Below are 72,089 nucleotides of genomic sequence, written 5' to 3'. Positions count from 1 at the left end.
AAGTACACCATAGACATACAAATTCATGAATTCATTATTAATAAACGCATATTAGATATTTAATTAATATTAATTAATATAGTATATTATTTATTTAAAATTTATCCAATAAATAATTGAAAAAAGTAAAACTTCTCACAATTTCAGTTTTTTAAGTAATTTGGAACTAATTTTTTGATGACAGTAGTAAAATAAACTGAACTATAATAGCTGGTAATAGTAAATAATTTTATTTGAATAAAAATAATAAATAATAGGTTATTTTAATAAAATAAAAATTATAACAATATAAAATTAAAAATTATTCTTACTCAATCTAATAAACATATTAAGAAGCACAACACTAAAAAATTCATTATCCTTCTTTATTTTATAACAATTCAAATTTAAATTTATTAAGACAATATTCATATATTATAATCAATATGGATAATTTGATAACATAGATACACAACCTTCGATTCTATAAATATAACTAATAATTATAAAGAATACTGATTTAAAGTTATTAATACTTACTACTAATTTTATAAAAATAAAAACTCTTTTACTATTCTGAATGTCGAAAAGGCTTTTGTAAATGAATTTCTTTCAAGTGATTGAATTCTAATCATTAAAAATATTCAACCACCACTCTAGATCTACAGTCAAATTTTGAGTAAGATCCGAAATATTTTACTGAAAGTAAATGAATATGTGAAAAAATAAAAAAGGAACGACTATTGGAATATATAAATGTATGAGAAAAGGTGAAAAAATAGAGAATGACAGAGGAAGAGCAGGTACCTGATTTATAATCAGTTATAATAATTTATGATTGTTTTACTCTTTACTATTATAATAATAATAATAATAATAAGTAATTGAAAAGATAATAATAATTAAAATGTGTATATATATATATATATATATATATATATATATATATATATATATTTAAAATTATAGATAGAAAGACATATACATCTTTTCAAGTAGAGAATTAAAACATGGTTTTTATTGCCTTATAATAACTTGTTTATAATACATTGGTTTTTTGTTATAATATTAATGAATAAATACTAAAAATAAAAAATTATTAATGATAAATAATATTGATATTAATAATAAAATAAACAATAATAAATAATTTTCTCCAATAAATTTTTTTATTATATATTTATTTCATTTCAATCAAAATCAAATGATGTATATTCGCTCATTTTTATCATCCCTTTTGCTTATGTTTTTTATTTTTTATTTTTCCTTTCTATCAAAGAAAAGGTGAAAAAAAATATAATATTTTCAAGTTTAAGCTAGAGTTATCTTTGAAACACGCGTTTTATTTTTATTTTTTTGAAAAATAATTAAAATTTAATATCATATTTTAATGTGCTTTTTATTGGTAGTCATATTTTAAAATGAGACTTATTATAAATCATATTTAAAACAGTTTATTTATATTTATAATTTTCTTAAATAATATTTATTTAAAAATTATCCAAAATCTCTAAAAGTCTTTATTGTTATATTATAGCCTAGGTTTAGTCAAGCACTCACACCTATCACTTTTCTCAGTTCCTCAGAATTGTTTTTTCAAGTTTAAAAGATCAATGTCAGTCTACAGCTGACAATCAAATCAAGCAAGTCACCTACTTCAGCTAATTTCTATTTTTCTTCTTCCTTTTATTGTCTAGTTTTTATTGCTAGAAAACATTTTGAAGAAGTAAAGAAAAATATATTTTTTTAAGAAATAGATAAGGAATAATTGAAAATTAAGATTATTAGAATAAAATGAAAAGTTTAATGTATAAGGATTTAGTTTGAAGACAAGAATCATAAGTATTAAAAAAATATATTATAATCCATTTTTTATTTTTTATTTTCCTTTCTTAACAATGGAGAAGAAAAGAAAAAGAGGAACTAGTTTTGAAAGTCATAATATAAATTTCTGATTCACAGAAAAAAAAATGTTAATATTACGGATAATAAATTCAAAACCTATTTATTTTTAAAAAGCGAAAAATTAGGCAGTGGCTATTTTGTTATCCAGAATATCGGGTTTAATCGCTCTATCTACAGTTTCTTTTCACACTAAATGAATTATTTACTCATGAAGACCACCCATGCAAATATAACTTCATATAATGTTTTATTACTTCTTTTTTTCCCTCCAATTACATGATGATGGAATGGGACAGACAAACTTTTTTCACATTTTACTCCTATGGATTAATTAATACTCAATCTATTGATAATTGTTTATATTTATTTTACATCAATTAATTGTCAATTATTATAACCCTTTTTCCCTTATATTTTCCAACCAAAATTGAAACCTATAAAACCTTATGAAGCCCACCAAAAATTTGAAATAACATTAAATCTCCTTAGGAAGATAAAAAATCCTCACCTTTGATCAACATGTAAGGAAAGTTATCCCTTCCTTTAACCATTATTAATATTTTTGTGAATGAATGAATCTTATTTACATTTATATGTTATGTTAGACACGTGTATGCCAAGAGACCGAGATTTTTATATAATAAAATAATAGTTAATTTTAGAAAATAATAATGATTTAAAAATAGAAAAATTCTTGTTTTCTTTATTACTACACTTGTCATTGCTGGCAGCGGTGTTATCGTCTATGGTTGTCACTAATGGAGTTCTAGTTTCGACCGACGATCACATGGTTTTGATTGTCTCGGCCAGACGACCATCATGCTATCAACAATACCTTCATCGGAGCTCCTACGCGCTTTTAGCACCTTTTAAAGTTATAGATCTACTCCTTTTTTTCGTCATACATGTTGGCACGTCTCACAACGATTTAGAGCGTCGAGGTCGCTTTTATTCTTCTTTTAGGTCAATGTGTGTTGTCACACGTCTCATCTCCTCCAGGCAGCTATTTAGAGCATCGATGTTGCTCTTTTTTCTTTTTCATGTGTCTTGATTGGTGAATTTTTTTTTTAAGATTTCTCTCTCTTATTCATCCATGACTTCTTCCGATGTTGTCTCTTTTGACCTCTCTTTTGTCACCATTGTGTTTGACCCATTTATATATGTTTTTTTTTTCATGGAAAATATGTTTTTTGTTAGTTTATTTATAGTTGTGGTGACTCTCAAACAATTACCTCTTTATCCACCGGTGACATCTTAACAGTGATTTGCAATAAGAGATTTATATGGAGCAATCTCTCAAATTTGTTGCTCAGAGAAGTCTTTCGGGTTGGTATTTCGTCTTCTATGTCGTCTTGCAAATCATTAGCAATTTGGTGTCATTCGAGTGCAAAAGTTGATATTTTCACTAAGACTTCGTGAATTATATTAGTAACAAGCTTGGTACATATGTATGTACTAGCTTGAGGGAGAGTGTTAAATATATTTTCTTTATTTTATATTTATCTTTGTTATTATTTCTTATTTGTATTTTGGGCTTAGTCCATATTTTTTCTATTATAAGAGTGTTTCATCTTACACCTCCAACATATCATCCTACACCTCAAAAAATTCCATTTTTAACCTTTTGACATCTCAATCTGCACCTCCAACCTTTTCAAAAGATTTATTTTTTAACTTTAATAAAAATACTTTTATTTTCTTCTCTTTCTTATTTAAGGCACCTTAATAAATATCTTTTTATTTTCTTCTCTTTCTTACGAAAGCCACTCTACACCACCTTAATAATAATTTAATTTAATTTAAAATTTAAATATTATTTAATATAATTTTATATTTTAATAATTATCAAAATATGATTTATATTATAATAATAGTTATATTAAAAAATATAAATAAAATAATTAAAATAAAAATAATAATAAAAATAAAAAATAAAAAATGAAATAATAATAATAATAATAAATTTGATTGGATATGTAAATATATATTAAAATATTAAAATAAATTAAACAATTACTAAATTTTAAATAGAAAAAAAATTAAATATGCTAACGGTTTTGTTTATTTATTTAAAATTTAATAAATATTTCATTTAAATGAAAATTATAATATTATTTATTATACTTTTATATTTGAATAATTATTAAAATATGATTTATATTTTTATAATATTTTTATAATATTTTTATTAAAAAATAAAAATAAAAATAATTCAAATAATAATAATAAAAATAAAAATAATATTTAAGATCACATTTAATATATTTGAATATATTAAATGATATGAAAATATTAAATTAAATTAAACAATTATTAAAATTAAATAAGAAACAAAATTTTAAGAAGATTTTTAATTGGATGTTCATATCCGTATAATATATTATCGGATTTCCTTATCCGATTAACAATTTTATTTATTTTTTATTTAAATTTTAATAATTATTTAATTTAATTTAATATTTTAATATAATATAATATATTTAATATTTTTAATGTCATTTTAAACACTATTTTCATTTTTATTATTATTATTTTTATTTTAGTTATTTTTATTTTTATTTTTGAATAAAATTATTATAAAAATTTAAATCATATTTTAATAATTATTAAATTATAAAATTTAATAAATAAAATTATTATTTTTAATTAAATTTTAAATAAAAACCAAACGTTAGCATATTTAAAATTTTTGTTTCTATTTAAAATTTAATAATTGTTTAATTTATTTTAATATTTTAATATATTTTAACATATCAAATCAAATTTTATATTATTGTTATTATTTCACTTTTTTATTTTTTATTTTTATTGTTATTTTTTATCTTTTTAATATAACTATTATTATAATATAAATCATATTTTAATAATTATTAAAATATAAAATTATACTAAATAATATTTAAATTTTAAATTCAATTAAATTATTAATAAGGTGGTACAAAGTGATTTTTGCAAGGAAGAGAAGAAAATAAAAATATATTTATTGAGGTGTCTTTAGTAAGATAGAAAGGAAATAAAAATATTTTTATTAAAGTAAAAAAATAAATCTTTTGAAAAGGTTGGAGGTGCATATTGAGATGTCAGAAGGTTAAAAGTGAAATTTTTCGAGGTACAGGATGAGATGTTGGAGGTGTAGGATGAAACACTCCTATTATAAATAGAGGACCCTATTTGTATATTGAAAACAAGAGACATTAATCTCATACATAATTTTTACTATTTTTAACAGTAAATTTTAATTACTTTAATATTTAAATATATTAATATAAATAACTTTTTTTGTATAGCATTTTATTATTTTTAAATAAATTCTTTTGAATCATCGTATCAAGATTTAGAATGATTTCTAATTAATTGATATGTTTGTCCTCGTCCCATTTGATAGTTATCAATCTAAGTTTTAAGGGTAATCGTAATCAAAGTTTGAATACGAATATCGTGACGTGAGGTTGAAGACGAAAAACACGAAGTTGTGTCTGAATATAGAGAAACATATTAAATCCTCCTTTAGTGTTATTTAAATAAAAAATTATTTTATTTTCATAATTGTAAATTTCCAAAAATACAGCAATAAACTATATGATAGAATAATTACAATTAATCATAATTCAGATCAGTCTTAAAATTTACAAGAACGTACGATCTCGGCCGAACGGCCTTACAGAAAGAGTTACTATATTTACATGATACATAAGTACGAATCTGACCGAATGGTTTACAAAAGTCAAATACCGAACGGTCATTCATACAAAGATGAGAAAGTGGCGACAGACCGCCTCATTTCAAAAACTGCTCTACTAACCGAACGTCCTAAGGTTCGGTCTTCACTTCAACTTCTACCAAATTTTCTTCTTCCAACGTATCTTCCAACAGCGCGTCCCCTTCTGCTCACATCCACACGGATGATCATTGCAACGACAAGACGAACGTACAAAACAAGACACGACAGGAAACACAGGGTAAGCTTATGTAATTTAATTCATGCATATCGTACATTTCACAACATCATTCAAACAAAATAAATCAGAGTTTGTTCACACAAGCCTAATATACTAGACTGACCGTCCGGACTATATGAAATCTGTGTAGCTACGACGTTCGTGCACTCGGGTGGTGTAGTAACTGGAATACTCTCATCAGCTGCCACCCGAGGTTAGTCCTATCTGTCCAAAGTACCCCTAAGGACTAGGACCTCCTGCTGTTCCCACACATGACCTACCCCCTCTACATGAGGACGAGTACTTACGGAACATCAGGATGAATCGACAGCTTAACATTACCACAGTCATACTTTACAAATTCCAATATTCATACATGAGTCGTTCCTCCCCGGAACGCTCGTCCATAATCAACAACATTTCCATATTACATTTTCTTCATCTTTTATTAATAAACATCTCATTTAATCACCTCGTACAAAGATTCATGAGGATTCCAAATAACGAACGTTCAACCCGAACTCAAAACTAGGCCAAACACATAGAGCGAGACAGAGAGATCTTCAAATTTGAGAATGGATTAAGACCAAAGGTTGACATCGGTTTTAAGGAAGATAGCGCACAATAATATATTCCAAGAAACGAATGAACGAACGTCGATTTCAACGCTGAGCCCATTAGATGAACCGACTCTTGAGAACTCCATCTGAACATTAAAAGACCAGACCAAGAACGAGGACTCCAGAGTGAAACATATGAATAAGAATATTTCAAGGCACGAAGATAATACCTAATATATCTCATATGACGAGACCGAATGTTTGTGAATACTTAGTTTAATTGAGTTTAGTATCAAGAATCCAAGTGACAGTCAAAGACGGAACACTATAGTGAGCGAACCCTAGAGGGCTTGAGCGAACGCTCATATAAGAAAATTTAGCTTAAGGAGATAGAACGAATGTATGGTGTAAGACCAACACTTGCTTATGAGGAACACTTGGTATAAGACCAAGTGCCACTAACTTATATAAAAGAAACTTGATAATTATGCCAAGGTACTATTGAAGTAGTATTTAGGAATAACTAAAATATTTTATAGCAGAATATCAAGACAGAACTATGCTTGGCCGAACGCTCAAGCACAGTAATTCGAAGTGTAGACGCTCGTCCTCAACTAGGATTCTTCCCAAATGAAAGAATCCATTACTAACCAAATTCACTATAAAATCGAACGGTCAAGGACCGTTCAGTAACGAACATACACTTTCGTATGGGAAATCATATCAGGATCATTTATATTTCAACTCATTTATTACATATAGTTTCACCCTTTATACATTCATATTTCATACCCTTCAAACATAGAGATATCATATATTTTATACATCATAACATAACTCAGTCATATCTCATTTTCACTTATTAAATAAACGATCGTTCGTGTACTACAAACATATCAATCATCATGCATCCAATTCATTCAGTCAACTAACGTACGTTCATACATTCAACAGCATACAAATTAAATTAAATAAGCTTCCCTTACCTCTGAGCGTGAACGAACGTTCCAAGAGGCAGAAATGGAATTCGCCTCACTAAACTTCCTCTACCCTCACGCTCAACAATCTTTTAAACTAAACCAAACAACAGACCAACTGCTTCAGAATAAAACTATGGACTCATGTAACCAGAAGTTGGATTGCATGTGTCAGGGAACGAACGACTAAAGAAGGAGAAAAACTTACCAGTTCAGACTCGAAACCGATCGGTTCAAACTGAAGCTCAGGACGCCGGAAACGCTTCTACGGTGCCTGAATAATGATCGGAGAAGAGAAAAGGCAAGGTTTCTTAGAGAGAAGGGAGAGTTTTCTAGTGAGAAGGAGGAGAAGATGAAAAGTTCAGAGTTTTTGGGAAGGAGGGTGCATGCAGAGAGTGGAACGGTGTTTCAGAAAAATTCAGTTTTGCTTCCTACGTCAAAGACGAACGTCCGCTCGTCTGCTGACACCTGCATTTCACTATCTGATTTCCAAATCCTCGCTGTTTGACACCTGACGTCCGTTCAGAGGGTTTTGAGTGCGTTTTTAATGACTCTGACAGGAGGGTTTTGGGTGCGTTTTAATGAGGCCTGACAATAATTAATTTTTTTTATTTCCTCTTATATTAACTTTTACAAATATTATACTTTTAAGAAATTAAAATTTTATCCATAATCATTTCACTTTATTTAAATACAAATGTATTTTATTTTCATAATTAATTTTTATTTTTTTACTCTTGTAAAATTTTAACAAATATTTAGATTATTAATAAATATTATCTTTATTTTCTATCAATTAAAACAACTTTTGTATTTGTCACCTCCATCAAATTATACTCAAACTTTTACAAATTTCATCTCCAAAATTATTTTAAATTGCCTCCTAATCCCTTAAATGAAAAATACTCAAATTATTCTCAAATCCTCTCAAATTCATCTATTTCTTATCTCCCAAATCTATCACCAAAGTGAATACATTTTAGGGTTCGTTTGTTGTTTTTTCTTCTTTTGCCACTATTAGATGTGAGCATGGAAGCAAGTATTGAAGCATGATGCCATTGATGCTACAAGATATTTTTCTTTATCAATTTAGTAATTTTATTTAGTTGTTTTAGATATATATTATTATTATTATGTTTATTTTTTATATATAATTTTATTAATATCATATAATATGTTTGAGATAATATGTTTTGCTTTATCAATCTTATAACATCTTATTTCATCATTTATAAGGTGCTAAAATTGAAACATTATTGTTAAAATTTTAAACTATTTTTTACAATTATTTTGTAAATTTAGTCTCTGATATAATTAGTGTGGCTAAATTTATGTTGATATTAATTATTTTTAATAAATAAATATTTGTATTAATGTTAGACTAATTAAAATAAATAAGATCATTGATATAGTTAACATTAATATTGTTTATTTTTAATTTTTAATATTTATTTAAATTACTGCTAATTAAGTTGACGTTAACTTATATATTAATAATTTATGTATTTTTTAACAATAATATAAAATGTATTTAAATTTAAGGCTTATAAATATCTCTACTGACAATTTTTCTCTCATTTTATATATAAATTCTTATATTTATTTTCTTCGTCCACCATATTTTATTGATTCATATTAATCTCTTTCACTTATAATGATTTCTTATATTATACACATCTCTTTCATTCACATTTATTTTCTTTATGCCTATAAAATTTTTTTGTATTTTATATTTGTTAAAAGTTGGAGGCATTATGTGAAAAAAAAATTAAAAATATATTGTCATTAATCTCAACTAAATTAATGAAAATTAAATTAAAAATAAATTTTATTTAACATTGGTTTAACTGAGGCTACATTAAATAATTTTTAAAACAAAATATATTAATGTCGACTTGATTCTATGTAAGACCCATAAAAAATATATATATATATATATATATATTTATAGTAGTAAATTTTAGTATTTTATTAGTAATAATAATTTTAATGGATAGAAAATTGTAAATTTTGGATATAAAATTATAGTAATTTTAGAAGGAGAGGTTCAAATTTTTGGTAACTTATTTAGTAAAATTTTTTAAATGGAATAGTAAAAAGTAAATAGTAAATAGTAAAAAGTAAATAGTAAAAATAAATTTTCAGCATTAAGATTCCTTAGCATGGAAGAAAGTAGTAGGTAGAAATTAGGATCAGATTTGGTGAGAAAATGATTGAAATATTATTTTTAAATAATATTAAAATAATAAATAATATTAAAATATTAATGAATAGTAAATTTTTTTTTACTATAAATAGCCATGGGAGGGAAGGGTATTTTGCACCAAGAAAAGAGGAATCAAGTGAGAGCTTGAGAAATAGAGAAGAAAGAGTTAGGGAGAAATTTTTAGTTGCAAGAAGAGTAGAGGTTCTGAAGGGTTTCGGGGAAACAAATTCGGAGCAGGAGATTAAGTCTGGAATAGAGGTAGGGGAGCTAATCCTTCTTGTTTATGATTTTTTTTATCCATGTTATGATAATGAATATGAGTTATGAGTATGTTAAAATTTTGGTAATGGTAGTTATCTATTCACTTATATAAATTTAGTTTTCATTATTATAATTTCTTATTTTCGAGTTACTGTTGTGAAAATTTTCTATTAATTGTTTTCACCGTTGGATTTAGCTAAAATTTTAGTATGTGAATCCTAAGACCTATTACTAAACTTTGACCGTTCGGATTTGAAAATAGAAGTCTGTACTTGGAAAAATAAATACTGCAAGTTTGAGTAAATTAGTCACCCTGTAGTTCTGTTACTAAGTTGTCTCGGTAAAAATATAGATTTTGACCTATTTAACCGTTAGATCAACCTCAAAATTTGATATATGATTCTTAGGACATATTAATACAATTTGACCGATCGGATTTGTAATTGAAGGTCTATGTTTAGAGAAAGAAATTTCGAAAGTGTGAAACAATCGGATGAACACTGTATTGTTGTTCTTAAGCTATCATGGTACAAATTTCATATATATTTCATCTACCGTTAGATTGAGCCCAAACTTTAGTATGTAATTCATAAGACATATTAAGTCATTTTGACCGTTCAGATTTGTAATTAAATGTCTGTGATTAGGGAAATTAGTTTCGCATTTTGAGTATAACCGAAAACCACTTAAAATTCTGCACTTGAGTTACCTCGGTAAAACCTCAATATCTATCTAGTTAACCGTTGGATCAACCTGAAATTTTAATATGTAGTTTATAACAAATAGTGAATTATTGTGACCAATCAGATTTGAAATCGGAGTTACAGATTTAGAGATATTAATTTCGTATCTTCTCAGGGATCTTAATATTGCTTAATTTCGATTTTTTTGATATCTATATTAAATTTCGGTGTTAATATTATATGCTGTTGTTTTAAATCTGTAAATAAGAAATTTGTTAAAAACTAGTTGAGGAACGCTTTGGCTAAGGAAAGATTTGGTACTTAAGTTGTCCATTGTGACGCACCTCTCTTTCCTGGAAGTCTACTCGACAAGTTTTTAACTTAAATCCTATTGAACAGATTTTGTACTGTTAAATTATTATGCAAAATATGTTGTTGGAATGAAAATGTTTGATTAATTCATGTTATTGTGGTAGATATGAAATTATGAATTATAATTGTGATTTATGCGATAATTGTATTTTATTATACTGCATTTGAATTTATGCATCTGAACATGTTATGAGTAGTATGGGGAGATTTTGTAGGGGTATAATGTGAGTTGAGGAATATTAGTATGGTATGAGTCTTGTGGAGAGATTAAGTAAATGTTATGGTATTTGTGTATATGTTGATGTTGAGGGTCCCGTAGTTGGAGGTTATCCTGATACTCTAATAATCATCTATTCTCAAGTAGAGAGGGATGAATTATGTGGTGAGAGGAGCAGGAGGTCCTGGTCTATGTGCCGGTTTTGGACATAGTGAGGGGATTAACCTTGTGAATGGTATGAAGTATTTTGAAAGTGTATTTGTATATAAAAAAAAAAAGAGAGAAAGAAAAAAAAAAGAAGAAGTAGAAGTCATTACAAGTGCATAACCTCCCGTGACCGCTCATCAACTTATCATCCGGATGAGTGTCTATTGGGTATTGTGGTGTCTATTGGGTATTGTGAGACGAGTGTCTAATAGGAATTGTGGTATGAGAGTGTCGAACATAATTATTATATGATGTTTATATCAAGGTAATTATATATGTTTTATAAATGATTTGTTGCATGTTAGCTCACCCTACTTGTTTGTGTTTGTTTTGTTTGGGTATGTGCGATGATCGTATAATTCGTTATACGGGAGCAGATGAAGGAATGTCGTCTGAAACAATACCAAGGAAGAAAGAGATCAAAGAATAAGTTAGAAGAATTCAAGTTATATTTAGGAGTTTATAGTTGAAATCTGAGTTTAAAATATATCAACGGTGAATTTATAAGTGTGAGATTACGGGATATTACCGTAAATGTAATGTTACAATATATAAATTATGAATTATCCAGTGTGAGATATTGGGATGTTACATTAATGGTATCAGAGCAGTTCGTCCTTAGGATGACCTCTGTGTTGTGGGTCTTCCGTGTCTTCTCTGTGAAGAATTGAGTCTAAATGGTATAATTTACCATTTCCTCTAAATCTAGATAGTAGAGTATTGTGTCTAATTACCATGACTTTTACCATAGATGATTTTCCTTTCTTAATTCTGAGGGTTTGAGGAAATATATTAGAATTAGTTAAAGCCTTGATAGGGAGATATAATACTAGAGTTTAAGTTTCAATGGATGAGTGAAGATGTTGGTGTTTAGAAGTAAATTTTTTAGAAGTTTCTAGAACAAAATTAATAGATGAGATATCTTACGTTTCACAAAAAGGAGTTGAGTTCAAAGGCTAGATTAAGATAAGCTTTGGATAAGCAGGAATGTGGCAAGGTTTGAGAAATCAGTTTGGTTTAGTATATCAGTAACGTTAGAAGTCAGAAGAGAAGGAAGTATTGATGAGAAACAGAGTGGCATTGTGTGAGATTGGTAACATGGATTGATGTATCAGCGATGATTGGAATCTGAAGAAAGAAAATGGTGGAAGATTTGAAGATAAAGTTTAAAATAAAAAGGGATAGGAATACTGAAGTAGATTAAGAATAAATCAAATATTAGACGAAGAAGAGTAAATAAGAAGTTGTATAAGGCATAAAGAGGATTGAGAGAAAGTTTAATAGGAGGAGAAATTTATAAGTTAAGAGAACATGATGTCTTTAGAGAAGAATGAAGTATTGGAAGGATTCTAAGCTAAATGGATGATTAAAAGGAGATGGTTAGATTTTTTCAGTAAATGCATTAGAGATAAGATTTGAGAATATGTGAATTTGGTATGAGGAGTAGTGGAGAAAATCCAGGTACGAAAATTTTGGCTTTCGGCTTATGCAAATATTTGGTATTTTTATGATAGGATTAAAATGTCATGATTTATGGTTATAAATTTTATTGATTTTGGAATATTAAAGTTAGTTGAGGTAGTGTAGGTTGAATTGATATTATTATGAACATGACAAGATAAGGAAGAAGAAGAGTTTGGAAATAGATAAAAAGGAGGGTTGCAATGTGATTAGGGAATTTGGAATAAATAAGAAGTTGTAGGTTGTGATTGGAGAAATTTCATCAGGTATAGTTATGTGGTAGTATTCAAACCTCAATGGTGATGTAAAGGATGAGGATGAGTATTTTAGGGATGTCTGACCAATGCAAGTGAAGGATAGATATTGCAGTCTAGGGTATGATCGAAAGGATAGTTTGGTCATGTTACAATATGTTTTTAGAAGTTTATGGTCTTCAAGAATTGTGAGTTGATTGTTGAACATTAAGTGTAGTTAAGGGTGAATGCAATATTATCGAGAATCAGATAAGTTCATCAAGGACGAGTGAAGGAAATGATGCATAATCTTAAGTGTGGAAGAGTTTCTATGGATGTTATAAAGCATACTCAATATAAGTATTATTTTTGGACAAGTCCTTGTTAAATGGGTATAGAAAAGAAAACATAAGGATGAATTGTTTAGTAATAGTGTTTTGGACTCCGTGTAATCATCAGAGTAATTAGAAATTTTACGGAAAATAGAAGTATAGGGTAAGGTGGAGCAATCTAGTATAAAATTTTGGTAAACATAAGTGGCTTTTGGAGGCGTACGATTTCTAGGAGTAGAAACTGTATTAAATAATGGAAAGTTGTTACGGAAAAAAAAAAAAAATGATTCTTAGAGTTTAATGGGGTCATGGAAGTCTTAAATAGGGATCTATAAGGAGAATTACTTTCTTGTTATAGTAGGAATGAAAAGTTTTATGAAATCTTGTGATTAATAGTTTATGAGTGATGAGTTCTTTTAAAACATTAATGAATTATTTTGAGACTAGTGAGGTATGTTTAATGGTGGTTTTCATGGGGCTAAAAGTGTCAAGTAAAAGTGTTTTGAAGGTTTATGATTTTAATTTTTTCGTGAATACATTTCAAATTTGACATGCTAGAAATTTGATGCACAAAATAAGTAGAGTAAATGAATTTACAAGGAAACTAGGAGATAAGGTGAAATAATCATAACTTTATTTCGAATTTTTGAATTTTCGAGGACGAAAATTTTTTTTGTGTTGGGGAGAATGTAAGACCCATAAAAAATATATATATATATATATATATATATATTTATAGTAGTAAATTTTAGTATTTTATTAGTAATAATAATTTTAATGGATAGAAAATTGTAAATTTTGGATATAAAATTATAGTAATTTTAGAAGGAGAGGTTCAAATTTTTGGTAACTTATTTAGTAAAATTTTTTAAATGGAATAGTAAAAAGTAAATAGTAAATAGTAAAAAGTAAATAGTAAAAATAAATTTTCAGCATTAAGATTCCTTAGCATGGAAGAAAGTAGTAGGTAGAAATTAGGATCAGATTTGGTGAGAAAATGATTGAAATATTATTTTTAAATAATATTAAAATAATAAATAATATTAAAATATTAATGAATAGTAAATTTTTTTTTACTATAAATAGCCATGGGAGGGAAGGGTATTTTGCACCAAGAAAAGAGGAATCAAGTGAGAGCTTGAGAAATAGAGAAGAAAGAGTTAGGGAGAAATTTTTAGTTGCAAGAAGAGTAGAGGTTCTGAAGGGTTTCGGGGAAACAAATTCGGAGCAGGAGATTAAGTCTGGAATAGAGGTAGGGGAGCTAATCCTTCTTGTTTATGATTTTTTTTATCCATGTTATGATAATGAATATGAGTTATGAGTATGTTAAAATTTTGGTAATGGTAGTTATCTATTCACTTATATAAATTTAGTTTTCATTATTATAATTTCTTATTTTCGAGTTACTGTTGTGAAAATTTTCTATTAATTGTTTTCACCGTTGGATTTAGCTAAAATTTTAGTATGTGAATCCTAAGACCTATTACTAAACTTTGACCGTTCGGATTTGAAAATAGAAGTCTGTACTTGGAAAAATAAATACTGCAAGTTTGAGTAAATTAGTCACCCTGTAGTTCTGTTACTAAGTTGTCTCGGTAAAAATATAGATTTTGACCTATTTAACCGTTAGATCAACCTCAAAATTTGATATATGATTCTTAGGACATATTAATACAATTTGACCGATCGGATTTGTAATTGAAGGTCTATGTTTAGAGAAAGAAATTTCGAAAGTGTGAAACAATCGGATGAACACTGTATTGTTGTTCTTAAGCTATCATGGTACAAATTTCATATATATTTCATCTACCGTTAGATTGAGCCCAAACTTTAGTATGTAATTCATAAGACATATTAAGTCATTTTGACCGTTCAGATTTGTAATTAAATGTCTGTGATTAGGGAAATTAGTTTCGCATTTTGAGTATAACCGAAAACCACTTAAAATTCTGCACTTGAGTTACCTCGGTAAAACCTCAATATCTATCTAGTTAACCGTTGGATCAACCTGAAATTTTAATATGTAGTTTATAACAAATAGTGAATTATTGTGACCAATCAGATTTGAAATCGGAGTTACAGATTTAGAGATATTAATTTCGTATCTTCTCAGGGATCTTAATATTGCTTAATTTCGATTTTTTTGATATCTATATTAAATTTCGGTGTTAATATTATATGCTGTTGTTTTAAATCTGTAAATAAGAAATTTGTTAAAAACTAGTTGAGGAACGCTTTGGCTAAGGAAAGATTTGGTACTTAAGTTGTCCATTGTGACGCACCTCTCTTTCCTGGAAGTCTACTCGACAAGTTTTTAACTTAAATCCTATTGAACAGATTTTGTACTGTTAAATTATTATGCAAAATATGTTGTTGGAATGAAAATGTTTGATTAATTCATGTTATTGTGGTAGATATGAAATTATGAATTATAATTGTGATTTATGCGATAATTGTATTTTATTATACTGCATTTGAATTTATGCATCTGAACATGTTATGAGTAGTATGGGGAGATTTTGTAGGGGTATAATGTGAGTTGAGGAATATTAGTATGGTATGAGTCTTGTGGAGAGATTAAGTAAATGTTATGGTATTTGTGTATATGTTGATGTTGAGGGTCCCGTAGTTGGAGGTTATCCTGATACTCTAATAATCATCTATTCTCAAGTAGAGAGGGATGAATTATGTGGTGAGAGGAGCAGGAGGTCCTGGTCTATGTGCCGGTTTTGGACATAGTGAGGGGATTAACCTTGTGAATGGTATGAAGTATTTTGAAAGTGTATTTGTATATAAAAAAAAAAAGAGAGAAAGAAAAAAAAAAAGAAGAAGTAGAAGTCATTACAAGTGCATAACCTCCCGTGACCGCTCATCAACTTATCATCCGGATGAGTGTCTATTGGGTATTGTGGTGTCTATTGGGTATTGTGAGACGAGTGTCTAATAGGAATTGTGGTATGAGAGTGTCGAACATAATTATTATATGATGTTTATATCAAGGTAATTATATATGTTTTATAAATGATTTGTTGCATGTTAGCTCACCCTACTTGTTTGTGTTTGTTTTGTTTGGGTATGTGCGATGATCGTATAATTCGTTATACGGGAGCAGATGAAGGAATGTCGTCTGAAACAATACCAAGGAAGAAAGAGATCAAAGAATAAGTTAGAAGAATTCAAGTTATATTTAGGAGTTTATAGTTGAAATCTGAGTTTAAAATATATCAACGGTGAATTTATAAGTGTGAGATTACGGGATATTACCGTAAATGTAATGTTACAATATATAAATTATGAATTATCCAGTGTGAGATATTGGGATGTTACATTCTACGTTAAATTATTTTAATTAAAAATTAATTTAAAAGTTTATTATATAAATTAATGTTAAGTCGATAGTATTCAATTTTTAAAAGCTCGACACTAATAAATTAATGTTTATAGTTTTAGAAATGAAAATCCAAGGTAAGCTTAAACTTCTGTTAAAGTTAAACATTTATTTTCTTGTAGTGAATGATTAAAATGTAAATTTAAAATATATTTGTCAAAAATTTTACAAAAACTTTGTAAATTTTACTAATTTATACTTTTGAATTATTTTATATATTTATATTTAAAAAATAGGAAAAGATATTAAAAACTATGATATTTCTCAAAGAATTTCATTTACAAGATTAGATTTCTCAGTCAACGAATATTTAAAGACAGTTTCAAGAATTAAAACAAATCTATACTTTATTATTTAAAGATGAAAAAAAGGTAAAAAATTAGGAAAAAACAATATCTTTCTATATTGATATTATATTTTTATGGTCATTATGATAAAACGATATGTAAAAAAATAAGAAGATAAATTTGTGGAATAGAGACCTCTCTTTTAAAAAAAAGAAAAAAAAACAGATTAGGGAATAATATTTTACAATTTTAAATTTAATATCAAAATAATTAATCATATTAAGACTTAATTAATAATTTAATCTTTATATATAAATTCATTATTTGTTGTCTTATTTTTTTTATTCAATTGAATTTTCATATTTATTAAATAGAATCAATAATTCTTCTCTTAGATTAACGTGAATATCGTTTTGAAAGTGTAAATATATTAAAATCTTATTTATATTAGAACTTGTCTATTGTTTTTTCAACTCTTCCATCACCTTACTCCCACCTTATCAAGTTACTTTTTATGTTATGTAAGCAATTATGATTTAAATGTAATAAATTAGTTTGTATCCTTTTAATTTTTTAGATTTTCTTTATGATCTATTACTCCAAAGAGTATGCTTTCCAAGAAATCCAATATTAGATTATGCGATTGATTTATTCGTTATTTTTATTTTATTGCAATAGATACTTTTGACAAGTTTAGAATTTGTTCTGTAATTGATTGTCCTCACATGCAATCAATTATAACTGTTTCAGTTGAATTGGTTCGAGTGTCGATCGTCCTTTCTTGTTATGCTCTTTTTTTTAATGGGTTGTTGACTTGCAGAACACACTTCGCGCTCAAATCGGATATGTTTCATAAAGATGTTTATATTTTATTAGGATGAAAAAGATTATTGTACTTGACATTAGTTGTATTATTTATAGAGTTTGTGGCAATCAAGTCTATTCATTAGTTATCAGTATATTTTTGGGAATCAAACCCAATAATCAATAATTAATACAGTATATTTGTATAGCGTAAGGTAATCTGATTTATTAATACCTGATAATCATGAATGGCCATTAACTTCCGATCGGTATATTTCATATAGTACAATAACATAAAGTAACCCTTTTCTTTTAGCAAACTCGTATGTATTTTATTACGGAAAATATGTAATAATTGTAATTCTAAAATGCTTCTTTTAGCGAAAGAAACCCTCTTTAAAATATGGGTTAACTTAATTTTAATTTTGGAAAAGTCTTTCAATTTAATTGCCTTAAGTTTTTTTTTTCTTTGTAAAAAGATTTAACTAATGAATATGTTTGTCATAATATGTAAGAGTTAGTAACTTGTAAATCTTGAGCTGCCTTGTCTTGGTAAAGTTTGGATCTGCAGAAAAGGCCAGATGACCTTAAATACCTTGCTAAATTTTGTTTCTTATTTCAAAGACTTGACTTCTTTTCTATACAGCATACTGTTCATCTATTCATGAAATTTCTAACAAAGAGTAACAGAAAGGAATGACAAAGACTAACTTGTCTCGTGAGCCGTCCTTTTAAGGATTTGTTTTTCAATCTTCTATCTTTCAATGACCAAGACGCACTACCATACATTGAAATGATCATTTCCAACACATTTGTCTACAAGTTTATTTGTTATCTCCGCTCATAACCATGTTCTAAAAGAGAAATTAGTTGCCTTTATAATTGAGAACATCATTTTGATTCTTGTTCCATCAAGTTTTTGGTCATCTTGTTTGTAAAATCTCCTTCGTCATAATTATTATTATTTTCTTTTGCAATAGAAAAATGAGATGAATGCATTTATAATGAATAATCCAAATTGGTCTCGTGACTAAGAAAAATTTCAAAAATGGAATAATTTATTCCGTAAATTATAAAAATGAGATAATTAATTTAAAATTTGTAGTTCAAGAGTAAGTTTTTAAAAGTCTTAATAACCTTTTTAATTGAAGTTATCATAAGTATTGATAATTTTTTTATAAAATTATGAAAAGGTGAAACTGTTATTAGTTATGATGATTTTTTTTATAAATATGTTAAATGAAAGTTGTTAAGAGAGATGAGGAATTTCAATTTATATTATAAGTGGATAACTTTGATTTAGTTGAAAATAGTCACCAACATCTTATAAATTAAAGTGTTCATTTCTTTTAATGATTTTCTTTCCACGTATTCCAACCGACTTTAATTGGAAAATTGTTAAAACTCACGACAATTTTAATTGAAAAGTTATTATAAGATAATAATATTTTAACATTTTAACATTATTTACATGATTGATCCAAAATTGCTCCACAATAATAATAATAATCATAAATACCAATATGAACCAATTACAGAATGACACATAGATAATATTAAAATGTTGTTAAAAAAATATTTACAAAATATCATTATTCTTATTATAGCTCATGACGACTTAATTTTATATGTAAATTTTAAGTCAATCATTTCAATTTTGTAATTTACTCGTTTTTTAAAATTTTGCAGTGAAGACTGTGGTTGTACATGAAGAACTGTTTCCGTTATTTGTTTGTTACAAAAAGGTCCAAAAGTTGGTACAGAAGAATCTGTTTGCACGAGCTTGGTAGCATGTCGGTACTGAATTTCGAGGTGCCGGTTCTATAGCTGCCAGATAAAACAATGATCCAAAGCAAAGAATGTGAAAGAACTGATAAAGAACAGAATAGCAACTGTTTGATCTGTTACATTTTTGACAAAACCTTTAGCAATATAATTGATGTTAGTGGGGCATGTGGCAATTGGGAGAGAATGGTATACTATGCATTGGATTCTACGTAGCATAAGCAAAAGAGTAGGGAACGTTGATCCTCAGCAAGAGAATAATTACATAGCACAGACTTGGTATTGCAATGAAGAAAAGGCAGATGCATAGCCCCACATTCCACATTCCACGAATGACTGCTAACACTGTTTTTCACTTTTTCTCAGCCATTCCTTCCCATATTTTCCTAACAAAACACTTTACCTCCAACATCTTAACACGCTCATCTCTCATCTCTTTGCGCATGCATCTCAACCTTTTTTTCACCCTAAAGCAAACCAACCAAGTGCAAGTGCAATTGCAATATAATTATATCAAAAGAAGAGAACGCAAATTAACTCTTATTTTCTCCCAGTTTTCCAACATCTATATTCAACAATCTATGATACTATATGCTCCTCCCAAGGAATATCTTTGTTCTTAATTCATATGGCTTTTCAAGCAGGTTTTATGAAAACGTTTCTCAATCTTTTTCAACTGGGTTTCAAAGTTGAAGTGCATTTTAATAAATAGATTTTACAATTATGTAAAATTGAATCCAGGCAGTCACAGCAATACGTAAAAACACATTTAAAAACAAGGAAAATTATGTAAATTTTTATTGTCTTTCATTACAAATCTCTTCGTTGCAGCGAATATATTTTTTCATCTTTCCCTCCAAATCGCCCCTTACAAATATGCTTTGATTATCGGAATCAAACACAATAACACTCGTCTTTCTTTCCGTCATAAACAGTAAAACATTGGAAACACACGCTAAATCAATTTTAAGGAGGGCAGACTTCTCACATTAACCCATGTCATACAACTTGACGTAATCCACAATTCACATTGAGAAAAAAAAAGTTTATTAGACAAAAATATTTTTTATTAAAAAGTTTATAAGATCAAATATTCACAAAGTATTACGAATTAAGAATAGTCTATAAGTTTTCTTTTAATATAAATACTTTTAAGTTTTTTTTATTAAGTTAATATATTAATCTAACTAATGTTGTAACTTAATCACATTTATTAATCATACATTTTTTTAATTAAATTATGTAATTGTATTAAAATTTCTTATTGTTTTGAATTTTATAAAATTATATATATTTTTATTCAATTTTGATATATGAAAAATGCTTATGTTATATTAGCACTCTTTTATAAAAGATAATAACTTATTTTAACGTTTTTTTTTTTCAAAATCATCTTATTTTTAGGTTTAAACAAATTCAAAATATATTATACTTTTAGCTTTTGAAAATAATGAAATTATGTATCTAAAATATTATTAGAATTAAAAAATTATTTTAAATAGTTTTTTAATAAACCAATATTTATATAAAATATTAGTAAACTATCATATGAAATTTGAAAATCATTAGACAGAGATGGTAAAAAAATGAAAAAAAAATTAAAAATACATCAAAATTAAATTAATTTAGTTTTAGAAAGTCAATCTTATCCTGACCAAAACCCAACTCACTTTATATGAAGCTTGAGACTTTTAAAAAACCTTTAGATAGATTAGGAAACTAAGACTTGGTTTTAAAAGAGTCACAATCACTTCATGGATTAAAGGCTTAAATGATGTCTTTAAGAAAGAGGTTTTATTAGAATTGTGTTTTAATGATGTTGTAGGTCTTTTCAAGAATTTTCAAGAAAAACATCTAATGTGTTAAAAATTTTATGTGTTAAACAACAATTTTCACCAAATTAAAATTGGATTTAACACTACCTACGTATGTGAAAATTGACCTAAAATATTTGAGTTCTTCCTACAGAATTTTTAAATTTTTATGGAAATAAAAAAAAAATTGTCTCCTCTTATTTAATAGAATATTTATTGTATCAAACTTGGTATTTAAAAGTGATCCCCTCTGAAGAATTGTTTCTCAATTCTTCCCATAGATCCTTAACATTATCAATATCAATTGTACTTTTCATATGACATGTATATATAAGTTTGTACAACAAACTAAAAAAGCAGAAAAGTAAAATATTAGTGTTTTCATTATTTTACAATGGTGTTTTACAACAAAACAAGAATTTGAAAAAAAAAATTGTTGTTCTTTTATCAGCAAACATAAAGATATATTGATAAATGAGGGTAAAAGGTACCAATATACAACGAAAGGAATATGTATATAATGCACAAAATTAAATGAATGGGGAAAAGAAAGGAATCCCTTCTTATTTGTTATATGAAAACTAACAAAATCAACCACTAAACTCTAATTTTATATCTTTTATTTAATTTTTTTTTTCAATAATAGAGAACGATTGAATATAGGAAATTACAAACTTAAAAAAATAAAAACCTAAATTACAAACAGAAAGATCATTTCCATGCTTAACACATAAAATAGAAAAAATATTTTCATCGCTCTTATCCTACTTATGTTCCTTTTACAAATCAAAGAACATGTCTTGTCCCTCCGTGCCATGTCAGGCTTTGCACCTACATTTTCTGTACTAAGAATTGGTTTCTGTTTAAGATTTCTTTGTTTTCTTGCTTTGTATATGTGGCCTGCTTATATTAGTCACAAAATGCCATATCAGTGTTTTTTTTTCTCGGCTATTTATATACACCATGTTCCTTAATGTTTCTCTCCAAATTCTATATACTATTTACATTCGTTGTTCTTCCGTCTGAAGTGATGTTTAGGAAAACACATTCGGTATTTTACCACCTATTCTCGATGTTTTATCTATTAACAATCTAAGAAAATTCAAGCTTCATAATTATTTAAAAGGGATTTCATAATCATATCCTGGTATCCTTACCTGCCTTTAAACAGTGAGTTGTACTTAAAATATGAAATTTTTGTTTTTGGAATTTTGTTTATTAGTGTATGTATTGATATCTAGATTAAGTATTGGTAATTATCATGTCGTTTTAATAACTATTCGATCTCAAGTAAAAAAGATGTGATATATGCAAGAGGTTCTAGTTTAGAAACTTTATCTTGATCAAAGATGTTAAATGACTAACCTTATGTATTTGTGAAATTCATTAGCAATGACTTTGCAGAGCAGTAGAAGTTATCACAAGTGCATAACTAATCAAAGTCTGATATCAATACATCTATTAAAATAATCGAGTCTGGTAGGAGTTTTCATATATTATTGACTTTATGAATGAGTGAGATGTGATAATATTTTATGTTTGTTTTATGTAAATATTAGTTTATCCTTTTTTCTTTGTTGTTTTTCTTGGTATGTTTCTTTCTTTTGTTATGACTATCTTATTGGTGTGAGAATAAGAAAGACAGGAAGCATATATGATGAATGATGATTTCACATTGATAATTTTTTTTAGTCTAATAATTTTTCTTAACTACTTTAAATATTTATTATTATTATTTTTACTTTTTAAATTAATTATATTAATATCATGTATTTTGTATGATTAGACTATAGGGTTTATTTATCAATTTTATAATATTTTATTTTATTTATTAAACTCTTAAATTTACGATATTACAATTCATTAATATGTATTATTTACTTTTTAAAACAATTAATATTTGATGTATTAATTATAGTACTAATACAAAATGCACTATCTTTATAAATCCTCAAGATCTATGAAAATTTTATTTTTTTCTCGGTTAGAAAAATAAAGCATAAGATTGATTTTTCATTATGAAATATATGCGAAAATATAGCATTTTTATAGTGGTACTTTCTTATGATTAAAAGAATAGTTTTATGAAACTTCAAAAGTCATCTTATTTTATTTGTATTTTATAGTGAATACATGAATAATATAAAGTAAAGATTTGATATTTTGAAGATGAAAGAAAACCCATAAATCACATGTCCCGTCACAGTACCACTCACATATTGTCTTCAATTGTCAGACTGTACTCTGCAATTTTTCCCTCAGAACACTGTTTCCAACAATGAAACGTAGTAAACCTGTTAATTATGCAAGATTGACCCGACATTTCAATTATTTCTTTTCACGCGTTTTCCCTCTTTCATCAACTCCGAACCATGTAACATAAGTCGGTTAATTTAATTTAATTTGTTATTTGTGTGTAAAGGATTAATTTATTATACTAAAATAAGTTGAAAATCTTGATTTATTAGGTTTAACTATCAGTTCTTTACGTTTTAAATTTTCTTTTTCTATTTTTTATTTTTAAAGTTTGTTATATGTATTTATAAATATATATTAAAAATTTAATTATAAAAATATTTTTAATTAATTAATATTTTTCATAAATTAATTTAATTATTTATTCTATTATAATTTATAATTAATATAATATCCAAAAATATTGTATTTAACTATATAATAAGTATATATTCATTACACATATAATAAGATAATCAGTTGTTAACAGAAATATAAAGTAGAATTTAAAGTCATTCAGAAATAAGATAAAGTTTAAACTTTGTATATAACTAGGCTAACCAAAACTATTTACAAAACTAATTTTAAAAAACTAAAGAGCAGTATCTCCTCCATCAAGTACCTGTTTTAGGGAAGTCTTATCTCTCTTTGTTCACATCCACATAATGATCATAGCAAAGAAAAGAACACAACAACATACAAACACAAACACAAATAAAAAGGTAAGCTAGTTTACAATTAAAGAATGATACACATAAACTCATTTAAACACATTACATACAACAAACATATTAATATACCATCATTAAACACTTTATGCATAACATTAATATGAATGGACTGTCCAGACTTAAAATGAATGTCAAGATATGGCGGTTTGTGCACTTGTGGTGGCTTCTACTGCTTTGCAAAATCATTGTTAATGGGTTTCACCCTACCATACTCACAAGATTAGTCTGTTCCACATCTTGGATCATACTAGAAGCATCCAAGACTAAGACCTTCCGCTACTCTCACCACATGTGTCAATCTTCTCTACTTGACAATGAAAGACCATTAGAGTGTCAAGATAACCTCCAAGATTGAGCTCCTTGCATTCATACTAATGATACTTGAAACCAACACCAAGTAGTTCCTCCTTGGAACTCCTTTCCATACCTTTGAAATCATTTCAATTACTTCACATTCACTTAGTATACCAATACATGAGAGTACTGATCATACATTAAATAATTAGAAGCATTCTTACAAGTCATCAAAAATCACACAACAACACAATTTCTTTATGGCACCTTAATACTCATATTTAGGTAAGGAAAACAGCTTTGAAACCCTCACCAATAGCTCCATAAGGATAAAAAACCCTCAAAACGACCTAAAATACGTCCAAAACTGATACCCAAAACTCCGAATTTTGATATTTCTAAAACCTGAAAAAAAAACCAAAATTGGTGTGGTAGTGCTCAATGCTCAGAATTTAGCGCTCAGCGTCCCAGCCTCTATTTGCCTGGTAGGAATGACAACGGGTCGAATCGGACACAGATAATGTCTACTCGCAACCCGACCCACATGTAAAAAACTGTACTCGTTACCCATCCCGCTACCCCGCGGATACTCGCATAAAAAACATTTGCCGATTTTTTCCAACAATTTGTGCATTACCAAGCCCAAATTCTGGCCCAAGACTATATTCTTCTTTCTTATTCAGAACTCACAAACCTTAAGGTCTTCAATTCAAAGAGAGCAGTCGTCTCTTCACTAGCGGTAGCCGACTATCCTTCATCCCCCTAGCAGCGTCACGTCCTCCTCTGGCCGGCCGAGACCGTTGCTGACGACGTCGCCCTCGCTGGTTGCAGCAACTCAGTCCTTCGTTCTCATGTTCGCACGCACAAGAGAAGCTTCGTTGTTCCATGGGACGTCCTCCCACCAACATGATCCAAGCAGGTAGCCCTTCGCCAACTACTCATGCTAGACGTTTGACACACCATGCCGCCACCTCTTGCCATGAATGCTGACATTGACAGTGGAGTCGTTCACCTAGGGTTGAACTTCATTTTCTTTTCTTTTTTTATGACGATAATATTAATGAAAGGAATGTATAAAAGAAGTAAGATTTAGGGTTTGCTCTTTGACTATCGCGACTAACCAAAAGGGAAGGAATGAGGCAGCTCCTTTTTTTCTTATTCTGATTTGAAAAAGAAAACCATAAATAGGGATTTGGGCTTTGACCCATTTTTTCAAAAGATTGAATAGTTAGAAAAGAAAATCTAATGAGATAAAATTGTAATTTCATTTTTCAAACAAGTAGCGGGTGCCCGCGGGTACGGATAGTGTGATACCTGAACTCGACCCGTTAACAAGCGGGTTAATATTCACTACCTACGGGTACCTCTTACCCATGGATAATAAATACCCGTAATGGATTTTATCCCTGAATACTTGCGGGTACGAGTTTTTTGCCATCCCTATTGCCTGTCGCTCAGCGTCCCCGAGACAGTAAGGTAGTACATAGACGCTGGAGAGTTGGCGCTCAACACCATGACAGTAGCACAAACATGAAAAACCAGACCTTTGACACTTCACTCCCAACTTCTAAAGACCCCTTGGACCCTACAAACCTTGAGAAAACTTAGAGAAGCCTAGTGTAACTCAACTTGATCCTTTAAAACCTAAATTCACTCCTACAGGCTACCCAATTTCAATTCTACACTTTTAAACTTTCAAACCAGTTTACAACCTGCATAAACAAGTCTAAATATACTTACTAGCACTCTCCAAAACCTCAGATTCGTCCCAAATATCCTATTTTCCATTTCCAACCCTTAAAACCCCTAAATTAGACCAAAAACTCAACCTAATGAAGCTATTTACACTTATATAATAGATTTTACTTGTTTTAGTACTTAGAAGAGTCCTAATAATTATAATAAAATACTTCTAACCTTCCAAAATAGAATATACCACTTACCTAAACATTTTACTACTCAAAACCCTTCTTTTACACTAAAAACACTAGACAACAACTACTATAGACCACTCCTTTTGCTGCACACAGTTTTTAACCACCTAACCCTCCAAACAAGTTTCAAATCATTATCAAAACAGTTCCCAGAACATTCTTATACTTATTTCTAAATTTCACCCCCCAAAATCTCTCCTTTTTAAACTTGAAATCTAAGTAACTTGGTTAATACTTTCACAACTAATAGAACTTTGTTTCAAACAATAAAATATCTTTATCACCCACAGTTATAACAGTATACATCAACAATCATGTTATCATACCAATTACAATAACACCATATCATCAAAACATCAATTTAGCATACATCAAATTTACCCAAACACACCAATATTTACTAAAACGTCTATAAGTTATAGAAATACTTACTCTACAATCACAACTAAGACAAGCCCTAGTTTCCCTTAATACTAAATAACCGCTTAACTCAAAGAAACCTTCCGTTGATCGCTTGAAACGCAATAAATACCTAGACAAACCTATGAAACACCAAATTACAAACAAACAAAATCCTTAGAATTCTAGATGAACCAAGAATGTGTAGGAGAGACATGATTACACATGCAACAATACTATATTCTTCTAAAACATATTTAAAAACGAAAGAGGAAAAAAGAGTTGAAACTTATGTGTTTTATTCTTTAGACTGGTCGATTAGGTTTTTAGACCTTGACATTGTGATCATTTAAACACCTCCTGATCATTAAACAAATGACTTAGGAGCAAGAACACTTAGAGAGATGTAAGAAGAAGTAAAGAGAAAAAGTTCTAAAGAAATAGAGTGTGTTTTAAGTAATGAGACGAGTTTAGAAAATTTAATTTATATTATAAAATTATTTTATAATAAAATATTTGGTCTCATTATTTTAATACATCTATGAATTCTAATATTATATTTTCTAGGTTCTTACAATTAAAAAATAAATTATACTATGTTATTTAAATTATATTATACATCTTTTAAATAAAATAATATAAAATTTAATATTTAATTTAAAAAATAATGAACTATTATATCAATTTACTCGTTCCATTTTTTATTCACTAATTTGACGACTGGGTGATAGTCAAAATGAATTGAGAAATTGAAAAATTTAATCCAACATTTTGACTAATTAACGAGTTAAATCTTATTTTATCACCTCGTATTCAACATATAAATTTGTTAGAAAATATTATATATATATATATATATATATATATATATATATATATATATATATATATATATATATATATATATATATATATTTTGAACGTAGAATTTGGAATCACAATCAAAACTTTTTTTTTTCAAATCCTCGATTTTAAATTACAAGATTTTCCTAAATACTTAATGCTCTTTTTCCAAGATTGTAATATATATATTGAGACTCTCTTTAAAAAACTTAAGGGTTAAATATGTTTTTAGTCCCTAAACTATCAGACGATTTTGTTTTTGGTCCCTGCTCAGAACTTTGATGGTTTTTAGTCCTTATAGTTTTGAAACTCTGAGTATAGTTAAACATCCCACATGGCAGAGAGTGAAGGCAGAGATCAGTGATCACGTGGCATCGCCGTTTGCCACATCCACAAAAACTTAACACCGTCCATTTTTAAGGACTAATACTCAGAGTTTCAAAACTATAAGGACTAAAAACCATCAAAGTTCTGAGCAGGGACTAAAAACAAAATCGTCTGATAGTTCAGTGACTAAAAACATATTTAATCCAAAACTTAATCATGTTACGACCCCGTTTATTAAAATATTAACAATACAAAATTATTTATATTTATTATTATATCAAGAAATAAAAGAGTTGTTATTTTAAAATGGAGATGCTAATCTATAATCAGCCTTTCTTAAATAAACATCATGCCTCGTGCTGAGGTGTATTACTTTTCTAAAATTAAAAATTGGAAACAATGAACAATTGTACTAATAAACAATTAATCTCATGAATTTTCTTTTGAGTCTATCTGGATTAATTAATGATTTCTATCTTCAATCATCTTATAAAAAATAATTATAATTAAAATTAAAATTATTACAATTTTTATTATAACAATAAATTTTTAATTTTAATAAGAACTATATCAAATGAAATCAATAAATAAATAAATATGACAAAGAAATAAATAATAAAAGACACAAATTTATTATTATTAACTTGAAAGATTTGACAAAGACATACATCAATTTCAATATATATATATATATATATATATATATATATATATATATTATATATATATATATATATATATATATATATATATATATATATATATATATATATAGGTATTTAAGTATTTTCAATAATAAGCACAATTAAAATTACATCATCTGATTAATAAAAAGTAAATAAGAAATTTAATTAAAACCTAAAAACTTTTCTTTTAAAAATAAAAAATCTATCAAATTGGTTTATTTGAGAAGAATATTTAAGATAATGATAGTGTATGTATATGATGTGGTTTTGACGTTTTGGTTTGTTGTTTGATAAGTTGAAAAAATAGTTTAAAATGTTGGGAGCTAAGGATGTAACGTGTTGATAGTCGGAGCAGTATTTGTTCACATATGGGACGCTTTCTCCAAATCTTCGCGTATGAGATATTTCTTTTCCTTTTAAACTGTTTTCTTTTTTTAAACGAGGCTCTTAAGAATAAGATTTCTAAAAATTATTTTCTTCTTTAATTCAGATAAAACATTTAAAAATATATTCTACTTATTTCAAAATATATTTTCTAAAATGAACATTGAAGTGATAATAATAATAATAATAATAATAATAATAATAATAATAATAATAATAATAATAATAATAATAATAATAATGTTAATGAAAATAGTAATTTAGGGTGATAAAAAAAATTATTATAGTTTCAAGAAAACAAATATACTCTCTTTTTTTACCATAATTGACAAAACATTTATTTAATATAACTAAAGAAATGTTAATTATATTTTTATGTTTTCATCTATCATATTAATAGCTGTTAAAATAATTTTGATCTTATGAACGCATTTCAAAAGTCCATAAATACTTCTATTTAGAAATAAGGCATAGTGAATAATAGGATATTTTTTCTTTTAGTAAAATTGTTAACAAACAAATAGTAATGGTTAATTTATACAATTATTCTAGATTTACATTGACAGTCAAACTAACACCTAAGGATTAACATCAGCAGCTACTTTAATTTTTAAAAAAATTAGCTGAACTAAAAAAATAATTGTAATTCAGTCCTTACAATTATGCAATATGTGTACTTGTTTCCTGGAATCAGTTTATGGTAACTTGAAATAAATAAAAATTTGGACAACTTTACTTAATCTAGAAAGGCAATAATAAAAAAAAATATTGAAAAATCAAATATACAGTAATAATTCTTTTAGTTTAGGACTCTCATTAAAATTTTGTAAAATAATGTTAGAACTTCTTGATATATTAAACATGTTTATACTTCAGTAATTAATAGTGTTATATATTATTGAGAACAACGTTAGCAAAATATTGTTCACTGTTATTTGTCATTAGTGAAAGAGTAATCAATACGACATGAATTATATCGTATTATATTAAGAAGTAAATATTAAATCTAACTCAATCTTATAAAATTAAACTAGAAGATAAGATTTGCATCTATTTTATATATTATAAATTTATTTTATCTTTAGGTAATGTGAAATCTCTAGGACACATTCTTATGTCAAAACATATATATTGAGCATGAAACTAGATATTAAAGGATGATTTAATAACGAAAAGAGAATAATCTTAAATATTCATCAAATTCATGATTTTGATACCATGTTAAAAAGTAAACTTTAAATTTAACTCAATTCTACACAACTAACCTGTGAAATATAATCTTAAATTCAAAATCATAACATCGTTATAGAATCCAATGGTTCCAAAAATTAGTGACATATATGTTACTCAAGTAAGCAAAAATAATATTCAAGTGACAATAAACTTTAAAACAGTTACATCCAAGCTGAGAAAGAAAAACACATTGATAGTGTCAAGATATTCTTATTGATAATAATTAAGTATATATTGGGTTTAAATTCTGTATATTTTATTTTTATTTCTAAAATTGTCAAGTAAGATTTCAGGAATTATCTGGAAGGATTTATATATATATATATATATATATATATATATGATGGGTAGAATGAGTTGGGTTTAAAATTCGCAATATTTTAGAGAAATTACTCTCTTCAAAATTTAAGAATAGTAAAATTATAAATTATCACAAATTAATTAATTGTTTCATTATATGTGATTTTTAACTATAATTTGATTAAAAAATTATATTTTGAATATTATTTCTTAACAATAAAGGTCTACAAGCAACTAACTAAATAATAAATGTTAAAGTAATAGAAAATATGTTTTCAACATTATTTACATTCTAAAAAATGTTTCACTTACATATTATATTTCTACTTTTCGAAATCTTAAAAACTTTCATATTCAAGTAAGAAAGTAAATGTGCATATTGGACCTTGTGATTTATTGTATTACTGTACTGCTTACAAGATCCGCAAATATTGTGCACATTTTAGTTAATTTTCATGCATGTCAAGCACGGGCTTTTTCTTTCACTTTTTTTTCCCTTGAGAAAAGTCATGGACTTTTTAAGCTTTATCTGTGGAGAGATGAAATTGTGATTGAAAATTTATGGACTGTCACTTTCAACCTGGGGGCAAGATAACAAGTTGTAACGGCCACTCATGGACAAAAAATAGTCATAACAAAAATGAAGAATATAGAGAAGAGTGCAGGACAATAATTTCAAAGCTAAAATATAGCATCTACCAAGCTCAGTAAGGCAAAAATATAGCATCTACCAAGCTCAGTAAGGCTAAAATCCAGCTAAATGACCATGCAAACGTACAAGAGAAAAATGTTCGGTTTGGTCGTGTCATTATGTCAATTTGTTGTTTCCCTTTTCGCTTCTGTTTTTTAAAGAAATGCTAGCTAGATCATATCTGTAAAACAACTAGAGAAGAATCTTCCGTTGGGTCCATGCATCTTTGACCCTTGCATGGCTACAAAATTACACAAACATAAAGATGAAAGGAGGAGTGACCACGATGGAAATCTCGTCGGCAGGTAAGTTACATGTATGGAGAGAGTGTGATTAATTGTCATTACTACATCAACTATAGGCATTAAAAGAATCACAAGTCCCAATAAATTAAACTCGGAACCACAAGCATTAAAAGCTAATAGGAAGAATACAAGTCAAAACCACTGCAAGATCAATAATATAAACAAGACTTACAAAACTAAGAACTCAACCACAAACCTCACCAACAAGCCAAAAGGTCCACCGGCAAGCAACTAAGAGAGGATGACCCGGAATGTGCTTCTTTACTGGAATACATGGATCCAGGCGCATACAATCAGCCAGGTGAAAAACAGCTTCAGCGTATTCCCATTGATTGGTGATGCCGCAGAAGCAATAACTTGAGGCCTAAAAGAAAACAAAACAAAAACAAAGCAGTTGGACTCAAAATTAGAACCATTCATAATCAAAGTTAATGGTGGTAGTTGGAGGAGAAGGATTTGTAACATACTTCTGCAATTTACTTAAGGCGCCACAGAAGAGGGCGTTATCTGGAATGGGCAGCTCAGTCTTGTTGGTAACCTCTGGGTTGACAACCCTGACATATGTTTCCTGACCAAGGTACCATGAATCAAGGTTTTCTGTTCTGAGATTCCATACTCCTACGTTGTCAAGGGAAACCAAAATTGCAGTCCATGCTCCAGGGTAAACCTGAATGAGAGACATTGGAAACAAACAAATGTTAGATTATAACTTTTACGAATCATGATGCTGAATGATATAGCACCAGTTAATTTTAAGGTACGTATGTGAAAAACAAACTTTGAAAATACAACCAATTGTGGAAGCTACGATAAAGACATCAGTTCTGAAATTTTAATGGTAGAGAACACAGATTACATATATTAATGGCACAATTCAATTCTACATTTCATCCTAGGTTATGAGTTCTGCATGACCAAACTAGTACGTGAGTTAGCTACAGGATAAACAAGAGTTATTAAATTTACAGTTGCAGCAAAAAGTTCCAATTTTTCAAATTCCATGAATCAAAGACTTCTCCAGGAGCCTGAGTGAGAATGTGAAACTACTAACTATGAACTCGTGGTATGAACAGCACAGAAGTTCTAGTGAAGCATTTGACAGCTTTTGAAAATATGAAAGTTTCAATGATTTTAGTGTTCAGGAGGAGTCAGACACACAATCTAAGATAAAACTATACCTGAGCTGTACTGCGAGCTATTCCATCCCACTTGTTATATGTGCCCCTGCTATTCTCAGACCAATCACCAAAATCCATCCTGCAAGCAACAAATTGAGTTGCGTTATTGGTTCCTGAAACATGGAATCGAACTTTAAAAGATATGGAATTAGTTTGTACCCGACTACAAAAAATGCATATCCACTCATGTGATAGGTATGCATCTTGGTATCATTGTTCTGCAATATAACTTCCATAAATCCTCTATAGGTTCCATTAATGATTGATGTTTCTGCACGAGGTGGTCCAGTAATAGGCTTGGTGGGAAAATTTAGATTGTATACTCCCTTCAATTTGTACTGGTCAGCAAGCCTGATTGGAGTCGAAGGATTGACAAAAGATATTCCACTGACAGTTGCTCGCCTCTTCCCATTAATTTTCTCAGGTAGCTTATTTTTTAATACATAAATCTCAGTCACATTGATGGAACCATATCTGAAAGACCCTTGTGGGTTAGGACGAGCACCACTTGCTGATACATTCCATCTGCACAGTTAACAAAAAGAAATTTCAGAATCTAATCTACATATGTTCTAGTGGAATCATTCACTAATAATAATATATGAAAGTCTCATATTTTCATTTACAAAGCATTCAATATTTAGAGGCTCAACACGTCTGAAAATTTCTTAACCACTTAAACTTCCAAAAACAATAGAGAAAGAAAAACTTAATACCAAGAATAATTGATTTTTCATTTGACAGTATTCCTAAAGATTGAAGTTTGAAGCACAAACAAACGAGTACATAAAATTGCAGCACAGACCTGATGGATCTTGCTTGGTTCATTGAGTAAGTTTTGTCAAATTGATCATCAGGAGCCGGTGGAAGAGGACCATGCGCCTTCCCCTTGGAATTTGTATAGCGCAAGATAGCAACTCCAGTAACTTTTTGCCAACGTGATTCATTCACAAACCTGGCACTTGCTACGATGTAGTAATCTGAACTTGCATTTTGGTCCGTGGTTACCAGAAAAGAATAAGATTGCCCAACATGAATATCTAAGCTAGTGTAGTTCTGTTGCACTGTGTAAGACCCCTCTGTCTCTGCTAGAAGTAAGTTATGACTCTGGATCCTGAAATTCAGACTTGTTGATACTCCAACATTATGTACACGAAGTCGGTAAGTTTTTCCTGTTGTGCATCATGTGATGACCATCAAAATCATTATAAAAAATGACATAACACTGGAGCCAAAGTCATCCAAGGAAACAAATTATAATGGCTAGAGCGGTGACAACCACAAGAACCTTTCCTTTCAAATATCATAAACATATACACAACAGATATAATCAACGTACCAAGTTGCGTTGGATAAACTTCTTCCTATGCACTTCTTAAGAAAAAGAAAAAGCAAGTAAAATAAAATGTTTCTCTTATAAGCTAAAATTAACTTGTACATTTCATCTTTTGGAAAGTTAGAGAAGTGTCTGGAAAAGTTGAGTGTGTGAGTTTATTGTAGCTTATGAGAAAAAATCCATTCATTTTACATTTTTCTTTTATTGTAGAAAAATTTATCCAAACAAAACTTATATACGCCACTATAATAAGACAGACTTTGCTTGCTTTTTCCTAACTTTCTGCCCATTGTTTTTCTCACAAGGCAGACATGCGTATTAGTCAAGGATTCCTCGTTTATACTCCTAAAGAAGCATAACATTAGAGAAACTACAAAACAAATTTAAATTTAAATTTTCTAAGAACCTACCAGGATGGACTTCAATTGTTTCATAATCGATGCCATCAGGAACAAGTGTATCGTTATATCGGTATGGGCCTTTCCCATTGATGAGAACACCATCCGGCATGCCAAGATCTTTTCCATCGTCTAGGGCCTTCCTCATGTCCTACATTCCAACGCAGAACCAGTAACAAATAGTTTAACCCGTGTTATGATTTACTTGACCAGTATGAACTGAATTGTAGTAATGTTCGTAAAAATAGGAGTTTCCAAAAAAAATTCAACTATCACACTAACCGTATGGTTGCGGGTGTACCAATCTCCAATAAAAAGGACAATGTCCCCATATGGGGTATCAAAAGGAAGAGAAATGATGGGTCGGTTGTTTATAATGAAACCCCCAAATCCACCAGCAGCCCTCTGAAGATGAAGGGAAGGGAAGTAGAAAAAGCTTCCAATTTGATCCTTGACCTGAAACTGGTAAGTCCAGTTCCACTTAGAAGGAATGGGACAATTCGTGCCAAGAACACCATCTTGCCACGAACTCCTCCTCTGCTGAATCCCAGACCTGTCTCGAGAAAGTTCCATAAAGTTGAGCTCAGTAAACAAATCTAAGCTCCTTATGAAGATTTGAAGCTGAACAAGAAGTCAACATACCAATGAATGAGGAGGCTTTCATCCAATTTGTTCCGAACATTGACGGCAACATTGTTGTTTGTGGTCACATTGATAGTAGGACCCGGGAATTTGTTGTTGATAGCAATGACCTGCAAAAACAATGCAGACAAGACATGAGAGGCAGCACCAAAATCCCGTAGCTCCACCCACCTACCAAACCGTGACTGAGTCAAACAAACAAACACCTGGTAACCGCACTCACATAACAACAACCCTTCACTAAGCAAAGTATTAAAGTACGACATTACTATCTAGAAGCGTCCCATGAAGCAGATCTGGAAGTAAAGCTGGAGATTTTAAACATAGAGCAAGAGAGAGAAGAGAACCTGCTGAGGAACTCCAAGTGGAGAGGCAGTGATGTAAGAGACCTCAAAATTGTAGGAAACAAATGGATCCGCAGCGGAAGAGAGGGTGAGAAGTAAGGAGACGTTGACGAGAAAGAAGAAGAAAGCCGTAGAAGAAGACATTGTGTGGAACTTTCAGGGTTTTCTTTCCCTCAAAAAGGATTTAGAGGCAAGTTAGCAGCGTAGCTTTTTCCTTTCCTCTGATTTTACATTATCAAAAGGAACTTAGAAAGAAGAGTTTGAGAGTGGTAGAGAGTAGAGACAGAGAAGAAATAAGAGGGTAGTGGGAGGAGAAGAAGAAGAAGAAGAAGGACTCTAATCCAGCAGCAATGTGAGGTGTGGTGTGAAAAAGGGTAAGTACGTAGGAGACATACACCCGATCAACCTCAACCTAATATGACAGCCAGTAGCCAGTTCACACCTTCTCAATTTCTTTCTTCACTGTACAAAACTTTATTTTACAATTTTAATTTTAACTTAATCATCACATACCTTTTATTTAATATAAAATAATATATTTGCAAAATATGAGAATTTGAATTATTTAACAAAAACATACAAAGGCATATAATAAAATTGTGCATCTAGCCGTTGTTGGGACCGTAGCGTTCTTTGTGATGTGTTGTTTTTCTATAAATTAAGAAAGGGACACAGTATATATGCATCGGCAATTTGTTTTATTCGATTATGAATTAAATAATAATTAATTAATTTTGGTGTTTGATGGAGGGGTCACTTTCCGTTTTGGTTTGCTAGTGGCAACGCCGTAAATTGCGTTGCAACGGTCGGATCTCTGCAAAAAGCGCCACATGCTTGCCAGCCGGGAGCCATTCTTCTAGTGGGCCCACTACTCGAGGGAGTGGGGCCAACACTCTGTTCAGCGTAATTACCGTTTAATCCTCGCTTTCTCGTTTTGACTTACCACAACGGTCCCTGATCATCATCATGATGCAGACCACGTGAGTCCAGCCATGTAAAGTGTTCAATCACACCTCTATGCCTCTCAACCATTTTCCTTTTCTTAATACAGATTTTTATTTTCACCACATTACAACTCTTATTCTTCTTATGTCAGTTAATTAGTTAAAGCTGAAAACGGTTTTGCAGCAAAGAATACCGGTATTACAAGTAAAAGTAATAATATCTTTTCTGTCATTCACTGGTTCCAGATTTATTGATTCAAATTCTCCTTAAAATCAGTATTTTACACTTCTTCACTCAAATTTATCACATTATAATTCACCTGTTATTACAACAAATTTAACTCATCGAAAAATTAATAATTTGATATACATTTTTATATTCATTTTAACACTTTTATTTTTTAAAAAAAACATAATTTTCTTTGTTTATAATTATTTTATTTTTACACTGTGTCAAATAAATAAACGTAAAAATATATCACCATATATATTATTGTTTTAATTAGTCGGCACAAATTTTATCACACAAGTTTAAGCTTGCACAATCCAACTGTCTTTTTTGGATGATGAAACAAAAACGGTGATTCTGTGCTCCGAAAGTGATAAATAAAGGTTTGGAAAATGTGTCAGAATACAATAGATATAAAAAAATGAAAATAAATACCTGTGGTCCAAAATGAAAATAAAAATGTATGAACTCTGTGAATCAATTCCCGTAAAATTGTTTTAATTTAATAGATAGTAAATATTTAAAAAAAAATATTTCTTCAATTCGAATAAATTTATTTTCATGTGATATATATAACATGATGATTACCTGACGTGGCCTTATCTTTTTTCTAGTAACATCTGACAGAGTTAAACATCATTGATACACGCAAAAATGCGAAGTCGGGAAATCTTGAGTTACTTGTCCAAAAACACAAACGTACAAGTATTATAAAGAATAAGCAAGCCACCATGATTCATATGATTCGATTTAATTTTAGTGATAAAGGTGACATTTCAACCAACACTGTCACTTGTCTACCCTAATCAGGGACATTTAGCAAAAACAATTTGAGAAGAATAAATCTGACTGACAATAATTCAGGAAAATTAGCCTGAATTTATGAACTGGTCCATCCACCAAACATAAATAAAATAAACTTTGTATTGCAAAGCTGGTAAAAGATTTTGTGTTTGTCTTTTCGTTAAAATCTTCTAAAAAGTAACTTCAAATCTAATTTAATTATATAAAATCAATCTAATTTAATACTATAAAATGAAATATTTAGTAAGGATAAATTTTAAATAGTTTTAATATTAAATTTAAATCAATTTTATAAAATTAAATATTTTATTTAATAGATTTTGTATGATTATAATATTAAGTCTAATTTAATTTTATAAAATCAATTTATAGGATTGAAATTTTACACTTATTTATAAATTTTAAATACACATTATATTTACTTTATATATTTATGTTACTTCTCCAACAAAATCAATCTGAATGTTTGAATATTGTATCAGTATATATGTAGGAGTTTAAAACATCATGTTTTAAAATTGATAGTATATTTAGAATAATAAAAGTCGATTATTTATAATAAAAGTTTAATATATAAATAAATTTTTATAAACGAGTTTTATTATTCTAAATCATATAATATCTCTAAAAACTTCAATTTTTTATCTTTTCGCAAAACTTTCTAACCATTTGTTCATTTATTTAAAGATTGGAGATTGTTAGACTAATCCTTGAGACGAGATTTTCAACTTTATCTAATTAGTTTCTACAAAAGAGTAAAATGATTTCTACTATTTTCTTAGTATATGTGTTTTTTTGTGTGCATGTAGATGGTTCTAGCTTGCATGTTGGGTATGAGTCTTCTATAGGACTTTTTACTGATAACTGGTTTTAACAGTATATCCTGATTGTGTTTATGTTATTGGTAGGAGTAGATAGAACTTCTTGTACTTTTGAAGCTATTATAGGATCATTATAGTGGTTTGATTATCTATCGGTTAAGGGAAACTAATTACATTGATTTTAATTGATAGGTAACTTATAATTACTTATTGTATGTTTGTATGATAGTTGATTTGTGTGATTGAGTTGTTTGATGAAATATGACTTGTTGAGTTGAGTTAGGAGTTTTGAATTGTCTTTAGTGATCATATGTTGAAATGTTGATAGGTTGTATGGTTGAGATCGAATTTGAGGTGAATTGAGTAATTGAATTGTGTATACTATGATGGTTGATTGATTTAGCATTTGTGGTTAGTGTTAGACTGATTTTGTAGAAATAAAATGACATAAATTTGCATAATTCTGTTATGCAGAATTATTCAGACTCGTTGGGTGAGCATAAATTCGTTGCACAAAGTCAAAGTCAGAGAGCTACTAACTTGGTACTCATTGGGTGAGAAAAATCTCGCTAGACGAGACTAAAGTTAGAGTTCATTAACTTGACAGTCACTGGGCAAGAATATGCTCGTTGGGTGACTTTTGGAAGAATTTAAATTTATAAGTTTTGGTGTTATTCTCGTTGAGTGAGCTATTTGGTCACTATACGAGTGTGCTGTCAGGAATTATTCACTAAGTGAACTATTTGATCATTGGACGAGTGTGCTGTTAATAACTACTTGTTGAACCAGCAGATCTAGTGGTTGAGCGAGTGTGATATCAGGCACTACTCACTGAGCAAGTAGGTCTGATGGTTGAGTGAAAATATCATAATTTTAACTTACTTTGCATATATATCTTATGATGTGTTTAATATGTGTGATTATGTGAATGTTAAAACAAGGTTTAGTTTATAATATGATATGTGAATGATTAGTACTAATCCAAGGACAATTACTAGTGGTTAAAGTAATATGTGTATTTATATATGGATTCTATATTGAGAGTTATCCTGACACTTTAATAACCATTCAATCTCAAGTAGAGAAGGATGAGGTATGTGGAGAGATGAGTGGAAGGTCTTAGTATAGGAACTTTACCTTTGTCAAAGACATTAACAAACTAACTTTGAATGTGGTAGGATGAAACTCATCGACAATAACTTTGTAGAGCAGTAGAGGTCACCACATGTTCATAACTCGCTAGAGTCTAATATTAATACATATATCTGGATGGTCAAGTCTAGAATGAATTATTCTAGGTTTTAGGATTTGTTAATATGAATTCATGTGTTAATATTTTGTGTGTGTGTTTGTCTATGTTCTTTTTGTTTGTAATGATCATCTTAATAGTGTAAGCAAAGGTGAATGTTTCCGTAGATCCAGGTCAGGAGTGGTGCTAAAGCATGGATTTAGGATGTTTGTTTCCAGTTATGTTAATTTTTGTTAAATTCTATTATACTTTTTAAACCTGCGTAATATTAATTTTAATCGTATATGACCCTTGCATATATTTTGGTGTGTGTTATAATTATATTTGAGTTAATTATAATAACACTACATTATGTATATATATTTTTTAGTTACATGTTATTTTAAATAGTTGAATACTGTTAAAATGAAAGGTTAGAATATGCACACAATGTTTATAACTGAATTAAATCCTTTTTTTTTCTTTTTAATTGTTAGAATCTAGTTTTTTCTTATCATTTGTCTTTACCTAAAATCCTTCAATTATTGTTTTATTTAAATCAAGTGTTAAAGCATGAAACTTTTCAAAAACCCCTTTCCCTTTCTAATTGCACTAATCGAGATATTATTATATTTTTCGGGCCAAAGTTTCGCTCTTCAAAACCTAATTTGAATTTTTTTTTTCAATTTTCAGTAAAGGTTGTTTGCAAAATAAATAAAAAACTTTATTCTATTTTTTTATTAATAAGCTTCGTAGTTATTATAAATAATGTGTTCTATCGTTTTTTTTAGATAAAGTATTTAATTTTTTGTTGTTTAATAAAACGATTACATCGGTTTAAAATGATCAGTAACTCAACGTTTATTCTAACATATAAACATTAAAAAGAAAAAAAATGGACTCGATTCAATTATAAACATTAACATTAAAATGATGCAAAAATTAGAATTGAGACACTAAAAGGAAATAAATATAAATCTGATTAATACTGTGTGAGAAACTTTAGAGGTTTCAACTGTTCATTAAAAAAAGTAAGAAGATTTTGTCGAGAAATAACTCAAATTATTGATAAAAAAAAAAATTAGAGTTGTTATTGCGGGAAGGTAAGTAATTGATGGTGAGGTGTGGCATAATTTTGCTTATGCTTTTCCTAGGCAGGTGGGTGTGAAGAGGGAAGGAAAATAATTAGTAATGGATTAGGATAATTCCATGTTGTGTCCTTTGGAGAATTAAGCACGCCAAAAAAGTAAAAGAAAGGAATTATTATTTGAAGATTAAAATAAAATGAGTAAGTTATCTTGGAGTAAAATAAATAAATGAAAGGAAATTGCGTACAAGTTTTGAAACACCAGCATGGCAACTGAAGGGTCATGGGATTGAAATGCTATTAAAAGCGCATTGAGATGGGACAACAGACTGTAAAGGTGGTGGTTGGAGAAATTATAATGCTATTCTACTCATCATTCAAGGACACTTACCCAATCCTCAAGGACTCTTCCTTATATCAACCTTAAAATATATTATAATTTAATCACCTATGTCTCACCAATTCTTAGTTAAATTCCTAAGTCAAAAACCTAATTGCTTTTTATATAAATAATTAAGATTCTTTTCATTTTTATGTTTTGATATTCTTTTATTTATGGGTTAAGGTTATATATTCATTAAGTTTTGAGTGTCTTCATTGTTATCTTTGTTATCATTTATTTTTCGTACCGTTTAATTAAATTAAGATGATACTTGCAGAAAATACTTTCTGAAAGTGTTCTCTGAAAGTACTCTCTGATGTTAAAATAAGTAAAGATTATGCTACTTCAACCATTAATGCATAATAAATAAAATTATCTACTTTATTACATCAAATTTGTGTTTATAGATCTTGGGATGTGTTTCAAATTATAAACAATCTAATAATGGTCCAACTTATATTAATCATATTTTGGTGTAAGCTAATCACTATCAAACTTAATCATTGTTTAAAAATAATTGTTTAGTTTGTAGGATACAGTCTCTTAATTTCTAAATGATTTAATGAACATTTTTTATTGTGTAAACGGTCTAGTCATAAATTAATTAGACTATCATAGAATATTTTTTTTAATTTTATTTTTTACATATAAAATCTTCTTAATTTAAGTTTATATTTAATGTATTACTTGTCTTCCGTGGATATTCTCAAAGGAGGGCAATAACAAAAAGTCATCAAACAATGTCTAACTAGAAATAATGAAGCCAAATAAATAAGCACAGTTGCAAGTACTTGAAGATGTTAGTCAAATGTCTTAGACAGAAGTTTGTAATTTTTCTGCTAATCAATTAATGTTATGATCCATTGGGACTTTAAAATGAAGAACTTATGTCTCTACTAACCAAACTCAAGTCTAACATGCCTACGGAATTTGCAAAATTCTTTTATGGATCCAAGTTTGCCGAGCTTTGATGGTTTGAGACTTGACTGTTAAACTTTATATGCATATTATCATCTTCCTAGTTAATCACATACTTTGGAATTTAAAAATTAATATTTTAATTATTAAGAAAATCACGCTTTTAGTTTAAGAACATTAAAATAAAGATAAGTAGGTATTAACTTTGATATTCGGAATTAAAATTATTTTTAAATTGTTTAATAAATGTCATTTCATGTTTTAATCAATTTATAATTAAATGTAATATTTTTAATCAAGTTGATGTTAGTGTAAAATAGATCATTAATAACACTTGACAACGATTATTTGGTGATTGTAAAATATATTTTGTAAATAAGTCAATGTGGTCTTTCTTTATTAAATTAATACTAACAATATTAGAAGGTAGTCACATCCCTTTCTACCTCTTGAATCCAACTCTTTTTCACGTTCATTTTCTTCACCTTCACCTTCACCTTCAAACCCAAAGTACCTACTTTCCACCACACCTACCACCAATGCTTCCACACCTTTCTTCCCAACATACCCTTTTCCCTTTGCTAAATGCACTCATCAAGACCAACACCAATCCGCATAACATCGAAAGTCCTTTTCGCTTAGATTTCATTTTGTAGGGTTTCTTTCTTTTCTTACCTTCTTGCTTACCGATAATGATTGCACATTTGAGTTATTACAATGTCATTTTTGTTTATTCGGATTCGGTCTATCATTATTTTCCCTCTTTGTTCCCCTTCAAAATAATAAAAATCTTAATTTTTAAACTTGACAATATATTTTTACTTATGTTTACACATTAAGTATATGAAAAGTGAAAGAGAAAAAGTAACGTTTTTATAAAGAAAAAGAAATTATGACTTTGACAGAGAAAAAACATTCTTGACAATTTTTATATCATCAAGGAAGCATTAAAGATGAGTAAGAAAAGGAAGAACAATTGATAGGAAATAATTATACAATATATACAAGTAAGTTTTACGGAGAAACATGAAATTCAAGATCCATATTTTCATTTAATTGAAATTATAAAAAATGCTTACAAGTGATATCAGAATCAAGTTCTGGATTTTATGATTCTCCATAAATGATAATTTTCTCAAGTATTTGTTTTTCCTTTCAAATTTAATATAAAATGTAAGTATTACATTCATTTTGAATTACTCCAATTATTTGTTTTCTATAAAAACAAAATGAAAAAATAGTTACACTTCTTGAATTGAATCTTCAATTGATCAATTAAGTATTTTGGGATCACTAATCATTAGTATATATATTTTAATTAAAATTTTATATATTTAATGAAATTTCTATTGATTGTACTTTATGTTGACTTTTTTATGCATATTTAATTATGGATGACTTCATATCTCCACTTTTATTTGTCACCTAAATACCAATTCAAAATACATTAAATATATGAAATGTTGATTAAAATTTGCATACTAATCAACTAAAAACAAGTAAATCTTTCTTAACGTAATATGGTGACACATTTATTTAAAAAAGAGACATTTATATGAATGTAACGAAATTGAATTTTCATAATGTACATACAAAATAGTAACTGGGATACCCTCAACAGTTGCCACTCGAGGTTGATCCGTTCCGTCCAAGTTAATCTTATGGACTAGGACCTCCTGTCATTCCCACACGTGACTTACTCCTCTCTACATGAGAACGAGTAATCATGGAATATTAGGATAAACGCCCGCTAAGCTTTGCTCACATTCATACTTTACCAATCAATAACCACTTCCTGAGATATTCCTCCCTGGAATACTCGTTCATAATGACATTATTTCATTCACATCACATTTCAAATTCCCTTACACTTCATCATTAATACATAATAACACTTCTTAGAAACTAACATGATTGAGCGTTACTTATTAACTTAAATAAACAGACCACTAAGAGTTCAAAACGGACGTCACGAAGCCTAGGCCGAGTACTAAGACTCTAGGCCAACCACCTTTTAAAGACCAACACTGTTTGACACACAATACTAATACTGATGAGAAACTATGAAGTAACAGACGCTATTGAATTTGAATGAAGACTCTCATTCTAAGAACGGTAATAATATATATTACAGAAAACAAGACCCAGCTCTTGGTTTAAGACCAAGCCTTGTAGAATCGAATGCTATAAAACGAGCAATGACCCAAGACCAAGTGCTTATCAGGAACGAGCGTTACTAAGACTGAACGCTTGGTCCAAGACCGATCATTGATAATTTACATAGAAAGATATGAATGAATATATATATATATATATATATATATATATATATATATATATATATATATATAAACAATTACTCCACACTTAGTCTTACTGAAAAAGAACGATAATGTCTACGACCTTAAGTAGTATATAATACATGAACTAAACTGTTTATGAAACCTAAAGAAGGACTACACTTAGGCCGAACACTCATTACACATATCTATTATTATAACACGATCTCCACTAACGGAATTCCTTGTAGAAGAAGAACTTAATATAGACGGACGCTCAAAGGGGAACAAAATGGTTAATACAAACTCTCGGTCAAAGTTTAACTAATCCTATATGAACGCTCGTTAACCACTCTCGACCATACTACCACCTTTACTCAGAATACCAAAGTTTGAATATCAAGTCCTATCTCAACTCAATTCACAACATATATCAGTCATCCACACAAACATCCAAATAAGCAGTACGTACATATTTCATACTCATCCAATAATTCAAACAACATATCATGCAAACATACCAACGTTCAAACAAGAATATTAATCAAATTATATAAGCTTCCCTTACCTTTATACGTAACCGAACGCTCAATGAAGCAGAATAGAGCTCCCCTCTACCAAAGAACTAACGTTCGACACTCCCGTTTTAGGAGCACTGGACCAAACAGAATAACCAGAAACACTCAGAATTATACTATCTACTCAGGTGACCAGAAATAGAGGGTTGCATGCAAGACTTAAACGAACCTACTAGAGAGAAAGAAACTCACCGGCTCAGAATCATAAATCGATCAGTTTAAACGAAAGCTCTTGTCGCCGGGAGTGTTCAGACGGTGCCTGAGAGGTGATCGGAAGAGGAAATGGTGAGGTTTTCTTAGAGAGAAGGAGGAGAAAATGGTTTCAGCAGTGTGAGGAAGAAGGAAGGTATGCAGAGAAGTGGCACGTCATTTGAAATTTGGCTTTAAATACTGCCGTCAGCCAAAACGAACGACCACTCTCCTGCAGTCACTTGTTCTCCACTAACTGAGACGCTCACTCTCTTCTTGGCACATGGATCCCACTACTTAGGATTTTGGGTGCATTTTAATGGGGTCTGACAATAATATATTTTGAGAATAATTAATAAAGTATTTTATTTTAGTAAATAAAAAATAAATTTCACAGATTTAAAATAAATTTAGCAACAACCTATATATATACACACACATTAGAGTGTAGTTTGCAATAGTAGTTGTGTAATTTGAATGGACTAAAAATTTACAACATAATATTTAAAAATTCTAATTATTCAAAAATATAATCTTGATTTTCAACAATTACTGCTTTTAGAAAAAAAAAAGTATTTTTTTTATCAATATTTAATCCATATTTATTTATAACTTTTAACAGCAAAATCATTTGTATTTTTTTAGAAATCAATGTGGTTCATCATATTTTCTAAGTTTTATAAGAAAATTATAATGTACATATTATATAATTTTAATTTTAATATATTCATTTAAAATGACGCTGACCAAAATTTAATTTTGTAAAATAAAATATTAAATTATTCGTAATCAACAGCGAGAAATATATAATTATTTTCTAAAATTATTTCTAGACATTAATTTTAAAAAACTAACTTTGACTTAAATATTTTATAAGTAATTAAAATATATTAATTACATAAAAGTTATTTTAACTTTTACACATAAAATAAAATATAAATATTGTTATGAAAACAATTTTGATATTTAAGCGTAAGCAGTCATTTTATTGTTTAAATAGAAAATCTGATATATATTTATTCATATATTTTATTTCATATATAATTAGTTGGAAAAGATATTTTTAATTTAACTAAATGCAGCCTATAATATGTATAGAATGAGGAAAATAATATTGAAACGAAAAGAAGGGTCACTTCAATCATATTCAACAGATAAAAAAGTTTAAAAAATTAAAACCAGATTAAATAAAAAAGAATAAGGTGAATGACCAAAAGTATGATTTTACCTTTAAGAAAATACAATAAATAATTGTTACTATACCTGGTCTCAAAACTCAAAAAATAAGGTGAAAATGAATTTACAGAGAATTGGAGAACATTCATCATATTTCTTTGAGGAACATATTCTCAAGTAAGCTAAAATTGCATATGATAAGAGATCAAATTACAATAAACATGTGATGAACATAACTGGGCAAAAATGAAAGAATCGGCGTTGAAGAAGAACCCATAACTTTATCTGGGTTTAAGGGAAGGTCATTACAGTTGTTGATAAGCACATATTGCCAACCCAAGATGTTTTCCAATCCTTTGTGACTATAAATCTTTCATCTCCAAATTGAACTTTAGCTCTTCTGATCTGGGTTGAATGGGAATGGGCGTATAAATGCAGAATTCATTTGCCAAACTTTGAGTGAGGCTGTCACAGTGGCCTCAGTAGCATTGTTGAACAAGAACAATCTAGCAGCTCCATAGATTGCCTTTGTTGGATAAACCCGAGATGTTACACACGTTCTTCCACCTTGAGCAAAGCTTTCAACAATAGAATGGTCCACCTAAATTATAATATAACGCCGATTCATTAGTTAATCCGGTTAACATGCATAAGCTATGAGCTTTTTTGAGCAAGAAAACAACAGAAAACTTAAAGGAATAACTCAATTACCAGCATCCGTATGGAAAACTTTTCGCCTTTAAGTACTGGAACAACGCTCCCAAAGATTTGCTTGCGAACGTCATTTGCCTGAGAAGACCTACCAAAACAATGTACCAGATTCTTCAATATTGATTTTTTGACAGTCTAGTATGGATAACTTTCAAGTTCAGAATTAACAGATAGTAGTCTAATACCTTGATTGATCAGAGCAAAAGGAAGTCCTAAGATTTCCATTTCTTCCTTTAATGACATAGAAATACACAGGAGTATACTCAGAAAGCCCCTCATCGGCCAAAACCAGAAGACCAAAAGGTCCCAAGGCACCACGTTGTGCAGCTCCACCGCTGCTACTGCATGTGAACTCCTCATTGGATTCAGCTGTTTTCTGTAGGGATTCCGTGTCTATCTCAAACTCCGCAACAACGTCCAACTGTTGCATTGGTACACACAATGTCACTTAACTCAGATTCAACTTTGTTCATGTATAGCTAAAAATTCGACAGCTTTAGAAACTTGTTATATATCATGAACACAAACCTGTGTGGCTGTTTCAATATCTAGTGACAACACTGACCCTGGTTTTGCCTTCAAACTTTTGAATTTATCACTTCTCAATCTCAAACTCTCCACCTCAGCAACAGGCCACTGAAGTAAGTTGCTGCCAGTCTTCGTATCAAGCCTCACAGTTCTTGGAATACTCTGTACAATCAAAATTTAACAATGCTATTACCAACTAATTATAAAGTTAAAAACACATGTACACATTGAACTAAAATAACACAGTTTTTTAAATGAGTAAAAGTTCAGTAACAAACTATCATATACGATAAGTTAACTCGTTTTTACAATATTTATCCTAAAAACCATACTTATGATTTTATATTGATCAATAATCGGAAATTCTTAGGTGTATTATATAAAAATTAAACTTTTATATCATATATAAATGTACCTGAACTGAAGCCCAGCCTTTGGTAACATCTGCATATTCACTGTCAGATTCTCCAATCCAACCCCACAAAATTCTCCTGTTCTTGTTCTGATCAAAAAATGTCTTGGATGCATAGAATATTCCATAGTCATACCTTAAACCAACACCAACATCATTCTTAACATCATCTGGTGTGAACAGAACTTTGTTATCATCGTAAGTCCCTATGGCGTAGTAATCATGTCTATCATCATCCAAGCTGACCTTCATGACATGCTTGACCTCAGCCCCATTAACAGAGGTATCCAATCCATTTCCATTTTTCTTGGACACAGGGAAGAAGTCGACACACTCCCACATGCCAGTGCCAGGGACAGCTCGAAGCAGCCCCTCCTTAAGCTCAAAGGTCTTGAAGTCCTCAGTGTCATAAACCAAAGCAATGCCAGTTTTATTAAGCTTGGATCCTATGGTTATGCGCCACTTTCCTTCAGAGGTGAGCCATGCAGTTGTAGGGTCACGAAAGTCCTTGGCACCAATGCCTGGTGGTGGGACCAAAACCGGGTTCCCGGTGTGTTTGATCCAATCCAGAAGCAGAGGGTCAGAGGGGTCAGCAGGGTATGCCAGGTTTTGAACTTGCACTGACTCATTGGTGGAACCTGTGTATAACATGATGATTTCACCATTTGGTAAGATGGTGGCTGAGCCTGTCCACACGCCTTGCTTGTCATACCATTGATCAGCCACCATTGCCAATGGAAGGTGAAGCCAATGGATCATGTCCCTTGACACCGCGTGTCCCCAAACTATGTCACCCCAAACTGCACCGTTCGGATTGTATTGGTAGAAAAAGTGATACCATCCCTTGTAGTACATCGGACCTGAGATGAATTCAGGGGAGGAATAAAACCAAGTCAAATTAGATTTCTTTTTTAAATATACTTTTACTTCTCCTAAAATAAAAAGGCACGAGGTTTTATTTATTTATTTTATTATAAATATTTTAAACTAATGATTTTATTTTATTTCCATTTTTTTTATAAATCTCACGTCATCTTATTTCATTTTATGTTATTTAACTCCATGTCATATATTCAACCTTATGTGGGCCCTCTGGCAATGCCAATTTGCCACGTTGTGTTGCGTTTGGAAAGTTAATTGCTTCTATATTAGTAGTAATGGATAATTTTGTGAGACTGATTGTTAAACCATTACAATAGGATGTCAAAATCCAATCGAACTCCCTAGACCCCGCTAAACTTTAACTCGGTCCCAGTATTTATGTGGCTGCTATTAATCAGTGCGTTCCGTTCAAGGAGACAATTCTTTATAAATGAAAATGGTGACAATTCAACGCAAAATATTCAAATCGGAAAAAAAAAATTAGCAACGAATTAAATCGAATTACGCAAACTTTGCAAGGTGGAAGAGTTCTTACCATTAGGATCTGAAGCAGAGCAAATCAGGTTCCCCAGTCCAAGCCACAGTCATCCAACAAAAAAAGATAAAATAACAGGGACAATAGTTAGCATGAGATAAAATACATATACAAATGGTACAAACATCCACACCAGTATTCACAATTTTTTTTTTATTCAAAGAAAACATTCCGACAAAACGGGATTTGACCCCATCAAAAACTCTTTTTTGAAAAAAAAGATGACTCTTTATTGGCTAAACCTTGATTAATTATCGTCCTTCTCACTTTTGACATGACCTTTTTCCAAGTAGAAAGACCCACGGAATCCTAATTCATATTCCTTTTTCGTTTAACCACAAAATGGTATCTCTAAAAAGTGAATTACATAAAACAAACAGACGTTTCGATCGTAAATAATTTCTACTGTAGAGACAAATTATTACACGATACGAGAAAACTATTCAGGCTAATCCAATATCACACATAATCAAAACGTTCCATCTTAATAAAATACAATAAAGTGTCACCTGGATATTGGTTAGGTAGAAGTTGAAGACAAGAAAAACGTGTTGATTTCAAATCGTAGAATTTTAGTTGGGTTAGAGACGAAGCAAGAAAACCAAAAGAATTACCGTTCATCCAGTTTTTCTCTGGCTGGAAATGAAAAGAAGTTCTCTGCCAAGACAACATGCTATTGTCCCAAGGAAATGCTTCGGAAGCTCCTCCTTCACTGGCGAATAACAAGTTCGATGACTTCTCCGACACCCCGGAAGAAACACCCCTTGAAACAGGGTACCATTGGGAAGAAAGCAGCGATGTGGGACTTTGGTGATCTTGTTGATGGTTGGATGTAGGTGATGAAACGTGAGTATGAGGCACGCCGGAGGCCCTGTAACCCCCATAGGCGACGAGGGAAGAGAGGAAGAGCAAGCCGCAAACGATGAAAAGAAGGTCCTTGCGAGTGGTTGGGGTTGGAGCGGCGTGAGAGGAAGTAGGTAACAACGGTTTATGATGTTCCATGGTGAGAAAGAAAAGATGAGGGACAGAGGAAGTGGCTGTGAATGAAAGAAAGAAAAGAAAGAAAGAGAGAAGGAGTAATCGGGTATGGTGTGTTATGAGTTGTTGGGAGAGACAGCATGCATGTGTGTGGGGATTGGTTTGGGTTGGAAGTGTGCAGAAGGTGGGTTCAGAAGTGAATGGGATGAGAGAGGCTTTTCCTCACGTTGCAACATTTTATAGGACTCGGATCCCAGAGTCTGAAGAAAACCAGCACTGATAGGGATATCAAAGACAGATTTGAACACTAAAAAAAATAATTTCAAAACATTTTTTAATCAGAAAAATGTATGTTTTTATAAAATTTTGGTTTCTTATAATTTGAAAAAGTATTTTCTCAGAATGTCTGTGACATGAAACACATGAATTGTGATGAGTGGATGAGGTGGATGGGATGGGGCCCCCAGGTGGAGGTTCGGACTCAGACATCTATGTCGGGGACATCACATGCATAATTGGAGTTCAAGGTCCTACAATTTTCCAATGCAATGATTCTTCGTTGTCTTTTGTTTCGTTCTTAGTTGAAAATTAAGGCTGTGGTTAAGGATGGTAATTCGGCAAATTTTTGTACACTTTGGTTTGGTTAATGTGTTTCGAAAACTTTCTGCATTTGGATTCATATTTAGGTGGTAATTGTTTTAATAGGAGTATTTTTTTGTTTAAGAGTTTAATTATATACCTACATTGTACTCGTCTCTTACATTTTGATTAACGAAAGAAAAAGATAAACTGATGTGTAAAAACAAACGCTAAACGATAAAAGATAAAAGGACTTTATTCAAGATTGGTAGTTAAGAGCTTATTTTTCGTTATTTTACTTTTCTTTCAAGACATTTCATAAATTAATATTTACATGATAGAATTTGTAAAAGGTAAATAATAATATCGCAGAGATGTTTCTACAATGCTAAATTTGTTAACTTTTTTTTACCAAAATTGATTAATTAAAACTATATTATTAAAATTATCTTCACACTAAATATTTGCTTCTATGGACGGAAAAACGTGAGAGAGAATAAAATACAAGAAAGAGAAATAAAATTACTTAATTAAATGTCAAAGATTAAAAATAATTAGAAAGTGAAATGCTCTTTTTATTATTTTTTAGCTTTTAAATTATCAATTTTAAATAATAATAATAATAATAATAATAATAGTAATAATAATAAACACCTATAATGAAATATTATAAGTGATTTACAATATATTATATGTATGTGCTAAATAAATATCATAATAGAGCAGAAATTAAAAAAAATTGAAATCAGCTAGACCTCTTCAAATTATAGTCCATCCTCTCTCATCCCAAATTTGACACTTTCTTGCTGTCAGCTTAATACCAAAAATGTAAGAAATTATTTGGGACAATTAAATTTTTTTCACATGTACAACGTGTATCATGAGAGTTATAACCGCTAAAAATAGTTAATTGATAAAAACTATTACCGAATTGTTTGTATAAGTCTTTCTATAAACAAAAATAACAAAATATCATTTCTACTAAAATATTTAATTTTCTATAAGATATAATTTACCAGGAATAACATTTTTCTAATGAAACTTTTATTACAACTGAAAAACATACAAATATTTTTTAAAAAATAACTTAAATGTTATTTTTAATGCAAATGTCATTTTCTATAAATAAACAAGATAAACGTGTTTTTTCTTCTTCTGAATTTTGATTGTGGAAAAACTAAAATATTTTCTTCCATCAAACGTTCCTTAAATGGAAAGACCAAAATTCAATTAAATTTAAAAAATAAAATTAATCATATTAGTAAAAGACTTTATTTAGAGGAATAAAATAATAAAAGTAAACTAATTAAATAATCATTCGAGGGAAAAACTTAAGACATTCAGTTGATATCTAATAAAACTTGAAAGCTTTCAGAGTTTTGTTTGGAAATATGTGAAGTTATATGAGGTGGAAGGATAGATTTAAACTGATATAATTTGTTTATATTTTTAGTTAATTAATATATTTTCTTGCATGGTTTTATTCCGAAATTTTCTATTGATATTAAAATCTATAATAAGTCTATAATATCTATTTTTCTTAAAATGCTCAGAAATAAGAATATTTTTTATAATAATAATATCTAATACGAATAATCTATATAATATAGGATTATAATTGGTTGATTGAATAAACTAAATAGACAATTTTATATGTAACTTTTAATAATGTAAGAGTAAACATAACTCATATACTAGTAAAATTGAATTCAGTTTTATTAGTGCTTTTGAAATAATCAAAGAATCAACTGATTTCATCTTATTATAATTGCCTTTACTTTTGATCTCATAAAAGCCATTCTCAACAAATCTTGAAACTCATAAAAATTAATAAATATTCATATATTAAATTGAATAAAAAAAATTATCATTATATTCATCAGTTGACGAGTGAACATATAGATCAAACAAAGTTTACTGATTGTTGAAAGATTTATAAAATCTCCTTGCAAATACATAAAAGTTTACAACTTATGAGTAAAAAATCTTATTAAATTTTGACATGAAAAAAAAATTGACTAAAAACTTAATTTTGAAAAAGTAAAATAATTTATTTAATAGTTTAAAAAAATCTAACTTGTTTTTCAATAATATTTTTTCTTCAATGCTAAATCTCACCGAATCACGAATCCAAATTATGTTGTTTATGGAAAGGTGGCTGAGACAATTAAGGCAATGAAAAAGTACTAAGAAATAATAGGTATAAAGAACTGAAAAAGAAAGATAACAGGAACTTACGTGTTAACCGTGTTGGAATTGAAATCTAACCAAATCATTCAATAAGAATTAGTCTATCTCAAGTTTTAGTTTTGTCAAAAACCAACAGTTTTTTTCTTCTTTCCTTTCTCTTTTCTTATTATTATATTAGCTGTTTGTTTGTAAGATTTAATCAACCATGAAATAATATTTTAGTTTTTAAATTTAAACACAATGGTACATTTTAATTTTAAACTTTAAATATATTTAAGACTTAAAAATATATTTAACTCTTTAATTAATAATATACTTATATTACGAATGCAAAATCATACTTTTCTTTTTCAAAATATAATAAATATATACTTTAGTTATATACATACTCCAACGTCTAGATCCATAACTAATATTATATATATAAGAGGTATCTATTTTAACATTTTATATAAATGTTATATTAAATTCCAGAAAATGCACCGTCAGATTATTTTAAACATAATTATGAAAAGAAAAGAAGACGTGAGAAACTAAGCAAAAGTGTGATGAGCATTCCAAATCTACATATAAGAATATTTGAACTAGCAATAGTTTATTGGAGGGGCGTAGGTGTGTTTTAATGTATATGAAGGCATGATCTTCTGTATGACTACAAAAACTTTAGATCTACTCTGCTTCAATATAATAAACGTAAATAAACTCATTTAACTTAACTGTCTTTTTTTTTTTTAAATAAGAGTTTAAGATATTATGATAAGATATACTTATATTACTTTTTCAACATTCTCCTTGTAGAGTTTCAAATAATAACATCCACCGTGATGCATAATGTTTATCTCGATGGATAATTTTCATTTAAACATATAACTACTATCCGATGTTTTAAATAAACTTCCACATTGTCTTCTTTTTCTCAATATATAGTTTAGGTATCTAATCTTAATACTTTCACATCAATATGCTTATGAAATAATTGAATTATTCTAAACTAAAATAATTGGGTTGAAAGTGAAATTCTCACTTTTTAAAAATAAAATAATTTTATATTTGTAAATAAGTTTCTATATCAATTTTAAAATAGATTTTAAATCCCAAATAATTCAAAATCATAGATAACAAATATATATTGAGATATTACACATCACATGATGTGAAAATTACACTCAAGTTTTAATGGATTGCAATTTCTATTCAACATAATAATAAGTAATACTATAAATAAAAAAATATATTTAGTATCTAATCTTTTTATATGAAACTAGCGTAAATGTAGATGTTTTGTATCCACATTTTTTAAATATTCATATTATATTATAGGTTAATAATATATGTAAATTGATTAAGTTATAAGAAAAAACAATAATAACGAAAGTAAGAAATAACTAAATATGAATTATAATAAAGAAATAAAAGAGAAGAAAAATATGATAGTTTTATAGAGAACATTTCAAATTAACAATTATTTCTAAAAAAAATCAATTAATAATTATATGTTTTAAAAAATCGGTTAATAATTATATCATAAAAAGTAAAATGATAATAAAATTTGTTTACACAACAAGAAAGAGATATCATTTTTATATGTAGAGATAGATAAATGCATAGATGAATAAACATTAATTAAAATATAAAATATAGTTTGACACAATGTATAATTTATTTTAATCATATATATTTTACATAATTCAAAAGTGCATACCTAGAAGTGTATAGCATTAAGTAGTACGCTCAACTTAACTAACTATTATATAATATTTATTTGATTTACTACATTATATTTCACGTCCTTTTGTTTTTCAACTCTTAATAAACGCATACCATTTCTTATAAAAAGAAAACCTATGTTAGCCTTTCCAACTATAAATGTCTTTAATTTTAAAAAATATCTTAGATTTGAACAGATACACTAATTTTTAAGTTACGCTGACGTTTGTTGCTGATAGTAAATGACATGCAATTACATTCAAGACATATAGAAACATTATACCTCTACTCTACCCTAAGCATATACTAAATATCACAAATTGGTTTATTTTTTAAAATTATGAATAACTGCACATTTTTTAAATATAGAGATTCCAACAATTTTTTAATTTCAAAAGTTTTGGTAAAAAAGGTATGCTAATTTTAAATCATTTTATATTAAATCCCACTTATAAATTGATATTATGTTGATTTATATTTATCAAAACTCATTTATTTTAGAAAATATGAAATTAAATTTAAAATTTAATATAAATATTTAAATTTCAATTACAAATGTGGCTGCAACAAAATGGTTAGTGTAGAATAACAAACCAAACCAAGAAGGTTTTTAATACGAACGTGTTCCTTTTAATTTCTACTAAATTAAACTTACCAAGCAAATAAAAATAACAAATAAAGAGAGTAAGGTTGAGGGAAATTTGCATAGATAATTTTATACTGGTTTGGATCTTACCAATCTCACATCCAGTCGTTTATGTCAAATCAAGATAAACAGTTCACTACTCACAAAACAATTACAAATTGCAAACACAAAGAAACAATTTGTAAAAATTTAGAAACCACCTCTCTTGTTACCCCAAGAGATGAAAGTCACTCCCCTTATAATCCACAAGGGATGAACACCTTCTCTGATCTTCACAAAGGATGAACACCTCCTTCGAATGTTTCACGAAGGATGATAGGCTTTTAACTTAGCAACAACAACAACACTCAATCACACTTCCTGTGAAAGTTCTCGCTCTATGCCAACACATCAAGTTCTCAAAGCCACAACACAAGGTTCAACAAACCCTATAACCGCACACTACAGATAACATTTTTCAAAATACACTTATTTCGTATTTTGTATTTAATATTTTACAATGAGAGTCTCCGTCTGAAAATTCTTATAATTGCTCATTATAATCAATTATGACTGTCATAATTGATTATTGATAATCGATTATTATAAATTGATAATCAACTTGAGTATAAAATGAGGTTTTCTGATTCAAAATAAATTTTAACTCAACATAAGGCAATACATAGAATCAAATATAAACCACATCCTATACATAAATATACTAAACTATAAAAGTTTTAATATAAAAACAAGTCTTCTAAAAAATCTTCCTGCAATAAGAGCACTTGAGACTTGACTCTGAGATATCATCAAAATTTCTGCTCTTTAGCTTTATGCCAATAATCTCCTCTTTTTGATGATGATAAAAAATATTTTAATTTAAAGTTTTTTGTAACATGTAGTGATCTGTAACTCATACATAACATAAAGAAGAGAGATTATTAGACAAAAGATAAATATAATTAAGCCCTTAAACATATTTCTCCCCATTTTGATCATTATTAAAAAAGGCTCTATGTTTGATATAAAAAAATTTCTCCCCTTAAATATAAGAACTCCCCTTAAATATAAGAACTCCCCTTGAATATAAGTCATAAACAAATAAATAACAATTATCATAATTTTTATTAAAGGGAAACAAAAGACATAATTCAAAACATAGAAAATACAATAAATTTAGAAATCATAATAAATAAATAAAAACAAGATAAAGAAATAATCCTCTTTATTGAGTAACTTAAAGAGAATTAAATTGCATTTGATTCTTTAAGGAAGAAACATAAGTAGTTAAAAAAAATTATCAAAATTTTCTTTTCAAGTTAAAAACTCCCCCTTAATTTGACAAACCACACTTTACCAAGTTTTGGTGCACACCCAAAAACTTCTTCCTTAGTTTTGAAATAACCTGCAAAATAGAAAAAATAATATTTTGGTACCCAAAAATACTTATTTGGGTCCTTTAAAGTTAGAGAAAGATTATTTTATAATTGGAATCCATGCATATATTCCATTTGGAACACCATAATGTTTTATTCTACATTTATTTGATGTATGGCCATTTTTCATGCAATAAAAACAAGTAACATCATTTGGGTTCGTATAATTTCTATTTTTATAATTATAATCATAATAATTTTGATTATAGTTTAGAACATACTTGATTTTATTTTTATAATTATAATCATTATAATTATATTTAGGAACATTTTCAATTTTATTACCATAATCATAATTATAGTAATTATAATTGTATTTAGGAACATTTTTATCAACCTTTTTAACATTTGAATTATTTTTACTTTTAGCATGAGTTGTTTCTTGTAATTTATTCATATTTATGCAAAATATACATTCATCATTACTAAAAAAAATTCATTTTCTAAATAGAAAATTTTATTTTTTAAATCTTTATTTTCTTCAAAAATATTTTCAAAGTTTAATTTTAAATTTTTATTTTCTTCAAAAATATTTTCAAAATTTAATTTTAAATTTTTATTTTCTTCAAAAATATTTTCAAAATTTAATTTTAAATTTTTGAAATCCTTTTTCAATTTCTTATGAGCTTTATCTAACTTTTCAGATTCTACTATTAAAGCAGCATAAGTTTCATGCAATTCATCTTCACTATATTGACTATAATTATCAGAATCGCTAGATGTACTTACTTGGTTTCCAATAATGTCGTCGTCTGCCATCAAACAAATGTTTGCTTCTTCGTCAGATTCGCTCAGATCAAAAATTGTTTCATTGTCATCCTCCCATGCAATGTAGGCCTTCTTTTTGAAGTTTTTCTTTTCTTCACCCTTATTTTGATTTGGGCAGTCAGCTTTTAAATGCCCCCTTTCTCCGCAACCATAGCATCTATAGTTTGAGGAAGATCCTTGATTTTCTATCTTTCCGTATTTGAATCTTCCTTTGTCTTTTGATTTCATGAACCTGTTGAGCCTTTTTATCATGAGTTTCAAAATTTCTTCCTCATCTGAGTCTTCAATTTCTATTTTGTTCTTGCTTCTTTCTACCTCAGATTTTAAGGCTAGAGTCATTTTTTTCTTAGTTTTTGCTTCTTCTTCATCTAGTCTTCCAAGGTCAAGTTTATGCTCTCTCAATTTCCCAAATAATACCGCCATAGTCATTATGTTGAGATTTTGTGACTCAGAAATTGCAGTCACTTTTGGTTGCCACGACCTGTCTAAAGATTTCAATATTTTTATGTTAAGCTCATCATTTTCGAAAGACTTACCTAGTCCTAATGAGATGCTTAACAATGTTGGTGAAGCGTTTCTGAACGTCTGAGATTGTTTCTCCTTGCTTCATCCTGAACATTTCGCATTCTTGGATTAAGGTATTCTTTCTCGCTCTCTTTACGTCATATGTACCTTCGTGGGCCACTCTCAGCACTTCCCACATCTCTTGAGTGGTCTTACAAACAGAGATCCTGTAAAACTCGTCAACGGTTAAAGCAGATGAAATAATGTTTCGAGCTTTCACATCATTTTGAAACCTTTTCTTTTCTGCAGCAATCCACTGAACACGGTGCTTTGGTTCCTGCATACTGTCAGTAGGAATAGACGGACCAAATGCAATAACTTCCCAAATATCACAATCAATAGACTCAATAAATATTTACATTTTTACCTTCCAGAATGCATAATTTTCACTTGTGAATAGAGGTGGTCTATTGATAGAAGCACCCTCTGCAAAAGTTTGATATGATCCTGCCATTTGAATAACTATCAAATCAAGCTCTGATGCCAATTGTCAGAGCGGCTGCAGCGGAATGGTTAACAAACCAAGAGGGTTTTTAATACGAACGTGTGCCTTTTAATTTCTACTCAATTAAACTTACCAAGCAAATAAAAATAACAAATAAAGAGAGTAAGGTTGAGAGAAATTTGCACAAATGATTTTATCCTGGTTCGGATCTTACCAATCCTATATCCAGTCGCTTATCTCAAATCTAGATAAACAATTTCACCACTCACAAAACAATTACAAATTACAATCACAAAGAAGCAATTTGTAAAAGTTTAGAAACCACCTCTCTTGTTACCCCAAGAGATGAAAGTCACTTCCTCTATAACCCACAAGGGATGAACACCTCCTCTGAATCTTCACAAAGGATGAACACCTCCTCCGAATGCTTCACAAAGGATGATAGACTTTTAACTCAGCAACAACAACAACACTCAATCACACTCCCTGTGAACGTTCTCGCTCTATGCCAACACACCAAGTCTCAAAGCCACAACACAAGGGTTCAACAAACCCTATAACACTTATCACCGCATACTGCAGATAAGATTTTTCAAAATACACTTATTTCGTATTTTGTATTTCGTATTTTAGAATGAGAGTCCCAATCTGATTTATAGAGATCTCACTCAAGGATACCTCTAATTAACGTGTGATAATCAATTATCCAATTATGATAATTAATTATGCATTTAATGAATACACAATAGTAAACTATAAAATGAGATTTTCTGATTCAAAATAAATTTTAACGCAACATAAGACAAACAATACATAGAATCAAATATAAACCACTTGAACTATAAAAGCTTTAATATAAAAACAAGTCTTCATGAAGATCTTCCTGCAATAAAAGCACTTGAGACTTGACTTTGAGACATCATCAAAATTTCTCTGCTCTTTAGCTTTATGCTAACAACAAAGTGTTTTTAATATAACTTAAATTTCTTTTCAATCCAATTATTTAGATTTATATTAAACTTGAATTAAAATTTTAAAAATGCTACATTCATATTTACCTGTAATGTTATTAAGCTTCATCAGCACATATGAGAAGTATATTTTTATAATTATATAAATAAAATGATGTAATACTTATAAATTTGTCAACAATAATCTTTATTAAATAATTTATTTTATTTCATTTTTAACTTCATTTTACTTGTATGAAATATTCAAACTTCATATCTTGTCCAACACTTTTCTTTAACTAAAAGTTTGAGTTTGATCTTGTATATAGGCATGATACTATTACTATAACATAGTGTGTTTATACCACTTAATTATTGCAAAAACCTCAATATCTTATTTAACAGATGAATCAGTTTTATTTGGATTGAGGCATTCAAGATCGTAGTTTTTATTACTTGGTCTTGCATATAAGAGTTGATTTTGATTGAAACATATTTTAATAATGTAAATAAACAAGCATTAAATGATGAGTAATGTTGTACAAGAATAGTTTATTTTTTTGTAATGAGGAAGTTAAGCTTAACAAATTTAATTAAATGCATTATTACAGTTCAGTGAGAGAGGTGGGTTGAAGTTTGGAGTTTACCAATAATTTGCATCACTAAACAACAACCAAAAAAACTATATATTGATTCATAATCTGAGGTTGAAAAAGAGTTTTCCCTATGATTGTGATTAATAGCTGAATGACAAGTGTGAGTCATTGCTGAGTCAGATGGTCCATCAATAATGCAACTGTCAACACACATTACCGTGGCTTTTCTATTTACCAAACATTTTGGTGACAGTTTTAGGCCATACGTGAAGGATCATCAATTAGCTCCTGATTAATCCACATTCACATTATTCTTTCATTTTCTCTTTCTTGTATTTTCTGCTTGTGGCTGACATTCTTTTCCCCTCAAATAATGTTTCTCATTATCATGGTCAACAATAATTTTCATTGTTCACGAAGCCACCAAAGAAATTAAGCAGACAAAAGCAGAGGCAGATCTTAAGGTTTGGCTCTCCCTGCGTTACAATTAATGATGTAATTGATATGCCCTACCAACCAACCCAGTTATACTTTGACATAAATTTTGTTGCATGTTTCCACAATCCACGTGGAGCAAATGGGTGGTGTTGCAGCTTCCACATGCCTCTCGGGAATTACTATTTGGTATGATTACATTTATTCAATAATGTTTGATGCAACCAATGAGTGAATGACTAATTAATTTTGATCATATGAACCTGTCCTAGGGCAAGCTAATCACGACAATTTCTAAGCACATAACCTTTTGTTTGTGTTTCAGTATATATACAGATAATGTTCACTAAGGGACACCGGTGTCAATTAAATTAACAATGTATGGCCACCACACTGAACCAACATCAACATGGGATGATTCAGAGTGCCAACTAATTAACATTTAATAGAAATCGTGATTTTATTTTTTTAGAATTTACATCATCATGAGTGTTACATAGAATCACAGTTTTTGGACTTGCTGCTCAATAAACTAGTCGATAATAATGAAACAAATTGTTGAAAGTTGCTGAAAATTCAAAATTTAAGAGCTGAATTAAAATTCAAAGCTTCACAAATCAATCATCTGTTATAAGTCTTCCTTTCAAAAAAGTAGTTGATACATAATAACATAAAAGGTTACTTATGCACGCGATGATTAAAAATTAAAAATTTATTCTTGAAAAAATTAAAATAAATTTGAAAGAAAAAAGGGTAAGTATGATACTTTAATTATACATAAGTGAAAATAAAAATAATTAATATTAGATGTCAAATTTTATAATTTAGTATGTTCACAACATTTAAAAAAAATGGATGAATTTGATTAATATCGAACCGTTCAAGAAGATGACTGACTGCAGATTTTAAATATACAACATTACTATTTCAGCTTTATTTGAATGGATAAATAATAAATTATTCATAAATAAAATATAAATGTTTGCTTTTTATTTCATTAAAGAGTTATATCTCATTAGAGACTCTATTTCTTTTTTATTTTCTTAATTTTATAAAATAATTAAAATATTGTTGCGTAGTAACATTACATATTTGAAAAGGTAACAAAGTGATGATTAAATCTAATCAATCAAATTATTGATTTTGTATTTTATTCTTTTTATTTTTGATTTTTTTCTAAATAGAAGATGCTACTATTGTAAGATTCAATAGTTGAAAAAGAAACCCTGTTGCATAATCAAAAGAGAAATTTATTAATAGGCATGCTACCTTCGAGAAAGAAAAGTTTATATTAACACATATTCAATTGAATGATTGTTTAAGAATATAGAAGTGTTGTTGAATTAATAAGTGTCTAAAGCATATTCAATTGAATGATCGTTAGCATATTTTTTTTTCTATTTAAAATTTAATAATTGTTTAATTTATTTTAATATATTTTAACATATCAAATCAAATTTTATATTATTATTATTATTATTATTTCACTTTTTTATTTTTTATTTTTTATTTTAATTATTTTATTTTTATTTTTTAATATAACTATTATTATAATATAAATCATATTTTGATAATTATTAAAATATAAAATTACATTAAATAATATTTAAATTTTAAATTAAATTAAATTATTATTAAGGTGGTGTAGAGTGGCTTTGGTAAGAAAGAAAAGAAAATAAAAAAATATTTATTAAGGTGTCTTTAATAAGAAAGAGAAGGAAATAAAAATATTTTTATTAAAATTAAAAAATAAATCTTTTGAAAAGGTTGAAGGTGCAGATTGAGATGTCAGAAGATTAAAAATGGAATTTTTGGAGATGGAAGATGATATGTTGGAGGTGTAGGATGAAACACTCAACATTTTTATATGATTCAACAAAGGCATCTTAAATGTGGCCCAATTTGCTGTGGCTCAAGCGTGGTTACTAAGCAGCAGGTGTTTCTTCCTACACCCCATAATTTTCTTGATTACCTCCCGTTCACTTAAAAGTAAATTTTCAGAATGTTTTACATTGTGAGAAACTCATTTCTGAATGAATAAAATGTAGTCTAAGAAATTTTCGAAGTTCAAGAAGTCAGATCTTGGCACCCTTGGAGGGTGGGTTCTTGCACCTTACTTTATAGGAGTATCCGGTTTTATTTCAAGTTAAAACTGAATTGAAGTTCCGGAAATTTAAGTGAATGGTACACGAAAGATAAAACAGTATAAAAATATCTCTCTTGAAATAAAACAAGTCATATGCAACTGCAACAAAACTGAAAAGATAACCAGAAGTGCATTTAGGAATCGCGTGCTTTATATTAAGGAAATTGTTTAAGGGTTCAAAGGTCAGAGGGAAAGAGAAAAACGGAATATCCCCTTCATCTGTTCGCTACTACGTTTATTCCATCAGGAAAAACACTCTTTCGACAAAAAGACAGACGTCAAATCATACATTTGGTGGTGGCCAAATTTTCTCAAATAGATCTTCCACCCGCTTTGCTTGATCAGCATGGCCATCCAGTCCAGCAGCCAAAAGCTGCACAGCTGCAGGCCCCATGGCATTTACCATGCTATCATGGTCCCATTGAACAAGCTGAATATAAAAGAATGAAAAATTATTAGTAAAGCTGTCCGATTAATTAGCAAATATGACAAACTTCAGAACAAAAATGAGATTTTATTTAAACTATCCGGCTGATGATTGAGGTGAGAAAGGAAACTGGAAATAGCGTTATTGTGGATGGCAGTACGCTCACATTTCGTATTACATTGGCACTGATAGAAATCAAACTTTCAAGCCAATAAAGTGACCGAAGTTAGGGTCGGTTGATTTCGATTTTCCTGAGCCTCTTGATGGGAGACATAACACCTTGTTGAAATAACAACATTAGAGAACAGACAACATGCAGTTTGAAGTTGCTCTTCGTGTAATTGGTTTTTTATTTTCCATTTGAGTAAAAGGAGCAATGGGCATGCCACCATGTTTTTGAAATTATGAGGTGGGCGGACATATATCGACGCCAACTTAATTTTGCAGTTTCAACTAAATTTCTACTTTGTAAAGGTGAAAAGCAAATGAAATCAGAAGCTGAAACCATACCTCTTCCTCACGAAATTGGTACGTTGCAGCAGACTGAGGGGATAACCTCCTAACAAAAGAGTACTTCTCATCAGGAGAAGCAACAGACTCTTTGAGAGATTGCAATACCTTTAATGGAGCGATGATATAGTCAACCCTAGACAAGGAGGAAAAAGAAAATAAATTGATAGTATATCATACAAATAAAACTTCGATCAGGTATTAAATTGGATCTGACTGAAAGGAAGTCTTCGAATACCCCAGAAGACTAAATAGATCCTGTTTGTTGCGAACAGCGGCTGCCATCAACTTTGACTTATGTCGATATTTGTGAATATAATTGTAAGCTTTTGTCACCTGAAACAATAATAATGATTTCAAGCAAAGGTTTTGTTGGTGATCATCATAACTATTTTTAGTAAAGATTTGATTCTTGCAATAGCCAAGCTGTTTTCCACAAATCATATACCAGTATTACTGACTTAAACTGTGAAAAAATAAATTACCTCTATATCTACATTTTCACCAGGAGTTTTATAAGTTAATTTTTATTTGATCAAAAGCTCTAAGTTAGTATTCACAAAAATAAACAAATTTCAATTCTAAGAATAGAGCAATAGGCAATTAACAAAAGAGTATTATTGAAGAACATACTAATGCCAACCCTGGATCCTCTCCTCTTAGCTGGGCAGATTCTATCTCTGCGTCACCAGAATGATTACGTGCCCAATCCTGAAAAATTACGAAGTTTAAAAAGAATACCCTAAAACTTAACCTGTTAAACACTCTTATGACACAAATAACGAAAGAAATTACCCTTATACGACCAACAAAAATTTGAATAACAGATGCACCAGCTTGAGCTGCAGCAGCGGCTTGAGCAAAACTGCCGAAATAGAACCATCCATAGAAGGATTAAAAAAAAATAAAAATAAAAAAATAAATCAACGGAATAACTCATAACACTAGATGCAAGGTTACACAAACTTAGATCTTTGAATTCTAATAACAAACTGGGAAATTTTTTCACATCAGTAGTCATTATCCAAACATGTAATTTTCATTAAAGGAAATAATTCCTTTTTCCTTTCGACGTAACAATACGCATAACATTTCACAAAATTTCTAGTAAGAGAGCATGATTCCATGCTTCATAGCATTAGCCATACGATATTCAAATTGGTGGTCCAGAGTCAAAAAAGTGTAACGATTGTACTTCTAACAAACAATGACTTCAATTGACCATGTTTTTAAGGATAGTTTTGCCACACTCACATAAAATGTTAAAAGATAACGGTCAAGAAAAAAAATCATAAACAGACTTGCTAATATTTTAAGCAACTTAAATTTAACATCAAGAAATCGTAGTAATAAAGCTTCAGTATTATTTTTTCCAATACATAAAATATCTGTGTTCAGGGGAAAGATGGCTTTTATTTTTCTATTTATGGGAATATGACCAGAACTTTGCATTAATTTATATATTCTATAAGTTCTGTTACACGGATAGTGTTTCATTTATTGTGAGATGATTGAGATGTCCACATACACCTAGATTCGAAGCTAATATGCGCAACATCAACCTACTGCATACTAGCAAATTTATCATTGCTACGGAATAAAGATATATAAGATAAGAGATTCTGCTGAAAAGAAACATCAGTTCATTCAAGCTCAGATGAAACCATTTTGAGATTAATAAAAGCAACAGTGAAACTATGCCCTTGAGAATAGTGAGCATGCATATCAGTTGAATAAAACTCGTTATGGATATAGCTTACCAAGATTGCTGAATTTTTTTCTCTTATAATAAAATATACCATCGTAAGATTCATGAGGTTTAGAGATAACATTGCAATGTATTAAGAGCATTCAAAACAGAAAAATTGGTGTACTACACATAATAAAAAAGATCCAAGCCTTTTAAGCAGTATACTAATATGGCTTCGCACTTATACTACCTCGAGAGCATTTTAAAAATATTTAACAAAACTACCTATAGACAAAGGTCAAATGTGTTTGTATGCCTTCAGATTCCAGCAACCTTGCAGCCTCTATTCCCTAAATAAAAGTAAGCGCTTCAGTACATGAATCAAGCATCAGTATATCTGGATTCAGCTAGCACTACAATTCTATTTTTCAGATTACTCACTTGCCAAGTTGAAGGAATTTTAAACAACAGACGTTCAGGAGGTACATTGCTATCATTGTACAACTTTAACAAGTCATGCACCTGTAAAATTTGATAACAGTAGCATTAGATTTCACCAACTCACAACACATATGTATTTTGTCATTGTACTGTACAGAGCGACAAGGACTCACAAAACGTGAAGCTTGTTTCTAAACGGTCAAGCAGTCACTCACAGCTTAGAATTTACAGAGAGAAAAAGCGAAAAGGAAAAGAGAGTCAGAGAGAAACACCTATCTCCTCAGTTTGGGCATTGCCTATATGAGAATGATGTGCAATCAACTAAAACAATTGGTTTCCTACATCTGGAGCCAAAATCGAAACTGTAGCTCTTACTCATGACTAGTATAGATAACTTAATAAGAACTATATAATCCTGAGAAATTACAAGACCTGTGATTGGAACCTGAGAAAGAAGCGATGGAACTACAAGTGTATAATTCAACAAGGCAGTAGAATTTGAACATAATAAGTTGTCATGAAACATGTCAAATACCTTCCTGATAATGGCGTGCGTGTCATAAGCAAGCCGCGCATCCACCTCTGTGGAAACACGGCCAGGGACAAGCTTTGCCAAGTCACTACCCACATTCGCGAAAGCCTACAGTTTCAGGAACAAATTCGCAAAACAACAACAGATAGATTAGACTCAAATGAGCATCACAAGTTATCAATAAATCAAAATTAAAATGAAAAACAGAAACAAATACCTTGTTGACAAAACAAGACACTCGTGCATTAGGATTTTCAATTCCATAACACTCAGAATCAGCCAAAGCCATTTCCACAGCATTCTATAATAATAATAAAAAAACGCGTAACTCGTTAAGTCAGACTCGGACCGAAATGCACTAGTTAGGTTTTCCAAAGATTGAAATGCACATGTTACCCTAAAAATGGTATCTGGAAGGCCACATATTCCCAAGAGAAGCGATGAACTGACAGTAGCAGCAGTTGGAGGAAATCTGCAGCAGCGTATTCTCTCTTTGATTAACAATCAGATCAGAACTCATTCAAATTCCATACGAATGAAATAAAAAGAATAAAACAACATTACTTCTCGAAATCATCGAAAACGACGGTGTCGGGGACGATCTCGCTGAAGGCGGACACAGCATCGAGTTCAGTGGTGGAAGCTGAAACAGAAATTGCGAAATGAGAGAAAAAGGAAAGCTCGAAATGAAGGAACGAATATGAATATATATATTATATAATGTGATGAAATTATGAGTTACCGATATTGATAGAGGAAGCAGAAGCGAGAGTTTGAGGGTAGGACCTGCGGGAATTGCAATGGATAGTTTTTGGGGAAAGCGTGGAACGAATCGAGAAGTAAGAAGTCGATCTTCTTGTTGTCGAGTGAATGGAAGCTGCAGAAGAGAGCGTCGTCGAGGACGGAGTTTGCAAAGTGAGTGACATTTTGAGATGAGATTAAGACGGTAAGCTCCGTTACCACTTCTGAATTAATAACTGACAGTAATAGGCCAGATCCACATCCAAACACATTCACCTCTCTAATTTTGGACACCAATCGTGTCAGATTTATATTTTTTTTTCTCTGCTACCTATCTTTGTAACAGTTTTTAAGCAATACCTCCCATTTTAAGCAATTCCTCCAATCACTTCTATTTAGTTTAATGAAATTACAAGTTAACTTTAATTAAACCCATGTTTAATTTTGTTTTGTATTATTTTTCAACTAATTTCCTAATTGCAAAATATAATTGTTCAGATAATTATCTCGCACAATTTTCCTTTATTTTTCAAACACTCTCACGTTATTAAATGTTTAACAGAATAAGACAGTGCAACGTAATTGTCGTTATATTATATTATCTTTCATTTCTTATTTCTGTTTCTATTTCTTTATGTATTTCAAATAGATACCAATTTAAACTCGAGCTTTTTCTTAATTTTTTTATTTAAACTCAAATTAGATTATATAGATATATATTATATTTCAATACATTCAAATAAATCTACCTTTATTTACTAACAAGCCAGTAATTTAAATAATATTAACTTCAAGGATAGTCTTCCAATTTAAAGAAATGAATAGAAAAGATATGGTTAAAATAACCTTATTTTTAAATTACTAAATTAATCTTATAGCAAAATTTACCATTTTCTCTTGGTATAAAAGAATGACTCCAAAGTGTACCAAGAATAATTAGCAAATATTAAACTTTACAAAAAATCATAATTAATTTAAAAAAAATTTCTGTATTAAAAAAATAAATAATATTTTAATATATGAAATTATTAATTATAAATAAAAATAGAAAAAATCTGTCAAAAAAATTATTATTAATTATAAAAAAAAAGAGTATTTTTCTTTGAAAAGTCGGTTATATAAATTTATATTATTTTAATTATATTTTAAGAAATGTCTTTAGAGTATTTATTAGTATTTTTCTAAAAGAATACGACATTCGGTGAAAGATGTAACCTTCCAGCCTTAAAAGAATGCAATTGTTATCTAATATAATGTATTTTTTTTGTAAAGTACATTTTATGTCATATAATAAATAAATAAAATATATAAGATAACTTTTTTATTTTATATAACATTTAAAATAACTATAAAGTTATAAATATAATAGCTTAGTCGAATGCAAAAATAAATGTCTCCTACATTAGTGTTGAAAAATGTAATATACTAATGATTCTCTAAACATTTATGATGGTTTTTTTTAGGTTTAATGTCTCAGTAGGTCTTGTTTTCACCCAGAATTTCAAATAAGTCCCTTTCTTTTTCGGCATCTCAATTGAGTCCTTATTTTTGTAAAATTGAATCAAATAGGACCTTTTCGTCAAATTGAATTGACGCCGTTAAGAAGAATATGCTTTATTTTTGGGTGAAAATAATGACGGCGTCATTTCAATTTGACGGAAAGGTCCTATTTGATTCAATTTTACAAAAATAAGGACTTAATTGAGATGCCGAAAAAAAAAAGGACCTATTTGAAATTCTGGGTGAAAATAGGGACTTATTGAGACATTAAACTTTTTTTTATTTGAAAGAATTCAAACCTTAGTTGAATTTAAAACTTGTATGTTAGTCGTTTGAGTTTAAGTGTTTTCGTGTTAAAAATAAACATGTTCAAGGTTTGACTTGGTCTCTTTGGTCTTTCCTTGTCATGAAAAAAGCGGTGTAAACTTTATCAATTGTTATAGTTAGTCTCGAGCGACAGTTTTTTAAAGTTTTCAAGTCCGTAGAACTTTAACACGTTGCTTCCTATTTTAAAAAAAATAACTTAAATACAAATATTATGGTATCTATAATGCATAAGTGCTAATAATTATTAATTAATTTTATTTAAAATTTTATTAAAAAAATAATGAAAATAATATTATTAGTAAAATAAATATTAATTATTAAAAAAATTATTATTTGAATTTAGATATTTTTATTTTTTTAGTTAAAATATGAAATTGAGGTTGTCTTTAAAAAAATCAATTTTTTAAAATTTATATTTATGTGAAACTATTTTTTTAAGACTAAATTGGTTTGTATTGTACTTTCAAATTAATTGTTTTTATCTAAGTTTATATTTTAAATATGTATTTTCAAATAAGTTTATTTAAAATTTTGAAAAAGTAAAATATAAAAATATTTGTTGGTGTTCATGTTTACTATTAATATTTTTCATAGATACGGGAGAGGTAATCGTAGGAGTAATGAGGTAAATAATTTTAAACAAAATGGATAATCATTTGATTTTACTCGTATTCGACTTAATCTATTGTCATATTTATATATAAGTAAGAACAAACCTTAAACTAGTTTTGAAGCATTGAGTTTGGTTAAAATTTTACTACTTTAATAAGATATCCGAGTCATTTCTAATATAGTATCAAAACCATTGAAAGTTTATCTAAGTGAGATTAGTTTAAACTATCCTACCATAAGCTATTGAACCCCTTCAATTCTTATGTTCGATGTTCTTAACATGATAGGATGTGTTGGAGATCCCACATCAACTAGAAAAAAGTCAAATAATTATATATAAGTATATGGAAACTTTGCATTACTAAGCTAGTTTTATGTATGAGTTAGTCTTAAATTTCAATACTTTAATAGATCACACTAGTTATTTAAACTTAGCAGCGTACTTAGTCACAAACAAGCTTCCTTACACTAGCTGAAAGAAATCAATTGTCTTCAGACATCCAACACTATTAGAGACATACTTTTCCAAAAATATACCCTTAAAATTCTCTTTAAGTGATGATTTCTCTTCTATCTTCCATCATGTGTTTCATCTCAAACCAATAAAATTTGGTTTCCTCTATAAAAATATAGATGTCAAATGATTGTTTTTTTTTTGTCTTTAGATATTGTATAAGTTCAAACATTCATTCTATATTGATAAGGTTTATTTTTACCTATTTTAGTGTGTTTGTTTTATGAATAAAATAAACTTTTCCATTATCTTGTTTAATCCTCAAGTTTGTCTTGGTTTTGTTATTTGTTAGGTTTCAGTTACTTTATGTTTGTTTTACCTCTAATATATCCTTTTAAGTGGGTTAAATAAGTGAATAGGAAGCATTTGTGGTGGAGGAAAACAAGATAAAACTCAAAGAAGCATGATATTGAGCACCACAAAAGTAGCAATAAGCGTCACTAGGTCTTGTAGAGCTAGCGTTGAGTAGTGCTAAATTGGCGTTGAGCGGCAACTTTACAAAGAGCTACTGTTTTGCATTTTATTCAATGGTGTTGAGCGGTGACATCGCTAACATGCCAAAATGAGTTATTTATTCGTGTATGCCGCGAGGTTTTGGGTCATTCTCTTCCTCCCACAATTTCTCTTCACCTAAAGCGACTAAGAGAGGTCCTTGAAGGTTGTTTGGAGTGCTAGGAAGCTCTCCAACTCCTTCTTGCGTCTTCAACCATCATCCATGGTGTTATTCCCCTTTACTGTCTGATGAGGGAGAAGATTTACAAATTTGAGGTGTTGATGTAAATGGGAGGTACGATTGCAGTATGAAGAAATTACTATTAATCTTGGGAAAAGGGCGTGCATTTCTCCTTAGTTTCAATTTCTTTCTTATCTCTTCTATTTGTAAACCTTATGTTATCCACCATGGAGAGCTAACATTTTTTGTTGAAATTGGATGTAATAAACTAAATCTTGTGTATTTTGCAATGTTAATACATAAGTTTTTTCATTTCAATATTAGTATTTAATTTTTTATGCTTAATGCTTGTTGTGACTTGATCACTCATGACTTGATTGTTGGTTCTTGAAGTGTTGAAAAATGTCTTTTGAATCTATAATTGAAATTGAATACCTAATGAATCTTATATAAACAGATAGAACATAATTCATTATTAATTTTAAGACTCTTGAACTTAATGCATGATTTTACTTGTTGAGGATTCAAGAAATTAGAATTTGATGAGTTATCATAGGCTAAAAGTCACTAGGGATAAGATTTCAGTATATTGGTGAATTGATTTTGACTTGAATATGAAATTGAGATGCTTATGAATGCATGATAATGAAGTGAATGAAATATAGTATTGACAATTGTATATACTTTATGTTAAATTTTTGTTGCACACCAACTGTTTGTTAAAATACCAAAAAGAGTTTCTTAGTGTTTTTGTGAACTTTATTGTCTAATTAAGTTGTGAATTGTTAGAGTTGTCATGTGTTGCACAAGTCTCTATGAAAAGAACCACATTTACTTTTTATGTGCGATTTGTGCACTTACCACTTTCCATTAACATATATCTCAAACCTTAATCATGATTTACTTTTCAATTGAACATATGACTATATATGTCTCATGAACTTCCCAAACTAAAAGAAGAATGTTTGACATAATTTGGGTTGTCTTTGTTGTCATCCTAACAATATCCAAGTGATGCAAACTAGTTTGATATTGTTATGTAGCATTGTGATCTTTAATCATTATCTTTATGATTCTCACTATGAGAGACATATTAGTTGCAAAAAGATTTAGAATAAACACTTTATGTATACAATGAAGAATCTTGATCAATAATTTTGAGGAGCCAAAATAATACACTCAAAATTTATATATTCAATCATTATCATTAATAAAATAAAAATAAATAATTGAGTCATTAACATCATACTTCAGAATAGTTGAAGAAATTGATTGTGTTGTTTTCATCTTCACATGTAGTTTTCTTTTATCACCTTTTTAAATGAATCTAT

The 72,089-nt window shown here is 29.1% G+C and overlaps 4 protein-coding genes across 5 annotated transcripts; all 4 read right to left on the bottom strand.

Moving 5' to 3' along the window:
* Positions 1 to 31,744: 31,744 nt before the first annotated feature.
* On the bottom strand, positions 31,745 to 36,073 carry LOC124841369 (monocopper oxidase-like protein SKU5). Its single transcript, XM_047317629.2, has 9 exons — positions 35,673 to 36,073; positions 35,326 to 35,435; positions 34,966 to 35,236; positions 34,696 to 34,834; positions 33,755 to 34,121; positions 33,109 to 33,474; positions 32,950 to 33,028; positions 32,239 to 32,438; positions 31,745 to 32,135 (listed from the first exon to the last, which is right to left on the bottom strand). The coding sequence occupies exons 1-9, from the start codon at positions 35,811 to 35,813 to the stop codon at positions 32,033 to 32,035; spliced, it is 1,776 nt and encodes a 591-aa protein (XP_047173585.1). The 5' UTR covers positions 35,814 to 36,073; the 3' UTR covers positions 31,745 to 32,032.
* A 10,401-nt stretch (positions 36,074 to 46,474) lies between these two features.
* LOC148206858 (acid beta-fructofuranosidase) lies at positions 46,475 to 50,597 on the bottom strand. The gene is made up of 7 exons (XM_088104848.1): positions 49,987 to 50,597; positions 49,373 to 49,381; positions 47,959 to 48,815; positions 47,544 to 47,705; positions 47,201 to 47,436; positions 47,016 to 47,103; positions 46,475 to 46,905 (listed from the first exon to the last, which is right to left on the bottom strand). The coding sequence occupies exons 1-7, from the start codon at positions 50,372 to 50,374 to the stop codon at positions 46,696 to 46,698; spliced, it is 1,950 nt and encodes a 649-aa protein (XP_087960974.1). The 5' UTR covers positions 50,375 to 50,597; the 3' UTR covers positions 46,475 to 46,695.
* A 7,590-nt stretch (positions 50,598 to 58,187) lies between these two features.
* Positions 58,188 to 58,673, bottom strand: LOC148206857 (uncharacterized). Its single transcript, XM_088108988.1, has 2 exons — positions 58,587 to 58,673; positions 58,188 to 58,496 (listed from the first exon to the last, which is right to left on the bottom strand). The coding sequence occupies exons 1-2, from the start codon at positions 58,671 to 58,673 to the stop codon at positions 58,188 to 58,190; spliced, it is 396 nt and encodes a 131-aa protein (XP_087965114.1).
* Positions 58,674 to 62,902: 4,229 nt separating this feature from the next.
* LOC124845518 (uncharacterized) lies at positions 62,903 to 67,418 on the bottom strand. 2 transcript variants are annotated; one of them, XM_047322620.2, is made up of 12 exons: positions 67,134 to 67,410; positions 66,956 to 67,034; positions 66,788 to 66,863; positions 66,609 to 66,692; positions 66,395 to 66,499; positions 65,860 to 65,940; positions 65,704 to 65,768; positions 64,524 to 64,593; positions 64,362 to 64,439; positions 63,967 to 64,064; positions 63,729 to 63,864; positions 62,903 to 63,221 (listed from the first exon to the last, which is right to left on the bottom strand). In XM_047322620.2, the coding sequence occupies exons 1-12, from the start codon at positions 67,315 to 67,317 to the stop codon at positions 63,075 to 63,077; spliced, it is 1,203 nt and encodes a 400-aa protein (XP_047178576.1). In that variant the 5' UTR covers positions 67,318 to 67,410; the 3' UTR covers positions 62,903 to 63,074. The 2 variants fall into 2 exon arrangements, with proteins under 2 accessions (XP_047178576.1, XP_087960973.1); XM_088104847.1 differs by lacking the exon at positions 62,903 to 63,221 and adding an exon at positions 63,262 to 63,497 and having other exon boundaries at positions 67,134 to 67,418.
* Positions 67,419 to 72,089: the final 4,671 nt, after the last annotated feature.

This window comes from Vigna umbellata, chromosome 1, assembly GCF_029865625.1.
Source record: "Vigna umbellata cultivar VRB3 chromosome 1, Vumbellata_1.0, whole genome shotgun sequence".
Taxonomy (NCBI): domain Eukaryota; kingdom Viridiplantae; phylum Streptophyta; class Magnoliopsida; order Fabales; family Fabaceae; genus Vigna; species Vigna umbellata.
The sequence above is the reverse complement of the archived record's forward strand: the minus strand, read 5'-3'. Positions and strand labels throughout refer to the sequence as shown.

Coding starts and splice junctions, on each gene's coding strand:
- LOC124841369 (XM_047317629.2), bottom strand. CDS start 35,813: ATGTCTTCTTCTACGGCTTTCTTCTTCTTTCTCGTCAACGTCTCCTTA. Junction 34,835..34,965: donor GGTACACCCGCAACCATACG/GTTAGTGTGATA, acceptor GTTGGAATGTAG/GACATGAGGAAGGCCCTAGA. Junction 33,475..33,754: donor AACCAAGCAAGATCCATCAG/GTCTGTGCTGCA, acceptor TTAACTGTGCAG/ATGGAATGTATCAGCAAGTG.
- LOC148206858 (XM_088104848.1), bottom strand. CDS start 50,374: ATGGAACATCATAAACCGTTGTTACCTACTTCCTCTCACGCCGCTCCA. Junction 47,437..47,543: donor ATATTGAAACAGCCACACAG/GTTTGTGTTCAT, acceptor CCAATGCAACAG/TTGGACGTTGTTGCGGAGTT. Junction 46,906..47,015: donor AGTTTTCCATACGGATGCTG/GTAATTGAGTTA, acceptor ATTATAATTTAG/GTGGACCATTCTATTGTTGA.
- LOC148206857 (XM_088108988.1), bottom strand. CDS start 58,673: ATGGCAGGATCATATCAAACTTTTGCAGAGGGTGCTTCTATCAATAGA. Junction 58,497..58,586: donor AAAATTATGCATTCTGGAAG/GTAAAAATGTAA, acceptor GACAGTATGCAG/GAACCAAAGCACCGTGTTCA.
- LOC124845518 (XM_047322620.2), bottom strand. CDS start 67,317: ATGTCACTCACTTTGCAAACTCCGTCCTCGACGACGCTCTCTTCTGCA. Junction 63,865..63,966: donor GATCTATTTAGTCTTCTGGG/GTATTCGAAGAC, acceptor CTCCTTGTCTAG/GGTTGACTATATCATCGCTC. Junction 63,222..63,728: donor ACCAATTTCGTGAGGAAGAG/GTATGGTTTCAG, acceptor TTTTATATTCAG/CTTGTTCAATGGGACCATGA.